Raw genomic sequence first — 70,311 nt, 5'->3', positions numbered from 1 at the left:
TTCTTCTTTTGATAAAATAATATATATATATATATATATATAATATTGCAAAATGTAAGTTGAGAAAATCTGGTGTGTAAGATGGAAATACAATAAATGGATGGTGTATTTTGTAAATTTTTCTTTTTATTTTAGTTGTTTTAGCCTTTTAGCTCACATACAGGTAATGTTCTAAAAGGCGTAATGCATGGCGATGCGTTGATGCCAAGCTAAGAGCAATGAAAGATTAGGCGGCGAGCACTTGCTTGGCCATAGCTGATGTTCTTCCTCATCTGTGAAACTCTACAATCTTCATCTGGAATTCTGGACGGAACAGGGAACGAATTCTCAAAAAAGAAATGGAATGCTTATCTTTGGTTTCTGACCTTGACCAAAAACTTGCAAATGCATAAAAAAAACGTTTTTTTATTTTAATATTATTTTAACTTTTTAATCAATAAAAATTTATTTAATAATTATAAATTATTTAATAATTATAAGTTTTAACTTAGAAGAATTGTAAAATAAAAATAAAAGAAAAAGAAAAAAATCTAATAATGCGTGCATTGGCGCCTTAGCCTCGCCTCGCGTCAATGCACTATTTAGAACACTACCTATAGGCTAAAATACACAGTGTATTTACACTTCACTTATCTTTTTTTGTTAAATTTTCACTTTACATACTATACTAATAGTGTGGTAATAGAAACAACTTTTACTTAAAAAATGACAACTTTGTCACCAAAAATAGTTTAATAAATCCCGCCATCTGTATTGCATTGCTTTACGTACCAGATTCTAACTATATTTTATTCTTTGAGTTGAATTACGGGTTAATTATGTTTATGTAAGAAATAGATAACTTGGGAATTAAAAACAGAGGAAGCTGGAAACGCGTAAAAATGAAGAATGAATATCTTTGTATTTCATCTGAAAGTGATACAAAACGTGGGCTATATATACACAACTATGCTAACAAAATTTGTTACAAAATATTCCAGCAAGGTGAAAATCTAACTTAATTACAACAGAATTACACATCAGCAGGAGCATCTTCTGGAACCTTCCTTGCGTCTGAATTGATTTGTGTATGCTCCAATATCCCCCCGCAAGATGGAGTATAGAGGTTCTCTATCCCCATCTTGGATAAATATGACCGAAGAACACAAGAGGGAAGAGCTTTAGTGAATATATCAACAAGCTGAGAATGGGTGTTAACATGGTATGTTTTTAGGCTGCCATCCCAAATTAGGTGGCAATCCAATTCTATGTGTTTCGTCCTTTCGTGGAACACGGGATTAGATGCTATATATATAGCAGCTTGATTGTCGCAGTATAAAGAACTCGGCTGAGGATGACTGACTTGCAAAGCATGAAGAATGTACCGAAGCCAAGTGAGTTCGCAGCAAGTACTTGACACAGCTCTGTACTCCGCTTCAGCTGAGGAGCGTGATACTACCGATTGCTTCTTGGAACGCCAAGACACCAAAGACCATCCAAGAAGAACACAATATCCAGTGACTGAGCATCGGGTGTCTGGGCAAGAACCCCAGTCAGAGTCACAATATGCTCTCAGATTCAAGGCCGAAGAAATGGAGAAGAAAAGTCCTTGTCCTGGGGAAGATTTAATGTATTTAAGGACCTTATGTGTAGCATGTAAATGAGATACAGTAGGAGAAGCCATGAATTGACTAAGACTGTGAATGGCATAGCTTAAGTCTGGACACGTGATTGTGAGATAGAGTAATCGTCCAATCAAGCGCCGATAAGCAGCAAGGTCAGCAAGGGGTTGGCCCGAGTGTTTGCTCAATTTCAAATTTTGTTCCATGGGAATCTTAGCAGGTGTAGCACCAAGAAAACTAGAATCTGCAAGAATATCCAAAGCATATTTTCATTGACAAATGACAATCCCACGCTGTGAACGAGCTACCTCAATCCCCAAAAAATAACGAAGGTTCCCAAGGGATTTAATGCGGAATTTAGCACTGAGAAAATCTTGCAAAGAGGCAATGGAAGTCAAATCTGAACTAGCAACAATGATGTCATCAACATACACCAACAATGCTGTAAAAGAGTAATTTGTGGCTAGTGTAAAAAGACTATAATCTACCTTGCATTGTTGGAAACCAAAATCAAGAAGAGCACTGGAAAAGGTGGAGTACCATTGACGGGAGGCTTGTTTCAAGCCATAAAGACTCTTAAGTAGTTTGCAAACTTGCCCAGGTTGCCCTTTGGAATAACCAGGAGGTTTTTTCATGTAGACTTCTTCATCAAGGCTACCATGAAGGAATGCATTTTGAACATCAAATTGTTTTAAATGCCATCCTCGTACTACAGCAATAGCCAACAAACATCTTACAGTCCCAAGTTTAGCCACGGGGGAAAATGTATCATGAAAGTCCACTCCCTCTTGTTGCGTGTAGCCCTTAGCAACTAGGCGTGCCTTGTGACGTTCTAATGTACCATCAGAATTATATTTCAACTTGTGAACCCACTTACACCCTATGGCACGCTTATTAGGAGGAAGAGTGGTGAGGGTCCAAGTGTGATTCTGTTCAAGGGCAGAGAGTTCAGTTTCCATTGCATCAAACCAGTTAGGGTCCTTAATTGCCTCATCATAGGTAATTGGTTCAGTGTGACTAGAGATTGAAGTGGTGAAAGCATGAAATGTGGGTGATAATCTTTGATAAGACAAAGAATGAGTAAGAGATGAAGGTTTACCTGAAGTAGAAGAGCTCATCTTAGGCGACGATGGAAAATGGTGAGTTGAGTTAACCTGTATGGGTGAAATTGAAGAAGCCTGTTGACAATGGAAATCTTGCAAGTACTTGGGAACTGTACGAGTTATGGTGGACTTTCGAAGAGCAACATGAGTTGAAGAACAATCTGTTGTGTGAGAAGAGGTAGTAGAAACTTGGAAAGGAAAATATTTTTCATGGAAGATGACATTACGAGAAAGGAAAATGGTATTGGTGGCCAGTTCAAGAAGTTTATAACCTTTTACTCCAAAGGGATATCCTAGAAAAACTGACTTTCTGCTTCTAGGGTCAAATTTTCTTCTTCCATGTGCTAGAGTGGATGCAAATGCCAAGCAACCAAAAACACGTAAGTGAGAGTAAGAAGGCTTATGTACAAACAAAATTTCATATGGAGTTCTGTTTTACAGCAGGGGTGTAGGAGTCCTATTTATTAAATGTACAGCAGTCATTACACATTCATTCCAAAATTGCATAGGAACTCCAGATTGAAACCTAAGGGCTCGTGCTATCTTCAAAATGTGCTGATATTTTCTTTCTACCAAACCATTTTGTTGTGGTGTTTTAACGCAACTTTTTTGGTGAATAATACCCTTTTTTGAGTAGAAGTCTGGAAGAGAAAACTCAAGTCCATTGTCACTACGTAAAATCTTGATTTTAGTAGTAAATTGTGTCTCAACCAAGTTGGAGAAGGAAATAAGACAGAACTTCGCATCTGATTTTCTTTTTAACATATATGTCCATGTACTTCTAGAAAAATCATCAACTATGGTCAAAAAATATCGTGTCCCATCATGAGCTTCGACTGCATAAGGTCCCCAAAGGTCTACATGAACTAAATCAAATAATCGTGAGGTTTTATGTGTGCTAGTGGGAAAAGGCAAGCGATGTTGTTTTGCAAGTGGACAGACATGACAAACATGAGATTTCATTGATTGAGTATTAGAAAATACAATTGGATCTTGAATAAGTTGAATTCTGAAATTAGAAATGTGGCCTAACCGATAATGCCACAAATCAAATTCTACAGGAGAATGCATAACAGAAGCTGAAATGAAACTATTCTTGGTAAAACTGGAAAGAGAATGTTCAAGATCAGTGGGAGAAACTCGGCTGGGTTGCAGGTGATATAGGCCATGCTCAACTTTACCCTTCCTAATTGTTGTCCAAGATGAAAGGCCATGTATCAAACATTCATTAGGTAAGAAAACAAGGCAACAATGTAATTGCGAAGTAAGCCTTTTAACAGAAATCGGATTAAAGGTAAATGAGGGGACACAAAGGACATCACGCAAAATTATGGTCTCAGTTATCTGCACAACTCCTATATGTGCAACAGGAGAAAAAGCTCCATTGGGCATTCTAACCGAGTAAGAAACTGAAGAAGTTATGGAAGTAAAATAGGAGATGTGACAGATCATATGATCCGTAGCGCCAGTATATATAATCCAAGTAGGTTGTGGAAGCATATAACTTTGTGTGTTCTGAGCTGAAAGGCAAAGTGATATACCAGACATGGATGGTGAAGGATCAGGTGTGGAAGTCAATTTCTGAACATGATTAGCAGATGGTACAGCAGTAGAGGACTCCTTAGCTTTAAGCAATGTAAGCAGCTCATGATATTGACCGTTCCTCAGTGAAATTAGGTTGGTATCCTCAACATTGTTGTCATTACCACGTTGGACTGAAGTTTGATTGGCATAAGCTGCAGTTGGTTTTTCTTTACCATGAAGCTTATGACTCGGGGGATACCCATTAAGCTTGTAACACTTTTCAGCAATATGTCCGGCAATATGACAGTAGCTACAGATTGGTGCCTCAGCATTTCCTTCCTTACAACAAGAATCAAAAGTGTGACCTGTAATTTTGCAGTAAGTACAATATGGTCTTTCCTTTTTAGAGCCTGATGAATTTAAAACAGACTTAGAGTGACCAAAAAATTTTCGTGTGACCAGTGTAACAGATTCAATGGAGGATGTAGGTGAATTTATTATCCGTTGTCTCTCCTGTTGTTGAATGTAGGAGAAAACCTTAGTTATGGATGGTAAAGGGTCCATTAGCATGATCTGGTCACGAACATTAGAATAAGACTCATTTAATCCCATCAAAAACTGCATTATGCAGTCACGTTGATATCTTTCTAGAATCAACTTTAGTTTGCCATAGGTACATTCAGGTAAGAGATCATACACCGAGAGCTCATCCCATAAACTTTTAAGTTTACCATAGTCAATACTCACAGGATCTTCTTCTTGAATTAGGTTTGATAAGGCCTTCTTCAGTTCATAAATCCGAGAGCCATTTTGATGTGAAAATCGCTCTCGTAACTCCGTCCAGATTTCATTTGCATTATCCACAAAAGCTACACTAGATCTGAGTTGTTGGCTGAAGGAGTTGTAAATCCAGGACAAAATCATGTCATTGCAACGTTCCCATAGCTCCAAAAGAGGATCATCAATGGTGGTGGGTTTCTTCAAAGTTCCATTGATGAAACCAAGTTTATTCTTAGCTCGTAAGGCTCGTTGCATAGCCCGTGCCCGGGTTTCATAATTTGTAGTGTTGAGCAGTTCGGTGATGAGTATTGTTCCGGGGTTGTCTGAGGTTTCAAATCGATATGGATTGGAAGGATTTGCAAGATTGGTATATGGGTTGGTATTTGGTTGTATCATGCTGTTGCCCTCCTCTGTCACAGTCTTGTTATCCTCTGCCATGGCTCTGATACCATGTAAGAAATAGATAACTTGGGAATTAAAAACAGAGGAAGCTGAAAATGCGTAAAAATGAAGAATGAATATCTTTGTATTTCATCTGAAAGTGATACAAAATGTGGACTATATATACACAACTATGCTAACAAAATCTGTTACAAAATATTCCAGCAAGGTGAAAATCTAACTTAATTACAACAGAATTACACATCAGCAGGAGCATCTTTTGGAACCTTCCTTGCGTCTGAATTGATTTGTGTATGCTCCAATAGTTTAAGTAATCGAGTCAATGATCACTGAAATTATTTTCTTACATTAAAATTAAAATTTATACATATGTTACAACATCAAGTGTCATGTATCATCATACAATATTATTTATTAAGTCAAGTTAGAAAAAAATATTGTTAAAAAATAACGAGAGTTTACCATGACATTTAAACCTAAAAATTGACAGAAACTAAAAGTTGCATTATGTTTTATCACCTGAACATGTTTAATCCTCAATCCTTAATTCCCCAAATTTCCTAACCTGCTGTAACATGTAAAATATTATTATTATTATTATTATTATTATTATTATTATTTTATTTTTTAAAATGAGTGACAATTTTAAACTGTAGTGACTATTATAATGAGAAACTAACTTCAATGAGCATTAACGTAACTTCTCAAATCTTTAGTGATTACTTCGTAAATATCTCTTTGATTACTATTCATTTTCATCTAAACTTTTTTCATCGTCAATTGTATGTCCTTTGAAAAATTAACATTTAGTTGAGTCTTCTCATTACATCATTTGCATAATATTGTTTCTATTTTCGTTTTTATACAAAATTATACTTTTATCAACATATCTATGCTCCTGTTCGAGCTCTATTTTTTCAAAAATGTATTTTTTCAAAACTCATTTTCAACTATACAATATCCCATAAAATAATATTACACAAAATCATTTTTTTTTAAAAAATCCTTATTTTTAACCACACATTCTTTAAAAAATCACTATTCAAAAATATATTTCCCTTAAGATCTCATTTTAATAAAATCCAAATAGGGGCTATATATCCTTCTCTTCTGTGGAGCTTTGTCATAGAAAAAGAAAAAAAGAAAAGAAAAGAAAATTCTACTCAAATAGGGCCTAGAGCTCAATAAATTATTCGCAGCATATCCTACATATATAAAAGAGTGAATGCATTGGCTGTAGGCGTAGATTCAGCACCTGGTGAGTACCCGCGACCGTTCGTGATGGATCCGTTGGAATGTTCAGTTTTGCCGCAAGGTAGCAAGCGCAGCGTCGCTTCGCAAAATGCAAAGACAGGGCCGAAGGAGGAAGAAAGAAGATGACTTCCATTTTTTTTCTTTAGGGCTTAGGCTGATGATCGGAATTGGCCGGGTCTCTTTTTGTTTAAAAAAAAATTAGGCCCAATAGAGGATCCATCATCCATGGTGTCAATTTGCCCCAACCCAAACTCCAAATCCCCTATATTTGAAAGTTGAAAATGGCAGAACAAACTGAACAAAGAGCCAAAGACCCAAACCCAAAGTGCAAACCCTTCCTTCCATTTCCCTATTTCCATTCGAAGCAGAAGCAGTCATGGCGCCTCACACCTGCGAAGTGGGAACTGGGAAGTGCGACTGACTTGTGTTGCAACACTGGTTGGAAGTATGCAGTTTTCTGGAAACTCAAGCATCGATCATGAATGTGAGTCCTTTTATTCTTTTATCTTGTTCTGAATGTTAGTCTTACTTGATGCGAGATATATTGTGATTTTGACATATGTACTTTGTATTGTTTTTATTTTTTTGGGGAAAAAAGTCGTGACGACATAGTTACTTTGTAGTGTTGGTTTGCTTTTATAAGGTCACTAGCCGTTCACTTGGTTAAATGTACAATATCACATTTATTTGTTATTTCAATTGAAATATATAAAAGGAATCATTGTCTTTTTTAGCAAAATCCTTGCAAAAAAATTGCTAAATCAACAGAGAATATTTGAATTAAATGCTAAATTAGAGAGGAGATCAAATATAGTGCCACAACAGAGAGAGAGAGAAAGGAGAAATTTTTAGATTACAGGATGTGACTAACAAGTAATTTTGGCCATTAATTTTGCGGGTAACAATGAGAATTGAAGTGTTGTAATGGAAAACCCAAGCATCGGCCACTGGCTAATATGAGCTTAGATTATCAGTTCCTAAAACTATCTTTCTTGTGATGGAGATTCCCTAAACCTGGTTTTTGGTGGCGCATCCCCTCACAAGAACTACCCTTTGAAGAGGAAAGGGAAAGCTATGGACTAAAAAGCTTCTACCCATCTTTTGGGACACCTCATCTTGCCAGTTTATATTACCATTAGGCTGAAGTGTTTGGTGTTTTCTTCATATAGAAAAGCAAATTAGTAGTTATTATTGAGGTCCGAGAATTGTGATTTTTTAATCAATTCTTATTGAAAATTAAATTGGAGACAATCGACGATCAACGGTCAAAATTAACATCCGCTCTAACTGAACTTTGATGATGCATTAGCCCCTGATTGGATGGACACGTATCACCAATATATTGTCATATACTTTTATTTATTTTTTATTGTGTTGGGCGAACTAGCCGTAGTCATACCATTTCTCCATTTTTTCACTCAATCGACTATTCTTCTGCTCTTCTTCATCTTCTTTCCTTTCTTTCCATAAATCAAAAAATTATGGATTATAATTTGCTCAATTGCACATGCTATTATTACAAGTTCATCAGTTTCTCAGATATCGACTTGCATTCTAAGTATTTTTGTTCTATTCTTTTAAGCATAATATAAAATAAAATAAATTGTATGCATCTAATACTTTTTTTCTTTTTTAATAATTGAAACTAGCATTGCAAGTTTTTGTATACATGAGATTCCTTCTTCTTCCTCCTTGAAATCAAGTTGCAGACTACTGGTTTATGGAAATTTCTTTTTATTTATCTTTTCATTTTGTATTTTTTTTATTGGTGAATTGATGGAAGTTCGAACAATTTAATACCTTAGTTTGATCTAAATTGGCAGAGAAATCTAGATTTTAAAATAATAAATTTGACTCAAAATAAGTGCAGCTGAGCAAAGCCCCACGTTGCTAGCTCTTGTTTATTTATGTTTTTTTTCTTCAGATTATTAATGTTTTGAAGTTTGGAGATTTCTTTTCTATCAAAGAGTTTATTTGATCTTTGATTTTATATTTTAAAATTTCATGTTGAGATATGTCTAAATTATTCAATATCACAAACAGTATATGAAGTTTATGTCCTGGAAAAGATGACACCTAGATTAGTCCATCTGTTTGTGTCTTGGATGGAGGTTTGAAGATTGATGTTTTTCATGGATGAATGGCGGTTTGGGGTTCTGTTATCTCCATCTTGGATTTTATTTTTCGTTTTTCTTTTTTTAATTTGTTTTGTTCATGTTATAAATAAATTTTTTCGATTTAAAATTCTTTTTAATTCTTCTCTCTCCATGATAAAACTTAATTTTTCAATTTTAATTAAATAATATTTTTTATATTTTTTTATTTAATTTTTGTAATTTTCTTTTGTTTAATTTGTCTTGTTTTTATTATATATTTTTTGAAAATTGTTTTAAATTTTTTTAATTATTTTCATTTTATGAAAAAATCGATGAAAAAATATTTTGAAATTCTTTTTAATTCTTTTCTATTTATGATAAAACTTTATTTTTTTCAATTTTAATTAAATAATATTTCTATATTCGTTATTTGATTTTTGTAACTTTCTTTTGTTTAATTTATTTTGTTTTTATTATATTTTTGGAAAATTGTTTTAAAATTTCTTTTTTCTTCATATTATAAATAATTTTTTGTTTAATTTAAATTCTTTTAAATTAAATTTTGAAGAAGTTTTCTCCCTTTATGGTTGCGCCTATATCTACATTATTTTCCAATGTTCTAATTACATTCTTGCAATCTTGCAAAATCAGATATTTGGAAGAAGGTTGATACATGAAATTACATTTAACATTTTAAGCCATAATTTACGATTCTACGGAGTGCCTGTCAGCATGAGAAATTATTTTTAATGCAATAGTGTAGATATTGTTATATTGCATATCTTGGTGATATTTCATTATTATAATCATAGCATGGATTAGGGGCAAAGTTTGAGTGTGCTAAATCATATTTTAGGTTGAGTTAACGTATATAGAGAAGTATATTCCGCATAAAAAATTATCCTACAAACTTTTGCACAGGGACATGGCTTGTACAAATATATGCAAATTCTCAAATGTTCATATGAAAAATGAAAAATATACAGAGAAAATTAATGAAAAATAAGTCAATTTCAACGAATTTATGAATACCTTTCAAGTTAATAAAACAATTTTTCTAAAGTTTGCATACACCTATTTTAAACACTAACCAATTAATTGCACGTTCACTCACTGGTACCCAATCCACTCGGCGTTCTTAACAAACATTTAATTTATAAAATTTCCTCAACCAAAGAAGTAGATTGTTTTAAATTTATATTCATTGAGTGAAAATTATTAATTGAAAGATAGCATCTAAGACTTTTTCTTTTCTTTTACAGTGTAGGAAGAGTCAAACGATGAAATTTCTATACTTTTCAAGACTTTATTAATTTACTATAATTAATTTTTAATTATTAATTTTAAGTTTGGAAAAAGAAGATAATAAATTTTATAATTTCACATAAAAAAATATCATTTAAATAAAACATTTAATGAAAAATCAACAATTGAAAAACAGTAGCAAAATATTATATAAGGTAATAATTGTTATTTCAATTAAGGGTATTACCATATTTGTATTTTCTCTTTTATTAATTTATATTTATGAATGAGGCTTCAGTAACTTACATGAATATATAAGATTATCTTATTATAAAGACATTCTTCTCATCTCACAATTACATGAGTCAATGTAAAATTATTTTCTATAACATATTCCCTATGCGAGTCAAGAAACCAAACAAGTAGGTCCACTTTTACCCTTTTTACCATCAAAACTGCTACAAGTATATTTTCGGGTTACATTATGGATTACCCTCTTCTATGTGGGATGATCTACACCATTGATTTTCCCTCCACTTTCTCTATCAATGCACAAATTCCCCCAACGTACTATCCTAGTATAAATTATATTGATTTTTTTTTTCTTTTCTTATTTCTTAAGCTTCTGATTTTCATATTTTTGTCGGATAATTGAGTTGTAGTTTCAAACTTTTTTAATTAATAATTATAGTTATGGTTACAAACTTGTCAAATTTTTGTAACTTTTACTTTTAACATTTCATTTGTAACAATGTTGATCCAAACCTTTCAATTATGTGCCATAGAAGGACATTGGGATGAAATCATCTAGCTGATTGTTAGTTTACTGAAAGTATAGGATCTAACCACAGATCAATTTTAAAATGTCAAAGTGGTACCTTTACATTTTCTACATGAAATAATTAAATAAAAAGAAAAAAATGAAAATGCACCCCAACTCACCCACACGTTACCAACACCTTATTGATGATACAAAATACTAAATCTTAATTAGAAATCTAAGTTACTGTCTAGTATTGCCTCAACATCCATCCTAAGTTTTTCTTCAAAACACGATATTGTGAGAGCTTTATCATTGAAAATCAACTTCTTGTCGTCTTATTTGTTATTCTTATCTTCATTCACTTCCAAGTCCTCACTTTGCAGTTCATACACAACATCTTGATCTTCTACCGATTTAGATGGCACATCGTTACCTCTTTGATATCCTTATTTTTCTCAAAATTTCATTGGTTCAATCTTTGGCATAGATGTCAATTTTCTTCATCATTATTTTCAACTGCATTCTTTTAATTTAATTATTCTATGTAAGTTACAACTTTACCCTTTTAAATTGGTCAAAAAGTAATCTGGCCCTCAACTTTGGGTTACCTAACGGTCATTTCAACGATTTCTATACAGAGGTTCTTTTGCGGTACAGAACTGAAATGGAGGGACCGACGCTATTATAAATGAAGGTGAAGAATAAAATTGCAATAATTTGAAAGGTTTGGGACCGCGACGGCAATTATCCCTTTATTATTGTTATTAGTTCATCTTCAACTACCGGGTCCCACCTGGTACTCAAATAAATTCTAGTCTTTGTTGTACCGTTGGACGACGAGTCAATTTTGTATTGCTGTCAGGAAATGAGGATCGGCGGCGGGAGTGTTCCGGCAACGGCGGTGACGGTGGCAGTGGCCGTGAAGAGCGCAGAAGGCAAAGGTAGTCAAAGAGCAGTACGGTGGGCGGTGGAGAATTTGATGCCAAAAGCCGATCGTTTTGTTCTAGTTCATATCATGCCCACCATCACTTCAATCCCTACTCCATGTACGATCGTCTAATTTCCTAATTCTCTTTATCTCTATTCTCACGAACACACTAAAATTAGAGTGCTTGTGCGCAGTATAGAATTGCTTTCCTATAGTGATAGAAAACTGAACATTTAACACACTGCTAGTTGGAATAATAATGGTGATTAATTTGGGGACATTATTAAGATCGAAGTGGTCACATGCTTAATTAAGGTGCTAATGAATTCAAAGCGGTTTAATCGCGTTTTCGTGAATTGGTGGAAATGAATCTCATATTGAAGAAGGAATGAAGATTGACTTATTTTTGTATAATTTCATCTCCTTGGATTGTAATTTGGTGGAAAATTCAAGACCACACGGACAGTGGTCACAGAGGTGGTGCAACATACCACCTACGCCAGCCCGAGCCCAACCTGACCCACGCCCTTCTCAAAGGGCGTATTGGACACTCTAGAGGCACTCCTTGAACTTTGAGCTGAAAAGCCTTAAAGTTTTCAGAATTGTTACCAGCATGCAGTGACACGGTACAAGGATAGATTAATTTTGGCCTAATTATTTAAATTTCGATTTATAATCGGTTACATGTACTATTCACATGAGCCATTAAGGTCAAGAACTGTTTATGTGAATGGTACAAAGTTTTCACTCGAACCCTGGAGCATGTTATTATTGACAAGAACCTGTGAGTCTGTAATAGGATATAAGTGATAGCACGGTAATATATATAATATATATTCAGCATAATAATCTATATTTATTTTCCTTATTGTTTTAGTTTCCTAGTTTGGTAAGTTTCCTTATAATATATAAACTAACGTGGCTCATTATTTACCCTAATTTTTGGTGGCTCGATAATATGTCTTCCTCTTTGTCTCTAGTTCTTCTTCTTCTCTGGCGGGTTTATCAAATTAGTTCGTATTATTTTCATGGTATCAGAGTGATATATCAACTGACTACGTTTGACTTCAGAATGAAGAACAAAGCAAATACAATGAAAGGCTCTGAATGAGGAGCAATTTGGAGGATGCCCATATAATGTTTCAAAGGGTGATAAACTTGAATTGTGAGAAGATGAAATCTTATTAATTAAAAAAAAGTAAGAACTACTTTTCTCCAAAATTTACTAGGAACTTTGGCTGACAAAAGAAGTGAACGAGCAGTTTCTACAATGTGACTATATTTTCATTTAACAACACCATTTTGATGTGTAGTATTAATACACGAGGTTTGATGAATTGTGCCATCAAAAGCAAGCAATTAAGAGAAATCAGTTGAAGTTATGCTACACCCAAGTCACATCTAAAACACTTAATTATAGTGGAGTATTGAGTTTTAATAAGTGTTCTAAAAATCGATAAATAGAAAGAAAGTCAGATTGTCGTTTCATAAGATAAATCCAACAATAACGATTATAATTATCAATAAGGGAACATAATATTGAGACCCTTCTTTTGTAGCAATAGGAGCAGGTCCGCACACATCAAAGTGAACAAGATCAAATGGTGCAAAAGAATAAGAAATACTTCGAAGAAAAAGTAAAGCAAAAAATTTAGCTAATTTGTAACCACTACAATCAGAAATGTCATGAGTTTGTATACTCTTAATTGACTTTTAGAAACTAAAAATTTCAAACGACTAGTGGAAACATGTCCAAGGTGAGAATGACACAAATAAAAACTAGAAGACGATGAATTCAAAGAGAAAGATGACAAATCAACACCAGAGGTTGCAATGTGTGGTGATCTTAGATTGTCCAGAACATATAATCCTCCTTGTCTGCGGCCTATCCCGATCAGCTTCTGGGATCGAGAATCCTGTACATGACTAGTAGTAGAAGAAAACTTAACTAAGTATCCAAAATCACACAATTGACTAATAGAAATAAGATTCAAAGTAAGAGTTGAAACATAGTACATATTTGAAAAATTACGTGTATTAATAGAACCAGCATCTGCTAAAGGCAATGATGTGCCATCAGCAGACATAGACAGGTTAGAAGGACGCAAGTCATTAAAGAATTTTGAGTTAGACGACATGTGTTCGGAAGCATCTGAATCAAATATCCACGAAGAAGAAATACATGAGTGACTCTGCGATGACAAACCTATATGAGTGGAGGCTGACATAATATATGGTTGTGTGGCTAAGAACTTTTGAAATTACTCTGCTAAATCCGTCAACATGAGACTGGAGGAAGATGGTGATCCAAGTATAGACGAGTCACTAAGTGGCATGGTGGCACCTATGTTAGCATCCGAATGATAGGATCGCTGTCGTGATTGGGGCTGCTACTTTTTCAATAACTTAGGAATTGAGACTTCTAATGTCCTTTTTGTTTGCAAAAGTCACACTCATCACTAGCAACTCGTACATAACCTTTGTTATGATTCTATGTGGATGGCCAACACCGAGGTGCTAGATGGAGGAAGAGGTACTTCTCTTGCAAGAGATTTCAAACGTGTTTCCTTAACTACAAGTTCACTAACCATCAAATCAATTGACGGAAGTGGAGTGTGATGTAAGATACTTGAAGTCCCTTAAGGTCACTGCGAAGTGGCATAAAAAATTGATTAATCGCTGCTCCTCTCTATAAGTAATATATTCCTCAAGTGCTTTCAGTCCTGCTGATTTTGTAAAAGCCAACTCACCCCAAATTGAATTCATAGCAGTGTAAAACTCAAAAATACTCATATCCTCCTGATATTAAGCCCGTATATCAATCTCCAACCGATACCATTTTGCAAAGTTAGACTTAGTATATAACTTGTGAAAGTGCTCTCTAACTTCCTTTGTTGTTTCAAAATTCGCTGACTGTGTACCAATACAATAGAATTATGAATCAAAGTGAGAATTTTCATGTTATTTGACTCCCAATTATTAAACTCTGTTATATAATTCTCAGTAGTATTCTCGAATTTCACAACAATTCCACTAACATAACCCCACAACGAAATGGTGTTGCTGAACAAAAGCATAGGCACATTGTAGAAACTGTTTGTTCACTTCTTTTGTCAGCTAAAGTTTTCAATGAATCTTGGGGAGAAACAGTTCTCACTGATGTTTCTTTAATTAGTAAGATTTCATCTTCCCATAATTCAAGTTTATCACCATTTGAAATAATGTATGGGCATCCTCTGGATTACTCCTCATTGAGAGTCTTTAGTTGTACCTTTGTTTTTTGTCTTGAAGTCGAACACAGTAAGTTGATATCTTGCTCTGATACCATGAAAATAATATGAACTTATTTAATAAATTAAGAGACGAAGAAGAAGACATATTATTGAGCACAAATTTGTGTGTTGAAGTCGATCATTTCATCTTAATCCTTCTCAGACAATCCGTGAAATTGAAACAAATCAAAAATCCCTAAATTTGTGTTGAGTGCGACTGAAAATATACAATATCTCACAAGTCCCGATATTGCATATGCCGTTCTTATTGGGCAACTATTGTTTGTATTTTGCGCTATTTTCGTGGTACTTGCTTTCAGAGTCTTTTATTTCCATCGACCTCCTCTTTAGTGATTCGTGCCTACTCCAATGCTGATTGGGATTTGGGCCAATAACCCTACTGATCGCAAGTCACTACTAGTTTTTATATATTTTTAGGTGATTATCTTATCTCTTAGAAAATTAAGAAGCAGATTGTTGTTTTCCTTTCCTCTACTGAGGCCGAGTATTGAGCTATAGCATCCACTACCACCAAGATGTGTGGTTATGATGGTTACTTACAAACATGGGCGTCCTCATTCTTCTCCAACCCCTATGTATTGTGATAATACACGTGCTATTCAGATATCTCATAACTCTGTGTTTCATGAGCGCACAAAGAATATTGAGATTGATTGTCATCTGGTTTGTCACCATCTGCAGATCGGCACCATTTTTCGACCTTTTGTTTTATCGTTGTAGCTAGCTGACTTCTTTACTAAGTCCCATTTGATTCATTGTTTTTGTTTCTTGCGTGACAAACTCTCGTTGCTTTTTACTTTAGCATCGTGAGTTTGAGGGGATGATAGCATAGTGTATGTATTCAACATAATAATATATATTTAGTTTGCTTATTGTTTTAGTTTCCTAATACTATAGGTTTCCTTGTAATATATAAACTAATGGTTCATTATTTACCTTAATTTTTGGCAGCTCAATAATATCTCTTCTCTTCGTCTTTTAATTCTTCTTCTTCTTTGGTTGGTTTATCAAATCAGTTCGTATTATTTTCAATAAGAATTGTAGTTTATTTAAGAGCAACACATGAATGATGAATGATTACCTGGTAGGAGCCCGGGACGGGTTGATTGGCGATTGCTATTGGGTGACCATGGGATAGGCAAAGCCAGGCAAGGACAAAATATATTTTTGTAATGGACTAATATATGGAAGAAATAAAAATTTCCATGAAAACTTATTTTTTTACATATAAAACTACTAACAAGGCTTGGACTGCCCTTGGTTGCCCCCAATCTACGCTTCTTATTTGGTATTAGTGTATGCATGCCCCCTTGCCATATTAGTTTATGGATGTCCCCTTGCCTTCCCTAACTCTCATTAGGGGCCAGAACACCATTATTTCCAATAGTGAGGTTAACATCACATTTTTCTGTCGGCAGAAAGAAATGTATCTTAAATTGGTTTGCTATACATGTTGATTTTAGAGATATCATGTACTTGTATAGTAGGGTTGACTTCCTTTGCCTTATTCTTAGGTCTGATTCTTGATATATAGGAGATTAATATAAAAAATCTTTGGGAGATCTTAATTGAGTAAAAGTTTAATTAGCTACAGAATCTCTAAACTTGTAATTTTAGCCCTTGTTTGAGCCCCATTCTTCTAAAAATTCTTTTTTAAAAACTCATTTTCAACTACATATTCTTCAATAATATAATATTACACGCAAATCTAAAAATTTTCTTTAATTTTTAATCACATATTCTCTATCAATCACTATTAAAAATGCATTCTTTCCCTCAAAATGGGGCTCAAACACGGGTTTAATCTTGAATGTGAATTTGATACTGAGTGGCCATCTTCTCAAGTTGGCAGTGTGATTCTCTAATTCTCATTCTCTTTCGTTTTACTTTCAGTATAAAGAATGAGAGAAGATAAGAAAAATTCAAATAATCTGCTTACCTTTTCTTTCTTAATTTATTCTTCTGAACTTCAAGCTGCTGAATTATATGGTTCTGCTATTTTATTAAATCTTCCTTCTGTATGTTTCCTGCAATGTTCGCCATAAATATTAGAGTAAGGCTAAAGTTGAAAATAGGAATAAGATATTTTCACATTAACAATGTACAGTACATGTGTCCTATTTATAGAAGAAAGAAGGAATAAAATAAAGGAAAGCAAATCTCATACAATATTCTATCTATGGAAAATAAAATCTTCAATAATCTCTCTTATTTTAGTCTAAATTAATTCGGGATTTCCAACATTCCCCCTCAAGTTAGATCATAAATGTTGGAGATAAAATCATCGAACTTCTGTTTTGGTAGTCCTTTGGTGAAGACATCTGCAATTTGTGTTTGTGTTGGGACATATGTCATACAAATAGTTCATTCTTCAACTTTTTCTTTAATAAAGTGTCTGTCCACCTCTACATGCTTAGTTCGATCATGTTGAACTGGATTAAGAGAAATGTTGATTGCTGCTCTATTGTCACAATAGAGTTTGATTGGCAATTTCATTGTGATATGTAATTCTTCCAGGAGCTTTTTTAACCACAGTCCTTCGCACATTCCTTGTGCAACAGCTCTGAACTTAGCTTCAGCACTGCTTCTTGCTACTACATTCTGCTACTTGCTTCTCCAAGTCACTAGATTTCCCCACACAAAGGTACAATAACCAGTAGTTGATCTCCTATCACCAATTGATCCTGCCCAATCTGCATCTGTGTAAATTTCAACCTCTTTTCTTCACCCCTTTTGAAGAGTAGCCCTTTTCCTGAAGAGCCCTTGAGATACCTAAGTATCTTATATACAGCCTCTAGATGACTTTCCTTTGGGGAATGCATGTGTTGGCTAACCTGACTAACAGCAAATGTGATGTTGAGTCTGGTGTGTGATAGGTAGATTAGCTTTCCCACAAGTCTTTGATATCTGTCGACTTCTACCGACATTTCTCCATCTTCGTCCTTTTTCCCCACATCCACAGGAGTATCACTTGGTTTACATCCAAGCATCCCAGTTTCAATTAGAAGATCAAGAACATATTTTCGTTGTGATACGCTGATCCTTTGTCTTGATCTGGTGATTTCCATTCCGAAGAAGTATCTTATTGGTCCCAGATCCTTTACTTCAAAATTCAGTGACAAGGCTTTTCTTTAATTTCTCCATTTCTACTATATTATCACCTGTCAAAATGATGTCATCAACATAAACGATCAGAATAATTTTAGTACTGTCTTCAAAATTTCGAAGAAACATTGTAAGATCCGATTGTCCTTGGTAATAACCTTGACTTTTCAACACTTTTGCAAATCTGTCAAACCATGCTCTCGGTGACTGTTTTAGTCCATATAAAGACTTTTTCAATTTACATACTCGGTTTCTTTCATTTACCTTACAAAAGCTCAGTGGTAATGTCATGAATACTTCTTCTTCCAATTTCCCCGTTTAGGAATGCATTTTTAATATCGAGTTGTTGAAGTGACTAATCCAAATTTGCTACTAGATATAAAAGAACCCAAATAGTATTAAGCTTTGCTACTGGTGCAAATGTTTCTGTGTAGTCAATGCCGTAAGTTTGTGTGTATCCTTTTGCAACCAATCGAACTTTATACCTTTCCACTGTCTCATCGGCTTTGTATTTCAAGTTGAAGACCCATTTACATCCAACGGGTTTCTTTCCCTGTGGTAAGTTCATCACTTCCCAAGTTTCATTTTTTCTAATGCTTGCATTTCTTCCAACACTGCTTCTTTCCATTTCGGAAGTTCTAAGGCTTCGTGATTATTTTTCGGAATCACTATCCTGTCAAGATGAGATGTAAAAGCACGAAATCCTACAGATAGAGCATTATAAGACATGTATTTTGAAATAGGATGAAGTGTACATGACCGTTTTTGTTTTCTGAGAGCAATGGGTAAATCAGCATCAGAAATTTTTTATGCTTCTTGGGGATCTGGAGCTACCATCGGTTCTGACTCTTTTGGTGCTTCAGATGTGAGATTCTCTGAGTACTTTGATTTTTGCCTTCTGGAGTAAACTAGTATTTCCTTATCGTTTTATTTTTCTACCTCTCCCCCTAGATTCAAGTTTCTTTCTGGTAGTGGTATTTTAGTTGGTGGCGTATCAATTGGTGGGATAGGTGACGTATGTTCAGGAGTTGAGAGGTTGAGGTCGAGGAACCGATCTTCATGTGAGATATCCCCCTGAAGATCGTTGGTTGTAAAATATGGGGTATTCTCGAAGAAAGTTACATCAAGGCTTACAAAGGTCCGTTTTGTGGAAGGATCATAACATTTGTAGCCTTTTGTATAGAAGAATATCCAATCAGGATACATTTAATTGCACGGGGATTAAGTTTACTTCTGTGATTGGAGTGAACATGTACGAATGTGGTGCACCCAAACACTCTTAGGGGAAGATTAGAGTGGAGACGAGAATTTGGGAAATATTTTTGAAATTTTTGGAGAGGTGGTGCACCCAAACACTCTTAGGGGAAGATTAGGTGGATGTAAGGACCGCATCCCCCCAGAATATTTTTGGTATGTTCGTAGTAAATATCAGGGCACGAGCAACTTCTAGAAGATGTCTATTTTTTTGTTCGGCAATCTCATTTTGTTGGGGAGTGTCGACACAAGAACTTTGATGAATTATGTCATGAGAATGCAAGAAATCTCCCATGATGTTATTGAAATATTCCGTGCCATTGTCGGTATGTAAAATTTGAAATTGCGTTTGAATCATAGAGTGGAAGTTTATGAACACGGACCGAACATCGGATTTTTCTTTTAATAGGTATAACCAACAAATTTGAGTATGATGGTCGATGAATTTAACGAACCATTTTGCATAATTTCGGTTTGGGACACGTGAGGGCCCCCATACATCACTATGAATCATGGTGAAAGGCTTTGATGGTTTGTATGTGGATTTTGAGAATGTCGTACGTTGATGTTTTGCAAGTTCACAAATTTCACATTAAAGATTGACTGATTTTTTATTCAAAAAAATAGAAGAAAAGAGACGTTTCAAGTATTGAAAGTTGGGATGACCCATTCTAAAGTGTCATAACATAATTTCACTATTTATAAGGACAGACGTAGGATCACAAACTTTAATTTGACACTGTTTATTCACATCAACTTCTTCATAGTCGAGTCCTTCACTTTCCTTAGCACTGCCAATCGTCTTCCCCGATGATAGGTCCTGAAAAACACAGTAAGATGGAAGGAATTTAGTAGAGTAGTTGGAGGTTTTTGTTAACTGGCTTATGGATAGTAAATTGCATGATAAATTTGGAACATGAAGAACAGGTTCTAAAGTTATAGAATCAGAAATTTGAATACTCCCTTTTCCCGTGACAGTAGATAGAGAACCATCCGCAATTTTAACTTTAAGATTGCCAGCACATGTTGAGTATGAAGAGAATAAGTGGTAGGAATCCGTCATATGATCAGACGCTCCCGAGTCAATGATCAATAGAGTGATGGATTTTAAAGCTCTCAAAAAATTACCTCTGTGGGCGAGTGAATTTGAAGGATTATTTGTGGAGGTTTGACTTGACGGTTAGAGAGTAGCGAACATTTTGTAAAGTTGCTCCATCTGCTCGGGATTAAAAGCACCACTGGAACCTTGGGTATTTTCTGGAGAATAATTGACAGATGCTTAATAACCACGATTTCTATTATTTTGCCTCGATTTCCAATCGGTCGGCTTTCCGTGTAAGTCCTGCATGTGTCTTCCTTATGTCCTGGCTTACAACAGTGTTCATACCAGGATCGACCCTTTTGTTTTGAGCCTGACCCCTTTTTATATAGGCCCATTCCGCAGGCCCAACATTAGTAAAATTGAGCCCAACATTAGTTGTAGCCTCGCTTTGAAGTTTTGATGGATCCATTTTAAAAATTAGAGGCCCATTACTTGGAGGCCCAATCCCTTTCACAACCATGCTAGAGCCTTCGATCCCAGACGTTGCAGACCCAAACACGCTGGTTCCATTCATCATAACCTTCCGCCGGTTCTCCTCTCGCCTCACCTCCGCGAACACCTCTCGCGGTGATGGTAGTGGCTGTCGACCGAGGATTCGATCTCTAACATCGTCGAGGTCACGGTGAAGCCCAGTGAGTAATTCAAAAACTCTCTCATTCTCCAACTTTTTCCAGTAATAGGCGTAGTCCTCAGGGCACTTCCACTTCTCTTCCGAACTCAGATCGAGTTCTTGCCAGAGCGCAGTCATCTCAAGGTAGTAGTCGATTACATCCCGTTCTCCCTGCTTGGTTTGCCACAGCTTCGATTTAATTTCAAAAATCTGGGAGGAATTTTCAGAATCCGAATAAATCTCTTTCGTAGCTTCCCAAACATCTTTTGCAGTGGGTAGAAACAAGTATGTCTTTCAATTGTGGGCCTCATGGAGTTGATGAGCCACGCAGTCACCATGGAGTTCTCCGATTTCCACTTTTGAAGGAGAATTGTGTCGGTTGAGGCGGGCATCTTAGTCTCTCCAGTCAGGTACCCAAGTTTGGCTTTTCCATCAATAATCAATTTGATAGATTGCGCCCATTCTCTGTAATTTCGTCCATCCAATTTTTCTACCGTGAATTGAAAGGATGAACCTTCAATTCCTCCACTCATGGCAGAGGTAGCCTCCGTTCCTTCATTAACAGATTCGGATGTCATTGACCCTCTGTTGGTGGTGGCAGTTTCTGTCATTGGAATGGCTCTGATACCATGAAGTTGAAAACAGGAATAATATATTTTCACATTAACAATGTACAGTACATGTGTCCTATTTATAGAAGAAAGAATGAATAAAAGAAAGGAAAGCAAATCTCATACAATATTCTATTTATGGAAAATAAAATCTTCAATAATCTCTCTTATTTTATTCTAAATTAATTCGGGATTTCCAACAAAGGCATAAATGCAAATCAAATGTTATTTAATAAGGTTTACTACATACATTTGATAGGAATTTTGTTTTGCATCTACGATGTATTTAACAGCAGGAAGTAGCATTCCAATCAAGGAGCTGGACACAAGTGTGGCGGAAATATACATGCAAGATATGAAGGCAAAATGTGAAGAAATGTTAACGTCATTTAAGTTTTTATATAAGATGCCAAAGGTGGGTCTTTATCTTCCATTGTCAGTTAGCTTACACATGTTCATTAATTTTAAAGGCCAGTAATCTTGAACTCCCTGTAGATGGAAAGTTTGTTGCTCGAAGGGGACAATCCTGCATTTGCGCTTCTCAGATATATATCTGACTCAAGGGTGACAACTTTAGTGTTGGGATCTTGCTCCTCTAATTATTTTACAAGGTATAGTACTCTACTTACTCAAAGTGAATGTTATATGTTCTACTTCTGGTTGTTCAAATTCACTTTCCTAGGACAGAATTTAACCTTTACAACAATTTTATTTACACTTACACGAGTAACGGAATAAAAGAATAACATATGATCCCATTGATGCTCCACTTCCCTTTGGACATTATTTTTTTATGTCTCCCAAGTCCCACCTAAATAATTGTGCCTATTAGACTAAGATTTTTCACTTTGAAATTGAGGAAATATCGTTTATGTCGATGCAATCTCTTTTGTTTATAGCTTTCCACCATCCTTGTTGCATTAGAACTGCTTATTGAATTTATGATTGTACAGACTTGTGAATGTAGGACTGTGGTAGTTGTCTAGAGGGTTAGTGAATAGATAATTAAGTAAAAGTTAGGGGTGCTTGACTAATTTTAATTTATGGAATCCTTTTTCTTTAAAATGCAAGTGCAACCGAAAATATTCAATAGCATGTTGAGTGCACATGTTGTATGTTTTCTTGAAATCAATTTTGACGGCCGCCTAAGTATATTACAAAGTAAATATAACCATTTAACACAAGTAATATGCTGCTAAGAAATTAGGGAAGATGGGGAAGTGCAAAATGCAAATTCTACTTGTATCGATTAAGTTTACATCCACTTTCAAAAGGCTTCTCTATTGGATTTTGGCAAATTCCACTATTGAATAACGGAAAATTCAGTGAGGACAAGAACAATCCTTTTCCTCTCAAGTTTTAGTCTAGTGACAGCAACAACCACCTTACTATTTTACTTGGATGTCAGTCCAACAGCAGTAGAAACCTGTCTTTTACTTAAAAAGACTTCCTCCAACATCAGTAGCAATAGTAGCTTATGTACAAAAGTAAGCTCGGTAGAGACTAGTTGCTCTGTGTTGCAAATTCGAACAACTGAAACTGGTTTGTGGTGATGCTTACTAAATTTGATTTCCAATTTGGCAGATATGATGCTGTATTTCCAATTAAATCAGGTAAACTATTCACAAATTAAGTATCATTGGGTAACAATTGAAAAAAAAGTAATAAGCTCCCAGAAAAATGAGAGATGTTTGAGAAGTGCAAGATCTATTTATAATGGATCGGTTTGAAACTCTGCACCTACCAGCAATGGTTCTTTTGCGTCTTAGCAAATTCTATAGATCTAGAGGCTCTATCTAGTTATAACAACCACCACCCTGTTAGTATACTTGATGGGTCCTTCAACAGTTGCAGGAATACTATCATTTACTTAGAGGATTAGTGCAATATCAGCAGCGATCCCTTTTTACTTGTAGGTTTGGCGAAACAGAAGCAGCAGCTCATTTATAATTTACAGTGACTAGTAGGGTTCCAGTTTACAAATTTAAATCAGAATGAAATGGTTCTGTGGTTTTATCTAACCACCTTGACACTGGCATTAGGCACATATTACAATGGAGTTCAATTCAATCATATTTTACAACTTAGACTACGAAACGAAGTAAACTCAGGAGTTTGTTTGCAAGTTAAAGGTTAAGATAAAATTGGAAATGATCTTACAAAAATGAAATAATAATTTATCTCACGAGCCGAAATTTAAAGGATTTGCAAGTCTGAAGTATCAAAGTAACGAGATCTCATCAAAACTTGAGGCATTTAAGGAATTAAATCCTATATGTGGTTTCTAAGTTGGTGGGTGATGACAATTCCAACAAATTTGGCATATTCTTATTGGTTCTTTGACGCGCCATGTATATTCGTGTTTCTAAACACATAATTAATTATTTCCCATGCAATCATTTATTTGCAATGTGATTTCTTGTACGTTAGATTTACTAGCCCATATTTATTGCCGTCTGCAACAAATTTTACTGGATCAACAATTATTATTATTATTATTATTTTTTTGTTAGGAAACAAAAGGACATGGAGGTGCCATCAATTGTTCTCAAACAAGCTCCTGATAGTTGCAACATTTATGTGATCTCTACAAACAAGCTCATTATAAATTCACGAAATCCTATTTTAAGGACTGGTATGTTGATAATTTTATCTTTTGGTCAATTAACTGATTTTTTTTTTCCTTCTAACTTTTATCATTTTGCATTGTCCCAGAGGGGGAACATGATTCTCATGCAATCAGTAAAAAACACTTCAGTCTCTCTTCTTCCTCCACAGCGTCCAAAGATCTGAACAGCCTCTCAGATCTTGGCCACCTAATTTCCCAGGCACACATACCTGGATACTCCTCTATGTATTACACTGCTGCTGAAGGAAGAACATGTCAAATATTGGATGATAGTATCTCGGATATCCAGGCAATTAAGGGATATACTCCTTCATCTTCTACACACTCTGAGCAGGTGAATTAACTTGTAGCTTTTCTCATCTGTGCATATTTTGCGCTACTAAAAAAAATATCCAGTTCCAAGAGAAATATTTCTTTGCTGAACTTTTGGATTCTTGCTTTACATAGGTTAACAGTATATACTAATGATACAAGTCAATTTTTACATTGAGGATATACTTATCTTTTTTCCGTCACACATTTAGGCTGAAATCAAACAATTGCGCCTAGAATTAGAGAGTACTATCACCATGTACAGTCAAGCTTTTGAAGGCCTTGTCCATGCACAGAGCAAGGTGAGAGCTCAATTAGTTTGCACCATCCCCTCAACAGTTGATCCATGATTGATTTCGGTCTAGTAGATAATAATCTCTTGCTAATGTCGATATCGTTCGAAAATAATGTTTCTATGAAGCCTGGGTAAAAATTATGCACATGAAAAAGAATGAAGTCCTATATGAACAACAACTAGATGCTACATGGTGCAGGTTCACTTGCTTTCTTCTGAATGGAATGAAGATGCAAGAAGAGTCAATGCTGCACAGGAAAGAGAAGAAAGTTTAAGGAAAATTGCCTCTGAAGAGAGAAAGAAGTATTTGGAAGCTGAGGAGGAGGTTGTAATGGCAAGAAAATTGCTAGCTGAGGAGGCATACAAAAGGCAGATAGCAGAACTGAAAACCATGAAAGAGTCATTGGAGAAACAGAAAATTGCTAGTGCACTTTTCTCAAGTGATAGTAGGTATAGAAGGTACACAAGAAATGAGATCGAGGCTGCAACTGATTTCTTCTCCGAGGCTAAATTGATTGGTGAAGGAGCGTATGGGAAAGTTTACAAATGCAACCTTGATCACACCCTGGTCGCTATTAAAGTTCTTCGGCCTGATGCACGTGACAGGAAAGAGGAATTTATGAGAGAGGTTTGACTTATTACTGTTTATTCCTCTTCTGAGTTGTGCACACGCATTTGAGTCTTTCAATCAGAATATGGGACCTGTTTTCCATATGTACCAAACCAGATTGCACCAGTTTTAAATTTAATAGCAAGTACCCCTACTATATTTCATGAAAAATTGCAAATTGCAGACGGGCGTAAATGCCCCTATGCAACCGCACAACAATGCATACAATGCATGTACAAGCATACTGACAAACGTGTGGCTGCCGACTTCCAAGATCTCACTTGGCTTTCCTCGGTTCTTCCCCATAGAAGTTGACTCAAATGGATCCTTTTTTTTTTTCTGGGTATTACCTTGTTTGCAGAAGCTATAACTGAAGTTTCAAGTTGATGAATTAGTAGGTTCTAACATGGTAGAGCGCTTGTATGAAAATTGAAAAATATTTTACTGGTCTTTTTTGCATGATACTTGTTTCTCTCATCCATATGCCTATCTCCATTTTCAGTGTGGTTGGCACCCAACTTATTGCAATTACAACAATTGCTAAAGCCTACAAGATTTCAAGCGTTGGTAACATTGATTATAAATTACATGCAGATTGAAGTTCTTAGCCATTTCCGCCATCCTCATATCATTTTACTGCTTGGAGCCTGCCCTGATAATGGTTGCCTTGTTTATGAGTATATGGAGAACGGAAGCTTGGAAGACCATATATTCTGCAAAAATGGGCGACCTCCTCTTCCATGGTTTGTCAGGTTCAGGGTAGCTTTTGAAATAGCATGTGGACTTGCGTTTCTACATTACTCAAAGCCAAAGCCTATTGTTCACCGGGATCTAAAACCTGGAAATATATTGCTAGACAAACATTATGTAAGCAAAATTGGAGACGTGGGCCTGGCAAAAATGATTTACGATGTTGTGCCTGACAACATTACGGATTATAGGGCTTCCATTATTGCCGGCACCTTGTACTATATGGATCCAGAGTATCAAAGAACTGGAACTCTCCGGCCAAAATCTGACTTGTATTCTTTTGGAGTAATAACTCTCCAATTATTGGCTGCTAGTCGTCCTGATGGGCTTATATTGAAATTTGAAAATGCTTTAAGCAGTGGTGCCTTCTCAGATATGCTTGATGAGTCAGTTACAGACTGGCCATTGGCTGAGGCAGAAGAATTAGCAAAGATTGCGTTGAGCTGCTGTCAACTTAGATGCAGAGAACGCCCAGATCTTGAATCTGAAGTTTTGCCGGCTTTGAATAGACTTGCTAAATTTGCAGATTCATATATTCAGGCAGCGAAAGAACCAATTCATGCACCTAGCCACTACTATTGCCCGATCCTTCAGGTGAAAAACTCAAAATCATTTGCATGAGCTTATTTTTTAGTATTTCGGTTAGTACACGCATCTAATTCTGCGTCTGATTCATAATGCAATGTCAATGCAGGAAGTTATGGACAACCCGTACATAGCAGCTGATGGTTTTACATATGAGCATGAAGCAATAAAGGCATGGCTCGACCGGCATAACATATCACCAGTGACAAAACAAAGATTACAACACAAGATGCTAACTCCAAATCATGTGTTACGATTTGCCATTCACGAGTGGAGGAGGAATCACTGTTAGGCATCGCTTTAGAGTGATGTGTATATAGATGAAATGAATGCTGGTAGGATCTCTACTGTATTTTTGTTCAGTATTAGATTGAACTAGAGGGTAGGATGAACATTATAATCATTGTGTTCAAACATGTCAATAACCTAATGTATGTGGAATCAAATTATTTATTTTCTTTTATAATTTGAGGGTTAAAGAAAAGTTTTACAATCATGCTACGTAGCCCAACTCAATGATAGAATTTTTTTTCCGGAACATGTCAATATTTCATTGGAAATTGAAAAAAAAGTAACATAAAAACACTCAATCACATACCGACAAGTCAGCTTGTTTTTTTTATCCCTGTTTGGGTAGCAATTTTCAAAGTTTTATAACCTTGTTGAGTGGTAAAATGAGAGGTAAACTCATCGAGTTGCCAGACTCTAAGCGTCCACATGTAGTAGATTGTGTAAGGGATTTGTCTTTTCCTGAAAATGTTTGATACGAAGTCAATGAAAGAACTAAGCTTTTTCCCAAACAAGTAGCCCCCCGCTTAATGGTATAATCTTGTAATCCAAGTTGCGCGGAAAAATCAATTCTTTGCTACAAAGTAACCACCATGTGAAATTAATACTTAATAGGACTCGTTTATAAAGATACTTTTGGTTATATAGGCAACAGGATTTCAATAGAACATGTTGGAAGAGGGACGGTAATTCAAATTTAATACGACCTACTAGGATTATTAAGAATTTCATTAGTTTTGATATTTCAATAGTTGGGTAAAATATTTCAAATTTATAATGCAAAGGGTTGGGGTGAAATTTGACTCATAATTCAATATCACGGATTACTAATCAAGTTGATAAAACAACTCTACTCGACAATTTACAAGAAAAATATGCACGGTGTATTTGATTAAATGAAGCAATTAATAAAACCTGTGTAAAGGAATGGGCACATTTTAAAGTTGATTTCTAGTCCTTAACAACCCTAAGAGTTTTCAAATGTAATCAATGCTAAAAATGGTTTAGCGAGTAGAGTTGTAAACATTACTTTTATTCTATTTCTAGTATAAATTATTGGTAATACTAATATGATAAATAACCACAGAGTCAAATAGATGTAAGTAATCTGGACGAATTCAATCTATCTAGAACATGTAAAATGTGATAAAACAAGATTAGAGTGACAAAAATAATTAACATAGTTATAGTTAACTTTTATTACTGAAACATGTTCAGCAAAGATTAAAAAATTTACACGGAAGTACATAAGCACATTTTAAGATAAATTATTTTATATTAATGATCATGGATCATTCAAAGCCTGTACCTCAATGAATGGACTTTCAATTTGAACTCGTTGGTTCTATATCTTCGATTTCACTGTTGAAACTAAGTTATCTTATTTTGATTATATTGTAAAATTTACTTAAAAATACTTTTACTTGCAAAATAAGTTAAGCTGACCATGGTTTTTTTTGGACCGCCTTACAATACAGTATTTGGGCCGCCCAAGCTAACATCAAGCCAGTATCCGGCCCGGTCCGTTTAGATTCAACAATTCTGACAACTTTTTCTTTTCCGGTCCATTGAGTTTCTAGCAATACTGCTACTGCATTTATTCATCCGGGCTTAAAATCGGGCCAAAATCCGGTGCAATAAAGAAAACAAAATTCTCTCGTTCAATTTATCGACCGACCTCTCCTCCGCCGATCGACGACTCGCTGTTTTCGATTGATTTTCTATATCCGGTATTTCTTTTTTAAATTAATTTTTGTCATCATCTTAAGCCCGAAATGCCTCATTTAATTTTTAGCGTGTTGAATTCTTGTTACGTGTATGGAAGATTGTAAAGTTATCATCGATAATTCGATATTATCAGTATTTATTTTCAAAACCCTAATTGAAGCCTTAGCTGCTGAATTTTTTTACGGTATATTGATCATAGCAGAGTTTTCGACCCGTTGGATCTTCGGATCACCATTTTTTTTACCAGATGTTCAGAGTTATTATAAATTTTAAAGTTTTCAGGCAACTTCTTCTTTCTTAACATTATTATTATTTATTTATTATTATTATTTTTTTTTTGGGAATTTATCTTATGATTATGAAATGTAATCATTAACCATGATTTGAATCTTTTGGTAGTGCATTATGAAATTCACTTGAGTTTTGAATACGAGCATTGGGTATTTACTGCACTTTGTATGACACCTACTTTTAGAGAAGCAAAGAGTGATTTATAATTAGTTGCTAAGAGAAGCATTATTAGCTAAGGAGAAACTATAAATGCTAACTTAGAACTTGGGAACTTGGACATCTAATTTTTTATTTTTTTTTAATATTATTTACTTAGTAACACGAGCTTGCAGTTATTGATAGAAATATTTAATTGTTATATATGGAAATATTCCATTTTGCTATGTTGTAGATGGTGGAAGCTATCTGTGTAGAAAGATAAAGTCGACTTGGCAGTTTGAATGTTTCATTAACTTCCACCTTTTCTTGTTATAGTGATATGTGTGGACTGAATAGCATTTAGACACATGGGGGAATAGTTCATTAACTTCTTTCTTCTCCGTTTTATAAGTAGAAGTTCTTCAAATGGAACTGAATAACATCTAGGCAGACAGTCATTTGAATGTTTTTACTAAATTTTGTGAAATATCTGCATGAGCTAAGATCAAGAGAAAAAATTGCAAAACATTATTTAATCTTTGCAAGGCCTTTTTTTCTTCTGGAAATTCAAACAGGGATATGCACATTTGTGAAACTCTTTTAAGTTGCTTGATTGGCCTTCAGTCAGGGGAGGAGCCAGAAAAGGACTGTGGTGGGTTGAAAGTTAAAATTTTATCAACAAACTCACACCAAAAGAGATGCTCTATGACTCATGAGATCTAGTTTAGAGGCTAACCTCATAATACTCATGACAAAGTGGGCCAGTTACTCGAACAAGTATAAATCTAGATGTCAATTCTTAGATATCTTACTAGATCTTGTTTGTTAAATAGATGCCAACGCTAAGATGTTGTACTAAATGCATAAACAATAAAAACATTCAGGATCCCAATAAATCGAAAATAATCCAACAATAACAATCCAACTACTTATCTAACAATTCAATAATATTATAACCATCCAAAATTCCAACACCAAATCCAACGAACCCTTAATCAGCCAATATTCAAATATAAGTTTAAGATAGCTACGTAAGAATGAGAATTACCAAAAGAGTAAAAGTTAAAAAACCCAACATAATTGAGTGATATGTCATACAAAGTGAACAACATACAACCTGATAAATGAAACAACCCAACATAATTGCTTAAAAATTTTTGTATAAAAGCCTCATGTATATCCCAGATGTACCTCTGCTCACTTTTTCAACCTTTAGCAAATTGAAAGAAAAGTAAAAAAATGGATTAATTTATTTTGCTCAATTAGAGAATGGTAAAAAATAGAAAGCACAGGGAAAGATTCAATTTTTGTCTGTACAACCAAACCAATCACCTTATTCATATACAAAACCCTCAATAAATTTAGGAATTTATAGATCACAGCAAAGTGCATGCCCAAAAATTGAAAAAAATATTTAAAATTGCACCTGGAAAGGCTTAAAGCCAAAGCTAATTGTCAACTCCGATTTATGGTGGCGAACAAGTGGTCACCGGCTCCAATATGGCTAGGGTTTTAGGGTTTAAATTTGGGGATTTTGGATTTCAATTTCACTGCAAATCTACAGTTCTCAGGGAAATGTAAATGAATGAGTTTTGAGTTGGAATTAAGAATTTGACAAAATCAATATTTGGGAGATTGGGGAGGCTGGCTAAGTACAACTTGGCTAGTGGTGGTCTAATGGGCTAACTTGTTATTTTTTTCCCTTTCTTTTTAGGGAATGATTTTGGATATGGGCTTGGGCAGCATTGGACTACAGCCCAGTACTGCCTCTCCCCCATATCCGCCCATGCCTTCAGTTGAATAACATTGATTGATTTTTTTTTTTTTTCCTTCAAGAATTCATTGATTTTTCTGACACTTGAATAACATCTGATTTGCTTGAGTTTGGGTTCACATTGATCTCCAATATATATATATTTTTTTTTGGGTTGCAGGCATATTATATTCTGCTGTTACAGTTAGTACTTTGAGCTGTGGGTTTAATGTGCCATAGATCGTAGTATTACCATATTGCCATGCACAACTGTGTTATCCAGTTTTCTAACACAGAGAGTGCGTGGACGTTGATGCAATGTCAGCATCTAGCAAATTTGATCTATCTTCTGGTAGCCCTGATAGGCCGCTATACTCATCTGGGCATCGTGGATCCTACAGCACTACTTCTTTGGATAGATCGGGTAGCTTCTGTGAGAACATGGAGAATCAAATCTTATCAAGTCTTCCAAACATGACGAGAAACAGTTCTTCTGTAACACAAGGAGATGTGACGAATTTTTTTCAATGCGTGCGTTTTGATCCAAAGACGATGGTTGTGGACCATAAGTTGAATCGACCTGTGGCATTTAAGCGACTTGCAACTGCTGCTGTCGGCATCCGACTAGAAGATTCTCTACCTGGATCTTCGAAAAGCAAACCACTGCCTTCTCCCTCATCAGAAGATCTCAGACGACTCAAGGCTGGTGTTCGGGAAGGCAGTACTAAAGCTAGGTAGTTACTGTTGACTTTTTTTCTTATTTATTTTGCTTCTCCTTCATATGAAGTTTTATGAGGGGTAAGGATAATTTCTGAACTTACACCACATATCAGGGAACGTGTAAAGACATTCAATGATTGTTTATCTGTAATCAACAAATGTTTCCCAACCATTGCATCAAGGAAGAGATCCCGACTGGATACCTTATCAAATGACCGATCCAATGCCTTGTTACCAACTGATCGGTCAGGTTCAGGCGTGAGCATCAGTAAAATGGGATCGCAGAGTCATGCCAGTATGAGTAGTTTTGAACTGGAGCAACAAAGATCAGAAGAAAGGACAAAAAATGCCATTCCAAACAAGCGTACACGAACTTCTATGGTAGACCCTAGGGTATGTTTGATTTCTTTCTTAATTCGTATTCTAAAAATATTCTTTCTTTATACAGAGTAGACGTGGTGGTCGTGTGCTATTGTTGCCAAGTTCTGTTTGCATTTATTTTTATGCTTAATTATGTTGTGATGATTATGGAAGGTTGAATTATAAAGTTCTCTTCATTAGCTAAGCTCTCTCCTTTTTGTCTGATTTCTTGTATTATAGGTTGCAATAATTTATTTTTAGTTATGTGATAATAATTTCTACTAATTTACTTGTTTGAAATTAAGTATCCAAATAAAGATAAGTATTAGGGTTCAAGGTGTTTTGCTCTGTTCCCTTTTTGTGTACGATTCTCTTTTTATCTATATGTAATCCAGGTTGATTACCTTATGGTCCATTTTGAGGATTCTCATTCTGTTCGAAATTAATCTCCTGCTAAACTTGCCCTTGCATTCTCCATTGGTTTTTCTTCATTATTCATTCATACTCAAAATGAGTTCCAACTTCTCTCAAGTAGGATTGATTTATGAGTTTTGATTGATTTAGATGGATGTACAGGCAAATACCCCTGCAAGGCCAACTGGAGTTGTGGACAAGGATAGGGAAATATTAAGATTTCCTAACAGCGCTGTGATTAATGGTGAGGATCGGACATCGTCCCTTACCATTGATGGTTGGGAGAAATCGAAGATGAAGAAAAAGCGTACTGGAATAAAGACAGATGCAACTGCAAGTTCAACAGTAATGAAACCTGCTGATAGCTACAGGGAGTCTAAGCAAATAATGCAGCCACGACTTCCTACTGATGCCCGTTCTAGGATGAATGATTCCTATAGTTTCAGGTATTGCTTCTCAAACTGTTACAGGTCAGGCATCTGTCTGCGGTGAGTGATTTATACAACGAGTTTTGCTAAGCTTAAAGTTGCTTATTTTATAGGCCTCTCAAGTAGATTATTTACAGGTATTGCTTATTTATAGGCTTCTCAAGTAGAATTTTGAATAGGTTATGTCTTTTTTTTTCTTTTTTTTTTTATGAGTTATTTTGACTGTAGGGAGGGGTCACTTTTAAGTAACTTGCATATTTCCAACTCTTAACACCCCCCCCCCCAACCCACCAAAAAAATAAAAATAAAATAATCATTCGAATGCTTTCTTATTTATTTATAAATAAGCTTACTTCTTTGTGATTTTATGCTTATCTAGACGTGCTATATGTTGATATGAACTTGTTTGGTGTCATTGGATCAATGGGAAATTCCTATTTTAGCAATTTACTTCTTTGAAACAGAACAAGGAGAAGCTTTTTGAAATGAAGGGTTGTAAACCGAGATTGGATTCATTTTGCCAAGAGTCTTATTGATATTAACTGCTATTATGCGCTTTACAATTTCTATTTTATTGGTCCTTTGGATAATTACAAGATACAAGAATGTAGTCTACTTTTTTAATTCTATACTTTACAGAAAAGAAATAGGTTACACAACTATATTGCTCACGCATCAATGTTGTTTTATTTCTTTAATTTCATTGATTCCATCTGGGATGGTTTATGTGTACTTAATATAGTCTAGAAATGATATGTGGTGAAATTTGGTTTTAGTGATTGTGGTATTAGCATTTTACTATTTTAGAACGTGATAGATTAATTGTTTTGACTAAACATGACTTTTTATGTCTTATTTTGTTGTTTCATTTAGAGTATCCAATCTCGTGCCAGTTTTGGAGTTCTGGACGCTGTCCTGTGTAGAATGCTGATTTTAATATAGTATGTGGACTGGATTTTCTGTATTCAGTGCCACCACCTGTGACTTCAGATCATGGGTTAAGTGACTTGTGCTCATGAATAATTAAATGTAAAGCACTTTGGTTTCGAAAGTTACTTTGAGACTTTGCTTCACCTTCTGTTTGCTTGTGGTCCATTGACCTACACTCTAAATTCATGTTTTAACTACAAGTTGCCCTGAAAATCTTCCCGGGATCAGTAAATGATGGTAATAACGAGGAATTTTACAGCCTCTACTGTTGTCCTCTCTTTGGAACGAATGGTGTTTTTTTTTTTGGTGCGACTCCTTATTGGAGGCAACTATCTTTCCAATTGAAATTAGTAACTGTAGGGGAACCAGTTAAAGTTCTTTTGTTTTGTTATTTTTTTAATATTATTTTTCTTTATATTGCTTAGTTCAATCCTCATTTTTTTATCCAAGTGAGCACACTATCATTTTCCATTCCTAATAATCTTAATTTTAACCTGATGCAGACCTGGGAGTGCAGGAGTTGGAAAAGCTGAAGCTGCCTTGCAGCAGACTGGCTTAGGTACACGTCCTAGCTCTAGGGCTGAGCAGGACAACAGCCCCCTTCATGAGAGGAGAGAGCGTCCAACTGCTCCAGAGAAAGAAAGGTTGAATCTCAAAGCTGTTAACAAGTATGGAAATTATCAACACATTTTTTCTTAGTCACTTAATATATATATATATATATATATATATATATTTTTTTTTTTAATTGCATGGTTCCACAGATTTATGCATTTTTCATCTTTTTGATATCACCCTGGCAATCGGAGTGTTACTGTGTGGGGAGGGGGATCCATTGTATTCTTGGTAGTATGAATTCCATTTGATTCCTTTTTGGATTTTCTTTTCCATGATATTAAAATCCCCCTCTCATGTTAGATAACTATTTATTTCTTTTGATCCCATTAACCAGGGCAAATACCCGTGAAGATTTGAGTTCAGGCACCCCTACCTCAAGCTCAAAGTTGAATGCAAATGCTCGGGCTTCACGTTCGGGTTCCGGAGGTGGTGTATCCAAGTTGTCTCAAGTGGTGCAACAGGCTACGACATGTAATGATTGGGAGCCTTCTAACTGTACAAGCAAGCTTCCTGGTGCCGTTGGGGCGAATAACCGTAAACGTACACCCTCAATGCGGTCTTCTTCACCTCCTGTCCCTAACTGGGTCCCGAGACCGCAGAAGATGTCTCGAACAGCAAGAAGAACTAATTTAGTTCCTATCATCCCCAGTAGTGATGAGACCCTGACCATCGATACGATGCCTGATGTGATGGGGAATGAAAGATGCATGCCTGGCCATTCTTCTCGGCAACTTAAACTCAAAAATGATAGCTTTTCTTCAGCTGCATTTTCTGAAAGTGAGGAATCAGGGGCTGCTGAAGCTAAACCAAGAGACAAAAACAAGAAGTTTGATGAGATGGATGAAAAATGTGGACAGAATGTCCAAAAAATGTCAACCCTGCTGCTACCACATAGAAAAAATAAGGCAGCTAGTGGGGAAGACCATGGAGATGGTGTCCGAAGGCAAGGGAGGAGTGGCCGTGGCTTTACTTCCACGAGGTCCCTCATGAATTTAACAGTTGAAAAACATGGAAATGTTGGAACAACAAAACAAATAAGAAGTTCAAGATTTGGTTTTGAAAAGAATGAAAGGTTCAATTAATTCCCTTGGTTTGTTTTTTTTCCCCCTCCCCCTTTTGCATTATTTGCTCCTCTTTAGTGAGAGCCGTCAGGTTCATTAGTTTGAGAATTTCTTAGAACTTGGTGAACATTTTGTTCAACAGGGCAGGCCGACCACCTACTCGAAAGCCCTCTGATAGGAAGCCTTATACACGTCAAAAGCACAATGCAGCTAATACAGCACCTGATTTTCTTGGTAATTAACTTGTTAACGTTTAGTCTAAATATTTAATTTTGTTATCTTCTAACAGGATTAACTGTATGTGTCAATTACTGTTTTTTCTTTTTTAATTTCAATTTTATATTTGGTTCAGATGATGGGCATGAAGAGCTGTTGGCTGCTGCAAATGCTGTTACAAATACTGGTATTAATTTAGAATAGAAACTGTTGCTTCTTAGTTTGTTAGAATATCTTCTTCTTGATCGATTTGTTGTTTATGAATGCAGCACATGCCATTTCTAGCCTGTTCTGGAGGAAGATGGAACCTCTTCATCGTCTCATATCTGATACAGACATTTCATATCTGAAAGACCAGGTACATATATTATATTTGAAGAATACTGAGCTCTGATCCTGCAAGAATGACTTCTTCTGAACTCCTGAAGTGTTGTAATCAAATGTCATCACTTGCCTTGTCAACTTGTTTTATGTTTTGTTAATATATCTAAGAATCAGATGAGTAATCCTTTATCAAGTACAATAGTCTCTCTTGTTACCTGCCGAACCTTATTGAGCAACAACTGCCACTTGTTCAAATGAGGCCCAACCTTGTTGAAGCATGCTTAGCCAATCAGTTCATCACCGTGTAGGTAACACCTGCTGATTATGCTAGATGCCAAAACATATTTACTGTGTCATAACTGCTGACATAAGATGGACTTTTGTCCGTGACTTGAATAACTGTATCAATTCTGATTTACTTTGCCTGAAACAGAACTCAGATACATGTTATTTTGCATCATGAATATTTTAACATATTCCTGTAAATGGCATGACTATCAGCTACTGCAGAATTCTATTTGAAAGATCACTCATTCTACGCACTGGATTCTTTTAGCAAGTATATCATGAGGGTTTGAGAGAAATGCAGGTGGAAATTCTGTCATCTTTCAGAATAATTGGAGAAATTACTTATTATTCAACAATCTTAAACATCGTCTGAGTTTCACATGTTCAGTTATCACTTGGCGGCATTAGCCTGAAACACCTAAATAATTATGAAGGATTTTCTTCCCAAGATTTTTTCTTTCGTTACTGACAGCATACTTCAGCTTTCAAAAATTTAAACATTATCGTGAAATGGAGAAACGGCCGATCTCATCCTTATTTTGTTGGATTTCTTTTTTTTTTTTTTTTTTTTTTCCCTCTTTGGAAATTTAGAATAGAATGAGTTCATATATTCATGTTTGGGTGAGTGTGATCACCTTTTATTTTTACTCCCCCTTTCTCCTCCTTTAATTGGGAGCTAACCTTCATGTAACTTTTTCATCGTATATATTCCTGAAAATAAAAGAATTTGAGAGAGTTAAGAGTTCTCCCTTTACATTTGAATAATGAACTCTAAGCCACAGCTACTTTCTTGTTTCAATAATTTAATTATCCTTTTTTTTAATATAAAGACTTATTGACTAAATTTATGTTTATGTACTAAATTTATGTTTTTGTGTTAAAAGGAAAAAGAAAAGGAAGAGAAAAAGTGACTTGATTCATTAGTATTCACTGAGGAGAGCTTTTTTGTTTGGTTCTATGGACATACCATATACACATATTATTTGGAGAACATATATTTTTGATGTCTGCTAAATGAAGTGTTTTTTTGGTTCTAAACTTGCTCATCAATCTACGTTCCGCTGTTCCTTTTTTAAAATTTCAGATCTCTGTATCTTTATTTAATAGACTAATTTCCAGACACGTCTTATCTGTTTCACTGCTGAGCATTAGTTGATCATCTTCCTTGCAGCTGAAAATTTTCCTTTACAGGTTGATCATGATTTCATTTATTCTCTTCCTTTGCCTACCAGGTTAATCTTGGTTCCACCGTGGATATGCCAGCACTTGTGCCTCTTGATGCAGAGGGTTCTGCTTCAATACATAATGGATCTGGGATGAATGACCCTAGGAGAGAAGAAAGTGAAACAAAAGGTGTTGAACTTAGCCCAAAACATTTAGCTCCCGGGGCTAGTACACCAAAGGAGATCTCTCTTTATCAGACGCTGATTGCAGCTTTAATTCCCGAAGAAGGAAATCAAGAGCTTTGCTGCAGCGGAAACGAAGACCCCCGATTTGATGTGTATGGATCTCGTTTTGAAATGGAAAGAGATATGGAAACAGATACTTACTGCTCACCAAGGTCACAAAATCGTGATATTTCCAGATGTTCTGCTTCTAATGGTTACAGGATAAATGCTGATGGGGAACTCTTCTATGGACTGGACCACACGATGCCAGATCATAATGGCACTTCTGTTCCAGACATGGGAATTCTTCCAATCTTCAATCATTTGCAAAATGGTTTACTTCCAGACCAGATGATGCCTGGCGTAGAATGTTCTGAATATCAGTACAATAAGATGTCAATAAAGGAAAGACTTCTTTTGGAGATTCATAGTATTGGGCTTTACCCAGATTTAGTGGTATGCTTGTTTTTCTTTCAATATGCAAACAGGCTTGTACAATACGTTATATTTTCACAGCCTTACCCTGGGTTCTTTGCATTCTTGTGACTGCCTATGCCCTTTTGATCAGCCTGATTTGGGACAGACTGGAGATGAAGAAATCAGTGGAGATCTTAGTAGATTAGATGAGAAGTATCAAGAGGAGGTAAGATCAGACGGAAGCCCCTCCTCTTCCTTTACTGTATCGCTCTCAATTCAAAGAAAAAAAGAGAGAAAAAGAAAAGAACAGAAAAGGAAAAAGAAAAAGAAAAAGAGGGTCTATAATCTTATTATGCAAGGGTTCTGGAAGTTTCATATTCAGCTTCGATCATCAATCATGATGCTGTGATTTTTTTTACCATTTACGGAGTAGAATCCCATTGGAATGGTTTAGCCCTGGAAACTTGATTTCGATGAGATTGTACTTTATGTGTGACATTTCTTAGACTTAACAATTGTCTTTCCCACTATTCTCTTTTTGTTCTTCCGGTCAATTTTGAATCTGAAAATATGTTTAGATCAGGAATTTAAATCGATCCTCAAATTTTGCATGTGTTAGGATACTCTTGCTTTTTATATAATGAAGCTTCTAGATTGCAGTGAAGTGTGTTATTCATGTCAGGAGCCTCTCTCATTTTTTAGTCGATGAATAGGTTTCAAGGAAGAAAAGTTTGCTTGGCAGACTGCTAACTTCAGCTTCTGAGGCTAAAGAGCTTCAAGTGAAGTAAGAAATTTGTTCCTTATTTTCAGACATGTAGCTTTTATTGTGATCTTTACTCGACCATTTATGCTTCTTGTCAATAACTCAAAACACTTCATTCTCCACAGCCTGTTCGAACAGTGTGCTCTAGAGAAACTTGTAGGAATGGCTTATGAAAAGTATATGGTAATTTTTCTATTCTATGTTCTCTCTTTATTTAATTGATTTTAATGCGTACTTCCTTTTTGGAAGTGAAGTAAATATAATTTGTTTGTGTCATGGATTTACATATATCAGATTTATTTGTGAATATTGTTTGTATATCCATCAAGTTTGTTTCATACAGCGAATAGGATTTCATCCATCTCGATACATTCTTCCTCCTTGAAGAAATGACAATCCTAGCCAAAGCATTTTCTTTTCGATCCCTACCTTGTTTATCCATTGAAAAAATTTAGTATAAGAGGGAGGGGGACTGAGGTACAAGCTGAAGAAAGAAGGATTTGCAAAAGCTAAACTTGTTCAACTACTTACATTACAATGAGCCATTAGAAAATTTAAATTTGGGAGTACTAGTCTCATTATAAAAATAGCGACAGAGAGGAATGTAGTAACTACATTTGCCCAAGAAAATCGAACAAAATAATATAAACTAAGCCTGCAAGCAGGCATTAAAGATAACCAAATACACAAGCAAATCACATATAGCATGGGTATGAAGTCACATGTACAGCAAATTGAGTAAAATAAAGTAATGGAAGATGGATCCTAAGCAAGCAAATATGCAATAACTTATGGCCTAATATGCAGTAGTCACAGAACAAAAAGGAATAAAGCCAACAAAAGCATTGGGTCTAGCGAGCTGCTCCCTCTTCCATTGTGTGTCTATGTAAGATGCCAACAATCTTCGTGATTAAGTCCTTAGCATCTAACATTCTGCTCAATTTAGTTTTTTTATTTTTTACAAGTCAATCATAAAATTACATGACCATAATTAATGAAAATATTGCTGGTTTATTTTTTGAATCTGCCATACATTTGTGGATGTCATTCCTGAAAATAGAATTACTAACAATCTAGGAAGTTCCATCTCTTAACAGGTCATATATTTGATTATGATTATAAATGTTTGCTATGCCAATGCTTTACGTACAACAACTGTAAACAGAGTCAAATATCCCCACCCACCAAAACAAGAAAAGAAAAAAGCGACCATAATTAATGAAAATATAGCTGGTTTATTTTTTGAATCTGCCATACATTTGTGGATGTCATTCCTGAAAATAGAATTACTAACAATCTAGGAAGTTCCATCTCTTAACAGGTCATATATTTGATTATGATTATAAATGTTTGCTATGCCAATGCTTTACGTACAACAACTGTAAACAGAGTCAAATATCCCCACCCACCAAAACAAGAAAAGAAAAAAGAAAAGAAAAACAAAAAAGAAAAAAATATTAAAAAAGAAAAAGAAGAAAAAGTGACGAAATGAACAGATTGCTTACTTCTCGAAATACTACCTTCCTTGTGTTCACTTAGTGATTGAAATGGAAAGCAAAAACAATGACTTTCAGAATCTAGAATGTATTTGGGAAGGCTTAAAAAGTTACTTATAAGTAAATTTTAAAATAAATAAATTGTAATACTAGTCAATGTTGTAAATGAAAGAAAGTTTGATAGTATTTCAAAATTATTTACTTTATTTATTTAGATTTAGAAGAAAGGAAAAAATTGCATGTCCAAGATGATTGGAAACAGAGTTAGGACTAAGCCCCCTGTTAAATTCTATTTCATTTCTCTCTCTTATTTTCAACCATGCAAGCTTTCATAAAATAATATTATACGTAAATCGAAAACTTTTCATTCTTTTCAACCACTCATTTTTCAAAAAAATACTATTCCACCAATTTTCATTTCCAGGGGCTAAATCTTACTTGTTTTTAAGTTTAGCCAAACATGTTATTTTCTTGAGCGAATATTGAGCTGTCATTTCTTGAGGGAGCGTGTTAGATCATTTGGACAAAGAGAACATACGTGCCCATGTCATTCCTGAGTAAATACTGAGCTGTGATGACCACCACGTATATCATTTATATATATTCTTCAACACGCTCCCTCAAGTGTAGGCGGGATTTAAGCTTAGCCTGCTATGTTTGGAAAATAACATGAGCTCAGTAAATACTCAAAGAAATGACGAGAAATAACTTGTTTAGATCATTCCTTTGGGCCTCAAAGTAAAACGGACTCCAAGATATCCTACTTGAGCAAGTCTGTCACTTTCTGCGTGAAAACCTGCGTGTAATTCACTGATTGCCATTTTTCTTAGGGTATAAAATTATTTTAATACTTAAGCTTTTGTTCAGGCAAAACGCATATACAATGTTCAAACTTTGTTGTTTACAGATTTTTAGATCTCTATTTGTTTCTATTCATTGGTCTGCTGCACAATACATACTAGCTCCATTGGCGTCCTAGCTTCCTTGTTAAATTCATTTTTTTTTCCAGAGTTGTTGGGGTCCTAATGCTCATGGGATGAAAAGTGCCAGTGGTAAAATGGCAAAACAAGCTGCATTGGCTTTTGTTAAGCGGACATTGGAACGATGTCGGGAATTTGATGCAACTGGAAAAAGCTGCTTTGCTGAGCCGTCGTATAAAGAAATTTTTCTTTCTGGAGTCGCACACATTGGCGACATACAAGCAGTGAATTCAAGTGCTGATAATGAATCCGGGAAGTGGCAGCTTAGTACATCTGGATGTTCTATTGAAGTTAGAACGTCAGGTGGGTCCCATTTATAGATACCAGAATGCTTATCAACTTTTGAACATCTTTAAATATGTCATGAAATTGAATGGATGTTTCCTGCTTTTATACTTGAGCTAGTATTACTAAGAATAGATACTAAGATGTGTCGGTGGCTACATCTGATGGGGACAGTCGGATTAATATCCATAAGCCCTGTGGATGAGATTTATGTATGAAACACAGTTCTCACATTCTCAACCCTTTGGAACGTGCATTTATGGTTTAATTGAATAAATATTAGCATGGTAATATTAACTTTACTCTGCAGATCAAATGTTTTTCTTGCAAAATAATTGTTTGCAAAATAAAATATCATGATAAAATCATCATTCCTGATTAGTCTTTAAGACATGTTTCTAGGGGGAACGTGAAATGTTTAAAGTTAAAAGAATCCCAGAAGGTAGGTTAATTTAGGAACAATATCTTATACACAGGGCATTAATGGTATAAATGACAAGTGTGATAAGTCTTTCTATTTTTTCATATGGTATGATGATACTTTTATGTTTTTGTCCATTATCTTAGTTTTGGCGTCATTTATTTGTTTTTCAGCTCCCTTGGAAGCACAGCACAGCCCATCTTCAAACAATCAAGAAATGTATTCTTCTGGAGTTCCCATGTCAGCAAATCTAGGTTTTGAACAAACTACTGGCAAGTTAGACCTATGGTCGAATAGGGTGAAGAAATGTGAGTTACTACCTGATGAAATTGTTGGCGGTACGGTTAGCTCATCCACTGCTATCCCATCAAGCATTGGAAGTTCACTATTAAGCAGTGCAAAAGGAAAACGGAGTGAGAGAGAAGGAAAGGGAAATATCACAGAGGTGCTATCCAGAAGCGGAAGCACTAAAATTGGTCGGCCTGCACTGGCCAATGTCAAGGGAGAGAGAAAGCCTAAATCAAAACCTAGACAGAAAACAGGTCAACTCACTGCTTCTGTCAATGGCCTACTTGGGAAGATGTCTGAGCGACCTAAAACAACATTCTGTTCTGCATCAAAGTCAAATGAGATGAGTGGAAGTGGCACTGGCAAGGATAAAAATGATAACATGGATCTCTTGGAGGAACCAATAGATCTGTCTGGCTTGCAAATTCCTGGAATAGGCGATCTAGCTGTACATGATGATCCTGCTGGTCAAGAAGAGGACCTGGGGTCTTGGTTTAACAACATTGAGGATGTTGGATTGCAAGATCATGACTATATGGGTGGGCTTGAAATTCCGATGGATGATCTAGCAGACTTGAATATGATGGTTTGACCTTGCAATCATTGTATATTCCTGTTTATTATACAATCACAGAAGAAAAACTGTTGTCATGGAAGAGCAGTTAATAGGATGTCATGTGACTCCTGACTGTGAGTAGGGCATGTATTCTTTTGGTTACTCCCTATAGACAAGTTGAGTTTTGAGTGAACATCTGAGATGCTTGGATGTTGTTCCCATTCAAGTTGACACCTTGACTGTAAAGATCTTTTTGTATGACGTGTAAGTTAGTATCTTAGTGATAAGGTCTTAGGAAACCCTGTATTTCGGTTGTAGCAATTACATGTCGGAGAACAATGTCCTTGTACATAAATTTATATGTTCAATAAGTTACTGTTTTGTTTATTTTGCGATCTGTGGTAGGTGTTGTGAGATGTTTCACTTGTGTTGTGTATAACATAAGCTTTTATTTTAGATTGAATTGAGTAGATGACTTCAAAAGGTTCACTCATCTCAGGAAGTTGCAGTTGAGCTAACCCTTTCTAAGTTTTGTAGGATGCAGAAAGCTCTGATTGTTCCCATTAACATCTGATGTTCCTTCATGGAATATGAAGGTATTACCAGTGTAATGTAAGGGGTGATGCATGTGCGGATTTTGGTAGAGTGGATGGACTGTTATATTGGGGATGAAACCTCCTGCTGACCATATATCGTATTGAATCCCCAGGTTGACTTCCTTCGTATACAATTGATGTCCAGGACTGCCATGATGCTTTAATTAAACGCTACTTATAACTCGGTGAGCTACAAACTTAACTCCGATATAAATAGGGTTTGTGAAATGGTATGTTGGTTATCAATTCAAATCCACTGTACACTGAATTGTATGCCACTGTGCTACAAATGCAGGCACTTGTAGAAGAAATTTCGAGGCTTGTGTAAGAACTAGCTACTTCTTAAATTTCCAGAATCACATGGTCTTCATTTAATTTCCTCATACAGTCTTAGGATATCATTTATTCTTTTGTATTATATTGTTTGTTTCATTTTACTATGCATCACCTGGGGTTACATAAAATGTCCAAGAGAAATTTCCTCTAAATCAAGGAATATTGTGATCATCTTGCTCCAGTGGGTGAGAGAACATGTGACTATTTTTATTTTCTATTGGAGTTACCCTACATATAACATACTCTCGGTGGCCTGTGCATTCTTAACTACAGTTTTTTGAAAACGGCTTATCTTGGTAGTCTTCGATGGCCGAATATGTTGGACACATTGCCTCTGTCTCTATCAAATTTATTCCTGCTTCTGTTCAAAGAAAACTAATATATTCTGTCACAGATTCTCACTAAAGATATGTGGAAAATCATTGTTGTCCTGTTTGATGTTGAAGTTTAATTACCTGAGTAATTAGCAATTAGTTTTGCTAAATTACAGTGGTAACAGCCTTCAGAATATCTGGGGTTTCACTTGTTCTGAAGGTGTTTTCTTCAATAATAATATTTTAAACAGTGCAGACTGTTACATGAATGCAAAGCTTTTGTGCCATTAATGCATGTCAAAGTTAATCCACAACTACAGTTTTTATGATGCCAAATGTTGCACTGTTACTTCAGTAGATATTCTTGAATGAGAATGTGGAGAAGTGAGTCCTTACATTAGAATTTATATCCTGTACATCACACTTCACAAGTATTCCTACCAAATGCTAAAAAGTACAAAACTTGAGTCTCACAACTTAATGTTTATTTCAATCAGACAGGAACTCCTCTTTACGTGGCTGCACTTCCACAATAGATTGTGCTGAATATCCAACAAGGAATAGCTGCTTCTTGTGAGGTAAGCATTGTCAATTTGTTTGAAGCATTTTACTAAGTTTATCATTTTCAAATATCTAAAACTGTCACTAATAGTAGAAGCTAAAGAAGTAAAAAATTGGAAAATAAGTCGTAACAATCAAAAAAGGTTGTGCTAATAGAAAAATCAATGTTAAACAAAATGTGTACAGAATGAAAATACTTAGAGGGTGTTTGGTAGGGATTTTCAGAATTAATTTTTTGACCGTTAGAGATAAAAGTGGGTCCTATCTGTGAGAGAAGAATTTAAAAATGGCGGTTGGAATAGTGAAATTACGATCAAAAATTTGATTTTAATTGGCTTAAAATCCCCACCAAACACCCCCTTAAATGATTGTTGATACTACAATGGAGGATAATATGGAACAGCCATACAATTTCAATTCATAACTTGTTGAGATGTGATGTAATTTGATTAATAAAGATGCATGCAAGGCTTGATTAGATGTTTAGTAATTCTATTTAATTGTGTTCTTTTATTAATTAGAGTCTAATACATATTTTTTTAATTATCTTGGGTTGAATTTATATTTCATTAGGAGTTTAGGGACTATTAATGCAATTTTAATTAGGTTTATCTTAGGTCTTAGAGCCACAACAGTATAATTTTGAGATTTTTAATTAAGTTTGCCATAGGTCTTATAACTTATTGATTGATTGATTGATTGATTGATGAAATCATAATAATATAATTTTGAGATTTTTCTCCAATTCTGATCCAAAAGGTATTCGTGTACAAATCAACATTTCATGATTGCATTTGTTCTTGGTCACTTCTGTCTGCATAAAGATGGCTCGCACCTATCTTTGAATATTACTAGGTACATTAGGTTATCCCAGGAAAACAAATTCCTCCGGCACTTCATCAAAAACTGTTACAAGAGTATTTACGAGTGAAGTTTGGCCAAGGAGTACACCAATAGATAAATTGACAAAATAAATAAGATAAATTGCAGCATCTATCCCCAACCTACATCCCATTTGCATTTTAATCCCCAACATTTTTTCTTGGCATTGAGCACCTCAACCTTGTCACCATCCGAAATGGTTTAGTTGGCATTGAAAGACATATTTACCCTAAAAAATTCAAATAAACGAAAAAATAAATATAAAAAGAAGGAAGAACAAAGAAGATAAGAGAAAAAGAAAGACAAACACCTTCTTTCCCAATCCACTGCAGCAGCCCGCCGCAACCGCAACTGCTAATGCCACCTTGGCGCTAGCAAATGCAAATATAGGGTGGGGACATTGTGTGCAATTTATCTGAAAAAATTAGAAAAAAGGCAAGAGCTTGTTATTTAGGTGCAGTGTGGATGAATAACGAATTAGAATTACATGTTTGACACCAATCAGTTGTGGTAAAGTTGTTACCTTGGTATTGAGTAATGGTATTTTCAGGTTGTCGCTTTTGCTGCGGTTACTGCTTCTTACGCTCCATCTGGGTTTTGAACCTCCATGTTTTGTACGCTCTCGAGTTTTCTTGAACTCTGGTGGAAAAATTAGAAAAAAGGCAAGAGCTTGTTATTTTAGGTGAAGTGTGGATGAATAACGAATTAGAACAACATGTTTGACACCAATCAGTTGTGGTAAAGATGTTACCTTGGTTTCTTTGTGTTGCGCAATTATTGTGGGGCTTGTCAGTTGTTGGAGGTTTTTGGATGTCTGTATAGTCCTTTTCAGAACAGTTGTTCAGTAAACCATATTCTTGACATTCATATAGAAGGGACTGCAGAATGTGTATGCACCTTGGAAAGCAAAATACTTCTGGCAATCACTATCTTGATTTTGTCAAAGCTTTGTTCTTGGCTATCTGTTTGGGGCTTTCATAATATACGCTGGGCATTTTTGACTGAAAACTAAGATGGATCGCGGTCATGAGTACCTTATTTTGTTAAACATGATGGGAAATACTAAGGTGGATGGTTCCTCGTGCAGTAGCATTGTGGCAAGTCGAGCGAAATGGTCTGGTGGGTGCAGTTGCCCCATTGGAGTTTGAGGAGATGGGAAAAAAAAAATAAATAAATAAAAATAGTGAGATGTCATGTGAAGTGTAATTCGAAGGAATGAACATGAATCATCTTGTACTTTTAATGTGAACGTAATACTGATTGATGGCAAAGATTTTCTCTGTTATCTTTGAAAATTCATGAGACTTGGATCGGAGGTGGTGGTTGCTGCTGCCCTCCTGAAATATTTTTTCTCACTTGATTTGCTTCAGAGTTTTCCACTCTGGGGCTTTGGGTTAATGTTTTATGAATTGATTGTTTGGCTTTCAATGGAATTAAGGGGTCTAATATTTTGGCTTTTTTCTTTACTGAATTTAGAATTTTAACTCCGAACGGCTGACACTTGGTTTTCTCCGTGAGGCTTCTCCCACTTTGGTGCTTCTTTGCATAATTTGTCAATTATGTAAATAAAGATAGTTTTTCACTTTGCGTTGCTTGGTTAGGTGCAGTTCAACATGGATTTGTTTTATCAGATTAGGCACCCCCCAACCCCCCCCAAAGTTGAAATTGCCTGAGCAACCTTGGAATATTTTGTTAATTTACTTCTATAGGTTCTAGTAAAGATTTCGTGAAATTACTGGGCCTCATTAGAATTATTATATTTTTGAAATTTCTCTGTTATTATTTCATTTTAAAATTCATATTCCTAGAAGCATCATGCCCCAGTTGGCGATGAGGGAATAAAGATGCTAAGTTAGTCTCGGCCATTCAACAGTCATGCCAAAAGAAGAACTGAAATAACTTATATCTTTGTTCCCTTTGTTTCATGGCAGATATGAGATCAAGATTCAAGAATATGACAATGTTGACCGACATGATCCATAGTCATCCATTTTTTCTCAAAAAAATAAAATAAAAATAATAATAAAATAAAATAAAACAAAACCTATGACGATATAACCCCATACACCATCCTGAAGCTTTGCACTCTTGCCTATATTTTGTGCTCTTCCCAGGACTCCAGTGCTGTAAAGGGATTGTCACGCAATCGAATGGATAAGCATCTACCACTATTATGTTCCAAATGCCCTGTTATGAGGAAAACTTTCTAGTGCCGTCCGAGAAGACCCGGAAGCATACGCAACACTCTTAGAAGATCAAAATCCTTCCCCCAAAACTAGGTGGAACATCAAAAGCAGGAGCCGTTTCAGAAGCTGATCTATTATAATAGCAAAGAATGCTTCATGACTGTAGCAGCTTCATGGTGCCAAGGATTCAATCCTTCGTTGTAAATCTGAAATTGAGATGTCCAGTGTGTAAATCTTTCTATAAAAACATCACTTCTTTGGAGGTGAAATTTTCTTGAGCATTTGTATTGAGTAATGGTCGCTTTTGCTGCGGTTACTGCTTTTGATGCTCCATCTTCGGACTTCCATGAATGTTTAGTAAGCTCTCGAGTTTTCTTGAACTCTCTAGTGATGGAAAATCCTCCTCATTAAGAGGGGGCTCCGACATAAAAATTCATCCTCGCCTTTGGTGTCATATATTCTTCCTCTTCATCTAGTTGCCTAGTGCAGTATTCACAATTTTACCCATCAAAGATAATCCTTGTTCCTTATATATATAAGAATTAACTTGACTAATCCCACAGGCCCCTTGAAGTTTACAGCCGAGAATTCACCTTAGTGGCTCTGAGGGGCTTGGTTCTTTTATATATTGAGATAATTATTATGTATGAGACGACTAAATCATCATATTTATCAGGAGAATCTTCGCTTTCCTTCTCGAACGATGGCAGTTTCAATGGTTCTGTCGTCTATATATTTTTGGTGAAAATAGGATAATTAAATATTAAACAACCATCGAACTTTAGCTATTGTCACGACTTACTCACCGAACTTTAGAATGCTTCTCATTGGTCACTAAAAACTTTTGCACTCACTCATTGGTGAATTCTGTTTGACTTTTCGCCTATGTGGATGCGGAAATAATACGTGGCAATTAACTGTGTCTAGAATTTAAATGAGATGCCAACGAGGACGACACATGAAATCATGGACTCCCAATCGCTTAATCAAAACGTATTCCCCGGTTCTTTCCAAACCCAAACAAAATTACGTAAACTAAATCACTCAACCAAAAGAAAAGGCCCCAATTTTCTATGGCTATGGATCGTCAGTGATTCCATGTAAACAATTATTCAAGCTTTGGAAGAGATTGAATAGGACAATTTCGACCTTGGTATCATCAGATCCACAAACATCAAGGATGAACATTTAGAGGATTTTCCGTATAGCAGCAAACAAAGGGTAGCTGCCTAGTTGCAACTGGTGAGTGATTGAGTGAAAAAGCTTAGAGTTGAGTAGTCAGTGGGAAGTAACAATAGCCAAAGTTGGGTGGGTGTTAAAACATTTGAAGCAATATTTTACAAAATGCTTCTTTTTTTATTTTTCTTCGAAGAATTATTACAAGCAGGGGTCAAACCAGGATAAAAGAGTTGTGGGGATGAATTTCTCAAAATTTTAATTGTGGGGGGCAAGAGTGAAAACTAAAAAGAATTTTTTGAAAGTGTGGAGGCAGCATCCGTACATGATTACATGTCATAATTCAATTGAATGTAAGAAATGTATCTCCGCCCAACTCGATACACACACAAAGTTGAGTTAAATGTTTTATTGGCCACTGAACTTTGATCTATGTCACGACTTACTCATCGAACTTTCAAACTTGTCCCGTTAACGACTGAACTTCAATCCGTTATTGTCCATTACTCACTGGATTGGATACGTTAATTGACGTGTTTACGTGGTAGACGAAAAATCTAGTTGGCTGGTTAAATCCTTACAAGTGTTAAATGATGGAAAAAGCTACAAGTATGACCCATTTGACGGATAACTTACAGGAATTTAAAAATAACTGACATGGCAGGGGACTAAAGACAGCTAGACCGATATTAAGGGAAGGAAAAGAAAAAAAGAAGAAAACTAATCAAGAAAGCAGGAAGCCAAAAATCTGAGAAAGAGGGAAGCAAGATAACCCGCCACCAAAATATCCATATCTCCACATCTCCACATCTCCAAGAATAGAGAAACCCACCACCAAATCTCCATATCTCCGGCCACGCAACCCGCAACATATATACTCCACATCTCCTGCCAAGCAAGAAGTGCGAAACCCCAACTATTAAGCGTGTTCGCTGAATAGTTGGGGTCTCCATAGACGGATTCTCCACCATCGCCGGCCAAGCAAGAGTCCATTTCATCCAGTGAAATGTTAGCCTTTTAAGCTTTCAAAGTTGGGCATTGTAGCAAGTTCTAGGATTTTAGCTATTTGGTCCATTTACAAGTTTTACTCTCTTTGGTGAATGTAGAACAGCACGCAGAACTTTAGGCCGAACGTGTAATAGGATTTGGCTATGAAACCATCAATTGTCAAAGAACTCACTGACTTTAAAAAGAAAAGGCATGGAAGTGAAATAAGAAGAATAAATGCTATATCTTGCAATTTATTTTTCAAGCATTCAAAAATGAAATTAGACCGACCAAAACCGATTAGTACTGATATGGTCCGGTTCCCCCATTTTTTCCCTTTCTTTTTCCCCTCCTAGGCAACCAATTGTTCCATTTTTACAATTTCCAACTTGAAGTCAGTTCAATTCTTGAGATATTTGGACGGAATCATCCACTGTCCACTTCCGATCTTTCTTAGCATGCATGTGTATGTATATTTTTTGGAAACTCACTTGCACTATACATGCTGCAAATAAATTTGAACCTAAAATTATATTCAGGTCACTGACTTTGGGCTGCAAATGTGAATTATATTGTTTATATCAGTATATATATGCGATTTTTTGTAAATATAGGTGATGTATACGAAATTCTGTTTGTATTAATTCTGCAGTTACAAATTCTACATTGAGATTTCACTTCAACAATTTCTGAAATATGATCTGAATCGACACTTTAACAATTACCAAACAACTTATTCAAATTGCAAGAGATTTCACTTCATTAGATTTCCAGAAATTTGCTTCATACTTATACCACCTTACTACTATCGAAGGTGGAGGTTGGAGCGCCGGTCGATTTAGCTGTCGAAGGGCTAGAGCGACGGTCGATTTCACTGTAGGAGGTTGAAGCTTCAGTCGTTGGACGAAGCGAGGGCAAAATGGCTAGAGTGGGGGAAGATTTCAATTCAGTCTCGTTATTTCCACCTTTTTATATTTCCTTATCTTTTTTTTTTTAATTTTAATAAAGGGAGTGTGCCACATCAACCCTAAATCCCCCAAATCCAAACCCTGAGCTCGAAATCAAGGTCCTTCACGCCGTTGCTAATTACTCAAACAGCCTACGCAAGCATGAAGAAGCAGCTCCCATTCCGTTTCTGTAGTTCTCGCAATGGACGGACAACGTGAAGGTAAATCTCAAGCTGATGGGTTTTAAAAATTTGACACTTATGGTTTTTAAAATTTTGGGCTTTGTAGTTGCTATTCATCTGACACTTATGGGTTTTGTAGCTGCTAATTTGGGTTTTGCAACTGCTATTCCCGTATCTGAAGATTTTGAAGTTGCTATTCATATGACATTTTGGGTTTTACAAATCTAAAAAATATTTATTTACATGGTTTCTTTTGGAAATTGTAATTGTACTCTTCCTCCCAACACTTGGATTAATTAACAGAATATTGTGTCTCATTTGAATGACCTTCGTAACATGATTTAATTTTTCAACGGATTTAGTTTGATTCTGCTTGAGTTCTCGACTTGGATACGAGGTTGATCGGTTGAGTAGGGTTGAATCATTTGATAGCTAATTAATTCCCAACATCTATACTATAGTAGCAAATATATATATTTTAAAGTTTTGCCACAGTTTGTTGTTCTCCATTTGACGGTTTGCATCTACTCTTGTTAATGTGGGTTAATTGTATGACAGATTGTGAGTAAATTACTACTACTTCGCACCTTTTACTTTGATACCAATGCTCTGGTTATAGTAAATTCCAACAAGATTAGTTTCAAGGAGAACTAAGAATCAATTTAAACACAGAGTGACTGAGTAGTTAATGAACAAGTTAGTAAACATTTATTACATTTCGTTTATAAGAATGAGATCAATTGGAAATAAAATCTAAACTGATTGTTTCATTCTTCCCTTAGGGGAAATTTGTTGCAACCACATGGAATGGAGCATCTATAGGCGAAACCCCTTGTGCAGCTAACAAAATGTAAACGAAGCCGGACCAAATGTTGCAGCTCATGTACCAACTGAGCAAGTCAACTTAATTGAAATGGAGGAAGAATTGGCACACATAGATGAGGCGACTTCTTTGAATGTCATATCGGGAAGACCAAGAACAAGATGAAGTTCGAAGAAGCCAAGAGCAAAATTCACACGGTGTACACGCAGAAGCACACATCAGCTTAATTTGCATAATATGAAGCAAGATGAAGTTGGAAGAAATTTTGTTTTTGTTGGAAGTCTGTAGTGTAACAATCGATAGAAGTGTTTTAGAAGCCGTTTAAGGCATGTCTCAGTTGTTAAGGGATAATTGCTGTTGAACTTTCCATATCTGGATTTGATCAACCTTTGAATGTATCTGTTGAGCTTGCTGTTAATAACAAACCTCATGACAAAGTCATGCAATGTTCTTACTTCTCTTACTGCGGCCTTTCTAGTCTGTGACAAAGTCTTCTTTAGTTTTGTATTGCAGCTATGCACAATTCTGTTTTTGGCAGACTTGTGTAAAACAAGAAAATGGAATTATTAGCCCCTCGGGGCACATCCAAGTTGGCAAAGGAAGGACAGTGCGGAGCTCGCAACCCTAGCGTGGGGAGTTCGATTCCTGATTGGAGCAGCTGAGTGTTGTAATAACCAGAAGAAGGGTTGGAACAGCTTGGTGATGTAATAACCATACATATTAAAGTCACATAGTTGCGTCCTAATTTGAAACGATAGCAAGCGTCTTCAACCCGCAAACAATCATATCCATAACTAAAATTTTGCTGAGGGGCCAGGAGTATAAAGACTGTTTGAACCCTGGTCAACTTGGGCACATCCCGCGATTTACCTCCCTGATCTGCTGAGGGGCCGGAAGTTTAAGGACGAGAATATAGTTTGGCGTAAGCTGGGACACCTCGTTAAAAAAAAAAAAAAAAAAAAAAAAGAATTTTTTAGGAGAAAAAAAAAAAAAAAAATGGAATCATTCTCTAGGATGTTCCCATGCATTTCGAGAAGTTGACCAATTCTCTCTTTCTTTCCTTTGTTAGAATTTAGTACCTAAGACACTCGGACAAATTTTAGCAAACGAACAAATGGATCGCTCATGATCTTGAAAGCTAAACCGACAAAATGGTTCATCATCAATGACAGTTCTTTCAGTTATCAACTCCGAATCATCAGGGTCAGTTCCTTTCACTGATGGCAAGTCAATAGGAGAGGGCAAATAATCCACCATTGCATCGAGCAATATGTGTGATCAAAGTCGGGTTGGGAAAATTCCCTAAGTACCTGGTGCAGTTTCTAGGTCTGCCTTTGCAGATCCATAATTTCCATCAGATATGCTGTTCTAGTTACTTCAAATTGCTGTCGGTCTTCAGTTTTAGTTTTCATTTGATTGCATCAAGTTCAGCGACTAAAGCTGTATATTGAACTCATTTTGGTAAATCCAAATTTATAAGATGAGCAACACTAGATCGTAATGCTTGTTCTCTCTCCATCTATTAAAAAGAAGGTAACAAAAGTTTGGGACGTATTTGGACAAAAAGGTAACGATAAGAATCTATGCCCCACATATTTTCCAGCAACATTACCAAAAAACAAAAACACCAAACTGATATCACATAATTTATCGTGGCTGTGCATCTTTCTATTTGGCAGATTTCTCACATACGCCCACAAAATCCAACTTCATCCCAATTTCATCAACAATAGTTGAATAATCGCTATGTCCCTTAAAAAAAATCCTCTCTGATTTTCTTCATCCCCTCGGAATCCAAGACCAAATCTAACAAAGAAACCACCATTAACCTTGTCCCAGAGTCCCCAGCAGCAACTATCCACCCGAGACATCTGGTTTCTTCAACTTTCGAAGCCGACCTTCAGCAACACTTACAGGATTGCGTCCATTTCCACGACATCTTCTCAATAACACGGAGAAATACGTAAATTACCTTGATTTGGGATACCGCACGAGCTACAAGAATGGATTTGAGGAACATGAGGACTTCAAGTGAGAGAATTGATTTGGGGGAAATTGATTTCAGGAGCTTAGGGTTTGGTGATTCACAGACAAACTCGTGTGTTGTTTTTCATGTCAAAGATGTGCTCTGAAGACCAATTTTTGACGTGGCGATGATGGGGAATTGATTTGGAAATAATGGGACTCAACTTACCACATGGAATGAGTTAATTCGACATGTCATCATTCCATCCTCGATGTCAGCAACAATTCAAATGACACCCAGCCGGGTGAGTGATGGACACTAACAGAGTAAAGTTTAGCGGCTAATGGGACTACTCACAAAGTTCAGTAAGTAAATCGTGACATGATACAAAATTCAATAGCCAATGAAACATTTAACTCCACAGAGTTAGGATCATTCAATTTCTTAATATTCTATTTTCCCTCACCATTTTACTATGGGTTGATTTTACAAACGGTCACTGAATTTACTTGAAAATTACAAAACGGTCACTGAAGTTTAAAACTGATAGAAACAGTCAATGAAATTTAGAGCGCTTTCAGAAATGATCACTGAAGTTTACAAACTTGCAAAAACGATCACCCAGATTTTTTAAATTTCTGGGCGAGGTTTGCGGCAATTTTCTGACAACTTTCGACCATCTAGATAGTCGATTTGGAGATCATTGAAAAGTCCACAATGTCCTCATCGATTACCACTCAAAATCTCCACATACCTCCAAAGGATTCGACTGGAATAAGCTTAATGATCAAACTCGACATTTTAAACTTCAGTGACCAATCGAAGACATGAACCTCAATTCAGTGAGCATTGGAACAATTAACTCTGTAGACCACTGTTCTCTTCATGACCCTAATTTCCATTAACTTATTCCTTTTATACAAGTGCTAAAGTATTATTTATTTGTATGCAAAAACTAGAATTGCTTTTACACAGAGAATAAAGACTTGACTCGAAAGATAAAGTATTTTTACCTTGGGTCAATATAGTGACCTCAATGTGATGTATCCTAAGAGTAATTTAGGTCTTGCTTGGCAAGACTTTGAAAAGTCAAAAAGTTGATTTTAAAGATAATTGAATAATTTTTGAAGTTCTTTACCTTGTTTAGGAAAATCTTTTAGAAAGAACTGGTTCTTCATAAAAATTTTCTTGTTTTCTACAAGAAGCAAAACCTGTCTAACAGGTCCCTACTATCCTTCAGTGAAAGAAATTGATCTTGGCCATATAGAGTGGGGAAGAAGAGAGAGTCAAAATCTTTGGCCTAAAATGAGAAGACGAAGTGCTCCAAGAGTTAATTTGGTTACAGTTAGAATAATTTGTATCTCTCTCCCTAAAAGTTATGCGTGGATTAAGTTTATCAAAGACAAAATCTTTACATGAAAATTGTCATACTACATTGTAAAATCTCTTGACCGGACAAATTGGTACTGCAAATAATAGTCAATTATCACCACCATGATAAGAAGCTAAATGCCTATCGTGATATCAACGTTTTATCTTTCTTTTTATTAAGGAAAAATGTAAGCTAGAGTCTCATAAGTTCTAGCCGTTATTGCATACCAACCCAAAACATTTCAAAGAGTCAACTTGCATTTAGCGTCCAAGCTATTCTTGAATGAATAATGCTATGTAACACTAGCACCAATGTTAAAAAAATTAAACAATAATTTACGTGGCATATAAGTATCATTAAATGATATGTTCAATTAAATGTTAAGAATCTAAGACTCGTTTAATTGAATCCATCTTTCAATGTGACATAAATCGATGCCGAATAGCTTTACTTTAATTGAATATATCTCATTCTAGGTTCCACAAAAAAAAATAAAATAACAATGATGATAAGGACCCTTTTGACATAGCTTTAACTTTTGCTTTCGCTTCTGTTTCTACTTCTTATAGAAAAACTTCTCAAGGAAGTTACCTCAAACAATTTTCTTCTAAAAGCTCTTCTAAGAAAAAACACCTTCAAAAAATTGTCCACACAGGTTCAAAAGTAGTTTCTTAATCTCTGAAACAGTTTTTGACTTTCCAAAAACAGATCTTAAATAGAAAATACAGGTCTTTAACTGTATAATTCAATATATTTTGAGAGAACGTGACCAAGGTGAAAATCAGTAACTCAGTATACCTTTGTAACTCCTTCCTATTTTCTTTTACAGGTCAAAATTGATCTCTGTCGGCACATTATCCTGCTATGACAAACTGCTCTACAAACCTTGTGCGGCGAAAGGTTGAAGACAAAAAAGGAAAAATAATAAAACACAATAAAGGGATCAAAAGTCAAAGTAGAAGTGATCGACTGATAAAATGCCGTCTGTCTTGTCTTCCATAAATGGCCAAAAACAGTATGTATAAGCAGATGCTTCTAAACAATTATCACAATACCAGAGTCCAGCATGAATCCATAAATCTAGCAACTTATCATGTCTTCAAATTCAGTCCCAATTCCAAGACGTGAAAAGGAAGCATAATTTCACATTTCATTTCACCTAGTTTACAAATCAGGCCATATCTAAATAGAGTGCATGTAGAAAAATGAAAATTCTTTAGAGCAAAGAAAATAAATCAGTCCAAGTTCACACCAACAAACATCAGAGAAAAAGAAAACAGTTTTACAAGACAATTTATTTGTGCACACCTGCTAAGATTCGAGTATTACAGAAGAATTACTTGCTTTCATTGAGTTCTCGAGTGCTGACTGATCTCGTGGTTTCTCAATAGGGTGCATCTCGGTTTTCTTCTTCTCTTTGAGAATGACTTGCTGTGGCATCACTTCGAGTAGGAAGTTTCCTCCGTTCCATACGGATGCAGAAACTTTGAGTATTTGGAAAACGACATGCAAATCATAAGACAAGAATATGGGGACCGTAAGTGCCATAGTTGCCACCGTGAATATAGCTTGAAGCAAAATATACATAAACAAGCGATTTTGATCCCCGAGCAAACCACTTAAACGCCACCATAAGTTATTTGCTTTCTGTGCTTTCTTTGACAATTCCCTATCATACACAAAGTTGAAAGATTGAGACACAACGATAATAAACTTATGAAAGAAAGAAATAAGAGATGTCTGCTAAGCTTAGAAAGTTCAATTGTAAGGAGTAAATTAGTTTTAAAATACAGAACTTTTTTATCAATATTGAAATGAGTTAATTTTTAGACATCAAGATAAGTGATAATTTCAAATGAGTAACTTTTTCTACTTAAAAGCAAGAAAAAAAACTTATCCAAACATGTTTGGGAACAAAAAGTTAAAAGTAAATACTTATTTTTAAGCTTAGCCAAAAAAATGTTCTCAAGGACTCCAAGTCTATGAGTAGTGACAATATTGCAACCTTCAACCTGAAGAAACAGAGAGAGTAATCATGCGATAAGGAGAAAGGTGATGACCTGTAAGAAGTCATGACTTCGGGATCTCTTAGTAGTCTTTGTCGACGTAGAACATTTACAATAAGAAAATAAAGAACCTGCCAAATGCTGTAAGCAAATAAAGGAACAAAAAACAGCCACGTCCAGAGATAAGATTTGCTCTCTACAGATGGCCATGAAGCTCTCTGCACAGTTCCTTCGGGATGCATGGCTTCCAAAAACACAGGGTCCCACCATCTTATCGTGAAATAAACCAATCCTGAAAACCACAAATGCTGCATCAGCTGCAAGATACTTAATTCACAACTGACTTACAATTTCTATGCACTATATGTTCGATAAAGTCATTTCTACGAAATGTACTCTCTAGATAGAAAAATGCATAGAGTCGAACATAGTAAAATTAGAAACTGAAAGATTTTTGTTGAAATTGTTCATTTGAAATCTTCCAAAAATCTAATCATAGGTTCTTCTCTCCGTTGGAACAGTAGCGCTGTTATGCTCGTCACAAAACTTGTTGATTAGATGAAGTGTAAACAACTGCAGCTTAAGTAGTCAAGAGACAACAGAAGAAAAGCAGTAAATGTAAGGTGAATGGTTAAAAGCGAATCAAATTTTATCCTCAAATCTTATAATAGGAAATCAAAACATGCTTTCAAGCTGGAACACCTAATTGCTGTCAGCAGAACCACAGAACCACTAAAATCTGAACGGCAAAAAGGGTTGACTTACCGGGCAAAAGATGTATGAAGACGCTTACAATTTTGTCCATAGAATTAAAAACTAAGCTACATCTCCAAACAATTAGTGCCCACGCCAATGGCCCCTGCAGTAATATTATATGATTCAGAATAAAGGAAAAAAAAAAAAGAACCTCAATCAACAAGATGGGACAAATGTACCTCTCAACCAACCGATTACCTCTGCAAATGAGAAGCAAACCATGAAAAGCTTCTCATTTCTTGGATAAAACAGAAGCATGATGATGAAGATTGTGTTGGCGTAGTAGCAAAAATCCTGCATGAAACAAGAACGTTAGATAACAGTAGATTGCCTCTTTGATATTTCCCTTCTACCTCATCTGACCAACAATTCAAAATTATTATGATCTTAAAGAGTGTAAAACCTTTATTGAAGAATGGACATTAAAGTGCATCGCAACCAACAAATATATGAAGTTCAAAATTTATATGCCAAAAGTGCATCTTTAAAGTAGCAATCCAGATTATATTTTTGGCAATGCAGCTGGATAAATATTCTTTTAAAATTTCCATCCATTTCCATAGACCTAAATTAGAATAAAACGTCCGTGCTTACTAATTAATCATCAAACTCAGCTTCAAAATAAAGCATAAGAATTTTTTAGAAATACAGTAATTATACTTTGCCAAGAGTCTGGGCTCACCATAAGGTAGTAGTGCCATTTTTTGTATCGATAATAAATCCACCTGAGAGGAACAAAAATTACATAGAACACACAATATACATATGGTATATCACGCGGCCCTGATTCGTCAATCAACAAAAACACCAAATTAAAATACAATCACGAGAATTCAAATGTAATGTAAACAGATTCTTGAAGTCACCACTGTTCACTCACTTGCACCCAAAATAAAGCAGAACGCCCCAAAACCAAGAACACCCAAAAAATATGTCACCTGCAAACCACCAGAAGTCCAATGAATACAACCACAAATGAAATTTCAAACACCATATATAAATTTAAAGCGGATTTAAAACAAATTATACGAAGAAACCAATGAACTCAACTAAGCGGAAAGCACCCTAATTCATAAAGAAAACTTGTGACTGCCCTTTCGTGTTAACTTTTTTACATACACATAACATGCAAGGATTCTTGAAATACACCACACACATATACATACATATAGATTCTTGAATATATAAGATTAAGTTTGATACCTTATTGATGAATCTTTCATGTTCTTCAGCCTGTTTGGAGATTTTAACGGCTTGTTTAGACAAGATCTGTTTGGTCTGAACTGCTTGTTTCGACAAAATTTCCTTGGTTTGAGCCACTTTCTGAGCAAAACCAAACATAACCACGTCAAGGAAGAAAGAAAACACCAACCCAACTCACAAAAAATCAAATATTTTTCAATCTACACCATAAAATCTTAATGCCTACACACAACACAAATAGAACAGTACCTGGGATCGATCTTTGAAACTTTGTTTGACCTTCCCAAATGAATCCCCACTTGAATCCTTCATCTCTATATTCTCTTCGCTGCTTGACATTTTTTCTACTCTTTCGGACTGTTTTTGTCGGAAATCTATTGAAGGTGGTGGAAATGGGATGTGTTTTGCTCAATTTTTTATTATCATGCTAATGAGCTTGTGCATACAGAAATATACCGATCCGTCAGAATGAAAATTACTAATCTTTCTGATTAGAGCTCAATATGATTACTGTTGCTATTAAGATTCTAATTACGGTTAACAAATCCCAAATAAATTAGGTTTTTTAATTAACAGGAAGATCTTATATCATATCATTGTGTGAAACAAGTTTGAGGAAACAACCATCTATGGGCTACGTGTCTTTATTTGGACAAATTGAACTGGTGAAGCAATTCGATTCTTATGGATTTCATTTTTTTCCTTGACAAAAGATTTAGATATAGACAAAAGATTTGCCTATTTAAATATGCTATTATTCTGCAAACTGTTTTCTTCTAATTTTAATAGGGTATTAGATTTTCGTTTTTAAAAATGATGACTCATTTTTAATTAAATTGATCAAATGGCTCGTCTGTGTTTAACTGAGTTTTCTTGAGTAATTCAAATATTTAAACATTGAAGCTTCATTTCTTTAGAGTGACGAAGCGAAAATTAATTCATGTATCCAACTTTAGTCGATATCTTCAATTTGATGAAATATTCTCTTGATTCTTGATTCTCTCCATGATGACCCACTTGATTATATATTTGAACCATGCTCATGGGCCCCCTTCTTATGAGGGGTTGTCAACTCGATTATACAACTAGCAAAATTCAACATATTTTCTTGTTGTTTGCAAATCATTTTATCCTATCCGTTTTGGTTTTTCACTCATGTTTTTGTATTTTCTACGTAAGTGAAGTTTGTATTTTCATACATTGTTGGCAATTAAGATAACGATAAATATATTACCACCAAAAATTTTATTTGTCATGCCACAATTAAAATACATTTTGATAAATACACCACAGGTAAGTTACATATGCAACTAAATCCAATTAAAATAGAAAAGCGAAAAATTAAAGTACACCACGTTATTTGTTAAGGGAAAAAAATCTCACATCGGTTAACTATCGAATTATTGACCAACTTAAAAAAATCTTAAACTACTCCTCTTAATAAGATTGACTTTTTAAAATGGAACTTCAAATCTTAATATTACTATCCTTTTCATGTCACCACTCTCCCCACCGGCTATCTTTTTTCATCCATAAAAAATTTCTACTTGACATTTTTTCTTGGGATTTTGCCATGACTGTTTTGGGAAACTTTCTTTTATTGATGATTTTGTGTTATGAATATTCTTGAGGTATTTGAAATTCTCGTTCTTCTTCTTTTATAGCTTCTGTGACAAACTGGAAGCATACAGTGTTTCTAAAAAAAGCTTCCTTAATACCGATAGAACATCATTGTCATTAAAACTGAAATTCAGGATTTTCAAATTTCATAGTTTTTATGTCCTAATGGTATTCCGTCAAGGGTGTGTTATTAAGTCACAACGAAATCCAAGATACCCAACCAAAGTGAAAGTATTTTACCAATACATGGTATTAAATATCACAGTAAATACCATATTATGAATCAAGATAGGTTTTATTATTTATTTGGTTTCTGATTATTCTTTGGTTTTGAGAATTAGAGTGTGTTTATAGCTTCTCTTAGAAATAAGGAGGTAATGAACCATCCCTTAGTCGTGAAAATATATCCAGGGTACCCCTGAACTTACAAATTTTTTGGGCAAAAAATTGTATCTAAGGTTCGAATTCTTGAGAGAAGATATTAAACTAAGAGAGGCCAACAATCATTCAATTAAATGAAACAATGGTCTTCAAATTTCTCAACTTTGAAATCTGTCAAAAGCTACCAAGAAATTCACCATTTCTCTCCCAATTTGTTTGAGATCGAGAGAGAGAATTTTTTGTTTGATCAAATATGAGTTGTGGATGGATTATTTTATGTTAGTGGTGTAACAATAAATTATTTGTGACAAAAATATAGTAAAAAATTATTTATGTAATTTCACAATAGTTTATTTAAGTAAATAAGAAAAATACTTAAAATTGTTGTGGACCTAAAAAAATCCGTAGTGGTAATAAAATTACCCTTAATGTATTTGCAGGAGGCCATGTCCAATCTAAGAATCAAATGGATTTCCAAATATAACTAGCACCCACATTTTTTATTAACTCAAAATTGTGAACGTTTGGAAAAAACAATATTGTTGATTAAGATCGTTGAGAACATGAAATGATTAGTCATGTTCACTTCGATTCAGTCTAATATGCTTAACATGTCATTATCGTGTCATCGTTTTCTAGAGTATGCATTTATCTCTCATTATGATGAATAAATGAACATGAGGAATTAATTGCCGAGGGGATGGGATAGGGTTGTTTCTAGATTCAGATTCCGCCTTTCAAGGAGGAATTTTGCATTTTAGATTATTGTCCCAATCACAATTAATAGCTCACACGTTCCAAATCATTCTATAATTATTAATGCAATTTCATTGAAGACGTTAAGAATTAAACTCCTTGAACAGGGTTGAAAATAGGATACAAGAAAATAGGTTGACTTGGATGTTTTTGATTGGCGGTGTTTTTAAAAAAAATTCAAACTATACAAGTACTTGTCGACACGTGATATCCTTATTTTTTACCATGTTTTCTACCTTGAATCTGTAGCATCTTTCAGGCATTAATGTCTACTGGTTGGTTCAACCCTTGTTTAGAGGCTCGCACCAAATTGTCGAGCCCACATGTCACATGTTCAGATCATTACTATTAAGGATTTAAGTTGGACATTGGCTTTACTTAGGAAACAATGCTACAGAGTCAAGCTCAAATACAAGGTAAAAAATAAGGTAGACACATGTCGAAACATGATTAGACACTTCGAAAATAAAATAAAATAAAAGAAAAAAAGAAATAGCCAATCATTCTGCCAAATCAGTCTGTCTTTGAATCTCTGTCTTTTAGCACCGACTTTATTCTTAGTTAGAAGATACTCAAACAAAAATGGATTTTTGACCTTGAAAAGTGTAGGTTAAATTCTTGGTCAGCTTCTTGCTTAACTACCTATTTAGAACTTTTTTTCGACTACCAGAGCTCTAATAAAAGAGTTTTCTAGAGGTGACCCAGGTCAATTAAAGTTCTAAGAGAGAGAGAGAGCAAAAATTAGGTTACGGTTTCTAGTATTGCTTGCCTTGTGATTTTTCTGGGTATTTATGGATTTTTTAAATCAATGGCTACTACTTGGACGCATTTTGCATTATTATTGGATAGTCTACAACAAATTGTAATTCTAGATAGTTTTATGACACATTGTCACTATCATTGAGTTGGTTGTTACTTTCACTAAATTCTCTATAGGCTTAATCTATTTTGATAGTAGAAAAATGATAGAGAGGTTGATAAATTTGTATGTCATAATAGATGAATGAATGAAAATACTGACTGTTTTTAAACTGATCAATGATATAATATCATATAGCATTATGTCAAAGAGTATCTCAATCATTATGTCACCGTAGCATGACTATACTCTAAATCTTCTTATGTTGTGGCGTAATTAACAATATATTTGTGTTCCTTCGTTTCGGGTCTTTAGTACTTTTAGTTTTTTTGGGCTTCTTGTTAGTTCAACCATCTTAAGTGCTTTGGTTAGCTTCTGCGACCTTCATCCAAGTATTCAGTTTCGAGTAGATGGGACTAATGGCGTTCGATGCCAAAGGTTCGCCTATGCATCGCGATTATATTAAAGCATATTATGACTTATGAGCCTATTTCATGATGATAGAAGTGAGGGTGACAATAAATTTTCTTATTCTTTGTGGGGCCATTCCACGTTCCTAAGATTCGTGAACATGATTAAATCAAAATTTTCAATCCCGAATTATTATTTCAAATTTTCTTACACCGAGGTATCATCGATTATTTCAAATTATTTTTTGCTTAGTAGGTATGTAAGTACGTGATATAATTTACTTGATTTAACTCTTTCATTTTTATTTTTTTTTAATGAAAATGAAGATCACCCGTGGAGATTAACACTATTTAATTTCCTCTTGTTTAATTAGTGAATTAATTATGGCTGAAGCTAAATTTTCAATCCAGGCCCGTTCATATGCCAATGATCTGGGCATTGGTAGCCCAGTTCTTTTACCTTTGAAAAAACTGCGACACTCACCGTGAACCTTTTGATATTCCAAATATACAATGATGGTTTGTTTGATTGCAAAAATTGAATTTTGGTGGAAAGAAAATGAATTTTAACGAATTGAATTGTCTAAAATTTGTTTCACTGGGACTTGTCAAGTAAACGTGTTTGATTGGTATAATTTTTTACTTAAAAAATATTGAAATGCTGACTTTTTTGCTATTCATTTGGCTTTGTTTTTCATGAAAATTATCAATTAAAAGGATATAAATTATTAAAATTGGGGAAAAAAATTTTTTCAATTGCCAAAAAAAAAAAAAAAAAAAAAAAATCTGAAAATCACCAAACCCATGGGAAAACTAATTCCTCAAAAAGGTGGGAAAAAAGGATCACGTGAGTGAAAGTGAGAAAAATAATTACCAAGAGAATAATTCCTTTCAAACAGGTTAAAAAGTGAAAAATTGTGGGATAATTTCCATCTTCCATGAAAAATTTGGCCTATCAAACAGGGCCTTCTTTTTAATTCTTCTATTTGAGGGTATATTTGTTATATTTTATGAAGTTCACATCACAAAGCAATTGCATACACTAAAAGTACTATGATTTAACCTCTCTTCTTCTTTTTTCTCTTTTTTTTTTCCTTGTCAAAATTTAATTGACACTATGCTCAATTACATATTATTAACTAATGGTTTGAGATTCATTTGTACTTTTTCAAAAGGTTACGGATCTAGCTGCAATTTTCTCTAATTGAAATTAAGTTAAAAAATGAAAATTGATATGATAAAATGTTTAATATTTTCAAGTAAAATATTGGTTTTTTTATTTAAAAAAAAAAAAAAAAGAAAAAAAAAAAAAAAAAAAGACCAATTGCTCCACATTCTCTAATAACTAAAGGTGATCAGAACAATGATTTAAATATTATAAGTTAGAACTAAGTTAATGAAAGCATGTTAGGTACAATTTCTCTCTTTAGTTTTTATTTTTAAAAATTTTTAATTTTAATTTTTTTGAACATTAGTAGAAAATAGAATATCTTGTCTAAATAAAACATTAAGCCCCCATTTGGTAGAAATTTTTCACCACAGAAAATTGATTTTTTGACCGTTATTTCACTATTCTAGCCATCATTTTTTATTTTCTCACTTACAGGTGGGATACATTTTTCTCTCTAATGATCAAAAAATTAATTCTCATAATCACTATCGAACATGTCCTAAATGATATACTTTATACAGAGTCGGCGTTTTGGGGCTTTTTTGTGAAATGTTATTTTCATTCTGTAAGAATATTCTTTGGAAGCAAATTAGTGTTGCTTTGTGCACAATTTGGATCACTAATGCACGCTCCTAAAAATATTTTATTCAAAATTCAAATCAATATACCCTTCCAAAAATTATTCACATAAGCCATAAGGAAAAGACAGACCAACTCTTGTCAAGCATAAACAAAATAGATTTTCATTTAGCATCCAACCAACATTCATTCGAAGCACACGTGTTTGTAAACCTATTAAAATTAATAAAAATGTTTTGCACGTTGAATTCGATAACATTAAACAAAAAGGAAATGTGATAAAATCGGTCGAATGTAATGTAACGCCCCGAAAATTTTAGAATAAAAGTGTATGCTATATTTTATATTTTGAAAATTTGAGGACTAAAATGGAATTGCTTTTAAATTCATATTTTACTTGGGCTAAATAATTAAGTAACGATAGTACGAGATTTTATATATCGATATTGGGCTCGTTATGTAGCTCGTATTAAATAAAGTACATTGGCCTCGAGAAATAATTATTCCGAACAAGTTATGTCCATGTTTTTGAGGCTAAAAGATATTGTCTAAATTTATAATAAATTATTCATTTTAAGATTTTCCATTCCCACGTGAGCTATATTGTTGAAAAAGAAGAGAGAAATTTATTTCCCAATTGGTCATGATTTGATGTTGATAGATGAGGAAGTTTCATTTTTAAAATAGTTTATTTACCTTGATTTGGGGGAGTGACAAGAATTGTCAATTATTATAAATTTAATATTATTTAATTACATTGATTTTGGAAATTTATATATCACTTATGAAACCGTGTAGATTGGATATAGCTAGAATAAAGGAATCTTCTCTCTTTTATGGTAGAAATGATATAAAAATATTATAGTATTGTCAACATCTTGAAAATACACGAAAATCATATCTTGTACTCCCATTACATCAATTGTATTTGATTGAGATTAGTAATTTCCTTGTTTGAGTTTAAATCAATTGGTTGACCCGTGTGTGACTAGAAGGAAAATAAGTAAATTATGGAAAAACGTGTGACTTTATTATGTCACATAAATATGATAGATGGTACAAACGTGGAGAAGCTTTGACTACCATAATAAGTGTTTCACGTTAGGAATAAAAGAGTTGTGATAGATACCCTTGAACAAAAAGAAGAAGAAGAAGTCTTGAACTGGATCTACTGTCTTTCTTTCAAGAAAACTCTTTTCATCAATTAAGGTAGGATTACAAGGTGCAAGTGGTTAGTCCCGTTTAATTTATTTCTTCATGTTGATAAATGTTATACTCATGAAAGTTATGATATGATATGAGCTCTTACTGAAATTTAAAGATATGATATGACGGTATGATTATTTTGATACATGATTGAATATTTTATTCGGGACCGCACCATTAATCGTGTCCTACTGAGTATTCTTTATACTCATCCCTTTTCCCTACCTTACATGTTAGTACGGGTCGTGTCGGAGTGCGGCGACTCGATGGTGTGGTTGTGCCTCATTTCATGGGACAAAACTCTAAAATCTAACACGTAACTTTATTTCTATTCAATGTTATTGCAATAGACACTCATGCTTAATTTAATTATTTGGAAAAGTTCGCTAAAAATTTAGTTGCATGTTTTCTAGGATATTAACATTCCCATCTCTTTAAATGTTTAAATTGCACTTCGAATTTCAATTAAGATTTATGATATTTGGTGTAAATTCCATCTTATCTTTCTGTCATTTTAAAACTATTGAATGCTGAAACGGACAAGTGGCTGCATAAATGTCAACAGTTATATATTTTTATGGTCACTTATCATTAAAAGATTTAAATTCAATGATTGAATACATATATGGTGCTATACACTTTTATAAAAACCAAAAAGTATGCATCGAGCTACATACTTCAAATAAAATCAGGCATATATGTTTTAAAAGTTGTAAAATATCTTGTGGTTGCGTCAATTGTATAAAAGGGATGAAAGTAATATATGTATTAAAGTTTTTACTCTTTCACTTGACACTATTTTATTTCAGGATAACATTATTATAAACCTATTTATTTTTGAAGAAACGTTTGATAACGGCTTAAATTTGAAAAAAAAAAATTAAATAAAATTGGGACGTTACATGTAAAGTTTAGTTTAGTAAATTTGATGTGATTTGTACGGCTTCTTCCTTCGAAACTTCTTAATATAATGTATCATGTTTTGAAGAACAATCAAATTCTCTAGAGAGGATGATAATGAATTATAGTTCTTAACAGAAAAGAATTATTGTAGAATTCGAAGCCCACCTCGTGAAAAATAATAAAGATATGTGATTGAAATACTAAAATATTTAGTACTTTGAACTGAATAAGGAGAAATGTATACAATAAAAACAATTAATATTCTTGTTCAATTAAATGTAAAATTATATGATTCACTAGTGTATCTTTCATATAATGACATTTAGTTCCATTTAATTTGGTGTTGGATTCGTTGGTGATGTTAGATGACATCACTCATTCTGAAAATAGGAGTGCGTTAAAAGTAATTTTCAATTGTCAATAGTTAAATATTCAATATAATATGAAAACTCTTATTTTTATATACTCGCTTTCAACTATATATTTGCACAATGAAATATTTTGCACGAAAATTCAAAACTTTTTCCTACTTTTGGATCACATATTGTCCTAAAAATCACTATTCAAAATATTAATTTTTATTTTATTTTATTTTTAATAATGGTTATCAAATAAGGCTTAAGTAGTGAAACATTGAAACTTTATTAAATGCATTTAGATGTTCTAAGTATTTAGAGTAATGCTACAAGTACAGGAAAATCTTCATAGAAATTTTAAAGGAATTCACATGGCACAAATTCATTAGCAGATAACAAAAAAAAAAACACATTGTCTGCAAATCATGTATTGCCACAGCTGGACCTATTGGGATTCTGTAAAGAATTCCCGTACTTGTGGAATTTTCCACGTATTTATGGCTTGTTAAGTAAGGTAAATTATAAAGTACTGAATATGTTTACTCAAGTTTTGACACGTCATCGGGATTGACGTGTATTTATCTGAATGTGATGGATCAAGATGAAAAATATACAAATACTATGGGCAAAAGAAAAGATATAAAAGATTACAGGGGCGTGAATGAAAGATTACTCCTGCTCTAACTTTGAATTAAAAATGGTCACGCCAAGAGGGAGCGGGGTTGGTAGGGAGAGATCAAAGCCCGAAAACTTCCGCTGAGTTATCGTTTATTCTACTCGTAAGATCTTCATTCTCTCGTGGCTTTCCTTGTTTGTCAATTTTATTTTCTTAGAATTTGCCAATTAATAACTGGTCAATTTATAAATATAAACAGTTACGATTAATCTGTATCGTATTTAATTCATTTTTTGTTTTCATTTTGAGTTATGAACAGTATTTTTCTTTCAATTTTAGCTAATAACTGTATAAAGTCATTGGCTTTCGATGAGAAATTTGGGGTTTATTTAATATTTTTGGATTTTGGAGATGGGTTTTGTTAGTTTTTATGCTATATGTAATTTTGGAAAGGTTTTTTTTTTTGTGTCATTTTGTAGCTTGTGTGGAGATAATGTCAAAAGCAGATAGTAGGAAGAAACCTGTTGGGAATGCAGGAACTTCGAAGTTTTTGAATGACCTTGACACTATAAGTAAATCCCTGTATTCAGATAAAACACAGCCAACGGACGCAATTTCTATCATTAGTAGTAGATCGAAGTCTGTAAGAAAACCACATTTGCTTGAACCCAAAACGAAGCTGAAGGATGCCAGCAAAAACGCTAAAGATTCATTTGACAAGGATAAGAAGTCCATTTGGAGTTGGAAGGGTATAAAGGCCCTGACCCATGTCAGAAATCGCAGGTTCAATTGCCGTTTCTCCGTCCAAATCCATTCCATAGAAGGGTTACCCGCATTTTTTGATGATGCTAGTCTTATCGTGCATTGGAAGAGGCGGGATGGTGAGTTAATGACGTGCCCAGTTAGAGTTTGTGGAGGAGTAGCTGAGTTCCAGGAACAATTGTCTCATTTATGCTCTGTCTATGGTAGTAGGAGTGGTTCCCATCATTCAGCAAAGTACGAGGCAAAGCATTTCTTATTGTATGTCTCAGTATATAATGCTCCCGAGCTTGATTTAGGTAAGCATCGGGTTGATTTAACAAGGTTGCTTCCTCTAACATTAGAGGAATTGGAGGAGGAGAAGAGCTCAGGGAAATGGACAACTAGTTTCCGATTGTCAGGTAAAGCTAGAGGTGGGACTATGAATGTTAGTTTTGGTTACGCAGTAATTGGGAGCAATAGCACCGAGTTTTCTAGCAACAACTATGTTTCCACCCCTGAGGGATTGCTGCGGAATAGTTCAAGTGCAACAAAACTCCTTGGACAATTCGATCAAATGAATGAGCTAAGTATTCTGCAAACAGGAAGCCTTCCTGCAAAGTCTTTTACCTCAAATCTGTCTGCTGAAGATATAAAGGATCTTCACGAGGTATTGCCCATAACAAGGTCGGAACTCTCTGACTCGATGAATATACCATGTCAGAAACTTGACAAAGAGATGTCAAATGCTTCAGTTAATTATAAATCAGAGACTCTTCCTTTTTTTGAGCCTGTTGAGCCTCTTAAATTAGATTCATCTATACCTCCTGATGCAGTAAAGGGTAGTCCTGAAACTGAATGCAAAATTGGTGAATATTCTGTCTTAGAGCAAGAGAGAGAGGAGTTCACAAGGGAACAAGTGGAACCAAAAGGCGATAGGTCAAAGGCTGTTCAAGATTCTGTAGGAAAGAGTCCTGAAACCAACAGTGATGTTGAGCTACTCGTTAATCCATCGGTTGAAAAAGTTGGTTGTCAAACAGATGAACCATCGGTAAGTGACTGCAATTTTATACAGAATGATGAGTGCACTAAAGAATCAATAATGAAAGAACTGGAGTTGGCTTTGAGTTCCACCTCAGATTTGATGAAAGGATTAGATTCACAAGAAGATGAATGTGATATTTCAGACCAAGAATCTAATTCAGAGACTGAGTTAAAATACAGCAATCTTAGGAAGGAGAGATCACAGAGTTTGGACGATATTACTGAATCTGTTGCTAATGAATTCTTTGACATGCTGGGGATAGATCACAGTCCATTTAGCTTGAGTTCAGAAAGTGAGACCGAGTCCCCTAGAGAACGCCTATTAAGGCAATTTGAGAAGGATTGTCTTGCCAGCGGGAGTTCCTTATTGGACTTT

At 34.9% G+C, this 70,311-nt stretch overlaps 4 protein-coding genes and 1 long non-coding RNA gene across 9 annotated transcripts in view; 4 read left to right on the top strand and 1 right to left on the bottom strand.

The window, feature by feature from the left end:
- Positions 1-11,580: 11,580 nt before the first annotated feature.
- On the top strand, positions 11,581-27,318 carry LOC111366112 (U-box domain-containing protein 34-like). 2 transcript variants are annotated; one of them, XM_022986769.1, is made up of 9 exons: positions 11,581-11,814; positions 21,965-22,086; positions 22,167-22,282; positions 24,185-24,306; positions 24,387-24,634; positions 24,825-24,914; positions 25,107-25,535; positions 26,112-26,861; positions 26,962-27,318. In XM_022986769.1, the coding sequence occupies exons 1-9, from the start codon at positions 11,634-11,636 to the stop codon at positions 27,142-27,144; spliced, it is 2,241 nt and encodes a 746-aa protein (XP_022842537.1). In that variant the 5' UTR covers positions 11,581-11,633; the 3' UTR covers positions 27,145-27,318. The 2 variants fall into 2 exon arrangements, with proteins under 2 accessions (XP_022842537.1, XP_022842538.1); XM_022986770.1 differs by having other exon boundaries at positions 11,720-11,814; positions 21,968-22,086.
- Positions 27,319-28,727: 1,409 nt separating this feature from the next.
- LOC111366110 lies at positions 28,728-43,400 on the top strand. Of its 4 annotated transcripts, none has more exons than XM_022986767.1 (15): positions 28,728-28,870; positions 31,232-31,784; positions 31,884-32,151; positions 32,707-32,990; positions 34,406-34,570; positions 34,855-35,592; positions 35,724-35,815; positions 35,934-35,984; positions 36,067-36,155; positions 37,642-38,253; positions 38,366-38,440; positions 38,928-38,998; positions 39,103-39,160; positions 41,483-41,756; positions 42,333-43,400. In XM_022986767.1, exons 2-15 carry the CDS (start codon positions 31,369-31,371, stop codon positions 43,037-43,039), a joined length of 3,900 nt encoding a protein of 1,299 aa, XP_022842535.1. In that variant the 5' UTR covers positions 28,728-28,870; positions 31,232-31,368; the 3' UTR covers positions 43,040-43,400. The 4 variants fall into 4 exon arrangements, with proteins under 4 accessions (XP_022842535.1, XP_022842534.1, XP_022842536.1 ...); XM_022986766.1 differs by having other exon boundaries at positions 31,884-32,163; XM_022986768.1 differs by having other exon boundaries at positions 31,884-32,163; positions 32,695-32,990; positions 34,406-34,546.
- A 7,670-nt stretch (positions 43,401-51,070) lies between these two features.
- On the top strand, positions 51,071-52,456 carry LOC111366109. Its single transcript, XR_002697569.1, has 2 exons — positions 51,071-51,209; positions 51,953-52,456. It is a non-coding gene; the product is annotated as an uncharacterized LOC111366109 (long non-coding RNA).
- Positions 52,457-56,454: 3,998 nt separating this feature from the next.
- On the bottom strand, positions 56,455-60,015 carry LOC111366108 (uncharacterized membrane protein C776.05-like). Its single transcript, XM_022986764.1, has 8 exons — positions 59,546-60,015; positions 59,297-59,416; positions 58,974-59,031; positions 58,776-58,876; positions 58,292-58,387; positions 58,103-58,196; positions 57,392-57,629; positions 56,455-57,000 (listed from the first exon to the last, which is right to left on the bottom strand). Exons 1-8 carry the CDS (start codon positions 59,633-59,635, stop codon positions 56,643-56,645), a joined length of 1,155 nt encoding a protein of 384 aa, XP_022842532.1. The 5' UTR covers positions 59,636-60,015; the 3' UTR covers positions 56,455-56,642.
- An 8,184-nt stretch (positions 60,016-68,199) lies between these two features.
- Positions 68,200-70,311, top strand: part of LOC111366107 (protein PLASTID MOVEMENT IMPAIRED 1-RELATED 1-like) — a 4,577-nt gene continuing 2,465 nt past the window's right edge. The window contains exons 1-2 of the mRNA XM_022986763.1: positions 68,200-68,316; positions 68,633-70,311. The exon at positions 68,633-70,311 is cut by the window's right edge and continues 605 nt beyond it. Coding sequence (XP_022842531.1) covers positions 68,647-70,311 — 1,665 coding nt within the window. The 5' untranslated portion in view covers positions 68,200-68,316; positions 68,633-68,646. The remainder of the gene's footprint in view (positions 68,317-68,632) is intronic.

The sequence above is a fragment of the Olea europaea genome, chromosome 17 (genome assembly GCF_002742605.1).
Source record: "Olea europaea var. sylvestris chromosome 17, O_europaea_v1, whole genome shotgun sequence".
NCBI classification, from domain to species: Eukaryota; Viridiplantae; Streptophyta; class Magnoliopsida; order Lamiales; family Oleaceae; genus Olea; species Olea europaea.
This window is presented reverse-complemented; position numbering and strand designations above follow the sequence as displayed.

Bases quoted from the DNA above. Each gene is read 5' to 3' on its own strand.
- LOC111366110 (XM_022986765.1), top strand. From the start codon at position 31,369: ATGTCAGCATCTAGCAAATTTGATCTATCTTCTGGTAGCCCTGATAGG. The intron at 35,985-36,066 runs GTATTAATTTAG...TTATGAATGCAG, and splicing joins AAATGCTGTTACAAATACTG to CACATGCCATTTCTAGCCTG. The intron at 39,161-41,482 runs GTAATTTTTCTA...TTTTTTTTCCAG, and splicing joins TGGCTTATGAAAAGTATATG to AGTTGTTGGGGTCCTAATGC.
- LOC111366112 (XM_022986769.1), top strand. From the start codon at position 11,634: ATGAGGATCGGCGGCGGGAGTGTTCCGGCAACGGCGGTGACGGTGGCA. The intron at 22,087-22,166 runs GTGGGTCTTTAT...AACTCCCTGTAG, and splicing joins TTTTATATAAGATGCCAAAG to ATGGAAAGTTTGTTGCTCGA. The intron at 26,862-26,961 runs GTGAAAAACTCA...ATGTCAATGCAG, and splicing joins ACTATTGCCCGATCCTTCAG to GAAGTTATGGACAACCCGTA.
- LOC111366108 (XM_022986764.1), bottom strand. From the start codon at position 59,635: ATGTCAAGCAGCGAAGAGAATATAGAGATGAAGGATTCAAGTGGGGAT. The intron at 58,877-58,973 runs GTGAGTGAACAG...TTGACGAATCAG, and splicing joins CTGCTTTATTTTGGGTGCAA to GGCCGCGTGATATACCATAT. The intron at 58,388-58,775 runs GTGAGCCCAGAC...TGTTTCATGCAG, and splicing joins AATGGCACTACTACCTTATG to GATTTTTGCTACTACGCCAA.